The sequence below is a fragment of the Microtus oregoni genome, unplaced genomic scaffold (genome assembly GCF_018167655.1).
Source record: "Microtus oregoni isolate MIOR12 unplaced genomic scaffold, Mior012 000000F_ref0000247, whole genome shotgun sequence".
Taxonomy (NCBI): Eukaryota; Metazoa; Chordata; class Mammalia; order Rodentia; family Cricetidae; genus Microtus; species Microtus oregoni.
The window spans coordinates 59,864,192-59,925,139 of NW_024543059.1; the positions used below are offsets into that span (position 1 = coordinate 59,864,192).

The window sequence follows — 60,948 nt, forward strand, 5'->3', positions numbered from 1 at the left end:
GATGAAATATGTAGCACGAATTCTAATTGTTCTTAATAATAAAACTTGGAGTCAGTTATCAGGGGTTGAAAGCTGAAGGATCAGAGAAGCAGAGCAGCCAGCCACTAGAGTTCTTACCTCTACCAATGCTCAGACCAAAGGGGCGATCCTGCCCCTACGAAACCTCAGACTGCATCCTCAGACTGCTTCAGACTGACTGCATTGAGCTCCTATCTCCTCCCACCTTATATTTCTCTCTCTGTCCAGCCATATCACTCCTGTCTCCGCCTCCCTAGTGCTGGGATCAAAGGTGTGGGACCCCAAGTGCTAGGATCAAAGGTGTGGGACCCCAAGTGCTGGGATCAACAGTGTGTGAGCTGTTTCTTTTTTAGAATGGATTCATTTCTTATAGCCCAGGGTGGCCTTGAACTAACAGAGATCTGTCTGCCTCTGTACCCTGAGTGCTGGGATTAAAGGTGTGTGCCACCACTGCCTGGCCTCTATGGCTAACTATTATGACTAGCTCTGTGTTCTGATCCTCAGGCAAGCTTTATTTGTTAGATCATAAATAATATCACCACGTAATAATAGCTGGCCTAGGAAGACATGCCTATTGATGCAATTGTGGCACGAATATTTTGGGAATAACCTACTATTTTCTGAGTGGATTTAAGGCCTGTTCAGCAAGATAGAACTCATGCCTGGTACTATAAACCACAGCCAAGAACCCATGGCTGGGACTGTCATGGGTCCTGAGGAAGAATCTATTACTATTACTTTGATACATGACATAGTGTGTCAGACTTCCTTCAGGATGCTTACTTCTATTCCCACAGATTAGTGCAGCTCTCAGCCTGCAGAGAGGCTAGGCATCTTTTTGCGGTACATGATGGTTAATCCAGAGACTCACAAATGTTCAAACTTCAGAGACTAAGTGACTGTAGAGTGCTCAGCCTTAAATGGAATATCTATGTCATTATACATACTGAAAGAGGAGGGAGGAAGGGAGAGAAAAGAGAGGGAAGACAAAGGAAGGGAGAGAGCAGATACTCAGGGACCATCATAGAATAGGGAGCAGAAAATTTTTAAGCTACAGAAGTTGGTGTCAACTACTGAAAACAAACAAAACAAATTTTTGGCTGTGACAACCAGTTCACCTGTGTGTGATCTCACAGCAGCTGTGGTGACCTGGGCAAGATCAAGCCAGTTAACATCCCAGCATGGCTGGGGCTGGAGTGGGGGATCTCACCAGGCCCCAGCCCTAGCTAAGGAACTATTGGCAGTTTGGTAGCTGTTGGGTGCCAGGGTTATTTTTCTTCAGGTCTATGGCCCCTAGTAGGCTTCCTTTGATTCCAGCGGATAACCCTACACCATGCACATACAGGAAACAACAATTTGACTCATTAGTTAAAAAATTAAAAATTTTTTAATGTAAGAGAAAAAAATCTGGGAGAGTAAAGTATGGTGATACACCATGGAAGAGTTGGAAGAGAAGCATGGATGGTGGTATGATTAAAATACATTGCAGATGTATAAACAAATACATACATGTATAGGAAAGTCTCCAAGAATAAAAAATAAATGGAGCTTTCTCTGTCATGTGCACTATCTCAGTGCTTTGCAGAGAATCCTCACCAACAAGAAGTCCCACAGCAGAGCCCAGCCCTAGCGGATGCATCTATAAAACACTCCCACATCTGGGGCTCAGGGAACATTGTGGATCAGGGAATGCAAAGATTTTATCAGTTGTGTTGATTGGTCTGTTTGAAAGGCTCCTAGCAGTGAGATCAGGACCTGTCCCTGGCGCTTATTTGGCTTTTGTGAACCTGTGCCCCCAACCTCCCAGTGCTGAATTACCTAGCCCAGCATTTATGCAGGGGGAGGAGCTCCGTCGTTCCTCAACTTGATGGGTCATGCTTTATTCAGACCCATGGGAGGCCTGCCCCTTTCTGAATGGAGATGGAGGAGGTGTGGATGGGGAGGGGGAGATGGGAATTGGTGAGGGAGGGGATGGGAGAAGAGGAAGGAGGGGAAACTGGTCATTATGTAAAATTTTTTTAAAAAAGTAAGACAAACTTTTAAAAAGCCAGCGGATGAGGGACTCTGCTGTGAGACTGTCTCCTAGTAACATCAGAAGCTATACTCATAAAGTCTCACCCACAGAACCACACAATCCTGAACAAAGAGGACACCAACAGACAAGCCAAAGTGGACCAGGAAAGCCCATGAGGCCTCAACCCCACAAAGAAGTACAGGCAATTGCGGAGAGCTGGGAGAGGAAAGGCAGGCCTCCCCAGGGGAGAGCATGCCAACGGGCTGTCCGCTGCCAAATGGCAGCCCTGGAAACATATATACGGGTAATAGCGTATGAGGTCAACTGGTTATATTCATTAATATATATGTATGCACAAATGCACAAATGCACGCAATAACAACTAATGAAAAAGAGGTTATACTTTGAAGAAGAGCTAGGAAGGGTATGTGGGAGAGTTTGAGGGACTGAGGGAAAAAGAGAAACATTATAATTAAATTACAATCTCCGAAATAAAATGAAAAAAAATTAAGAAGAATCTCCAACCAACAGATAAGCTGACAGATATGTAAGGTCAGGCAGAATCTACTGGTGTTGGCTCACTGCAGTGGGACACCAAAATAAGAAGTTCCATACCAAAGGTAGCCTTTTACCTTCTGCCCTCTCAGACTCAAGAACCATTACCTGAGTAAACTTTTGTTCTTCACAAGGCGCACAGCTTGTGGTACTCAATTATAGTAACAGCTAAATAAAGAGCAGACTAAGACAGGTGCTGTGCATGTTCCTGCCTCAGGAAAGACGGAGAAAGGTGCACTGGGTGAACAAGTAAGATTTATGGAGACATCACAAGATCCTGAGGACAGGGAAGAGGAGGAGAAGAGGATGGTTAGCGGACAAGACCATATGGAATGGGAAGTGGAGCTAGCTGTGAACAGAACCATGGATGGGGCAAGCAGCTTGCTGTGCTCAGAGCTGTATGTGGGCACTAAATCACCGAGCACCTGATGCTGATGGGCCTGCCACTCACTTCCTTTCTTCTCAAGATTTGAGCAGCTCTGTTGCTTGGAAACTCACATAAAACACGTAGGAGAAGCCCTGCAAACCACCCTGTTCTAATACTATACCCTGCTTTTATTGCCTTTATGGCTTTTCAAGGTGAAAGTCTATATTTATCCACATCTTTTTGCTTCCTCTGAAAAATTTCAGACAGCCTCAGAGATGCTGTGAAGTTCCTCTTTCCTCTGCGGGGGCCCTGTGCTCTCACCTGACCTATCAGAAGCAGCGCTTTGGAGCTGGGGTCCTTGGGACAATGCCCAGCCTGGGATCTGGAGATGATGGTGGTCGTGTCTGCGGTTCCTTTTGCCTTTTATATTCACTGTGCACCCTCAGACAGGAGAACCCTTTAGCGTTGAGTTCCACATAAATAGCCAGTTTTCCCAGTGAATATACTGCCGTTGTGAGAACCTTCCCTGAGACAAAGGCACACGGGTCCCTGACTGCTTTCAACCGCCCACTCCTTTCTCTCCTTACTTTGGGGGGAAAAGCCCCTGTGGGAAAACCCACTTTGCAGGAATCCTACGCCTGAAGGGCCGTCTGGCTACTGCAGAGTGCTTTCCTTTGACAGGAAAATGAACAATTTGATAGTCTCTAAGAAAATAAAAGCAGTTCCTCCCATTTTTTTTTTCAGAAAACATGAAAAACAAGAGAATTCTAAGGGGGGGGGGCATATTTAAGTATTGCCATTGTGTGTGTGTGTGTGTGTGTGTATGTGTGCGTGTATGTGTGCATGTGCATGTGTGTGTGTGTGCTGAGAAGAGGGCATTTGCCTCTTCCGAATAGTACAGGTAAGGATTTGTGACTATGCTCCTGTCTCGTGGGTCTGCTCCCCATTTCTCACAGGCGCAGGCTGATAAAGGGCAGATCCCCCAGGGGAGTGTCTCCACTGTTGTAAATCACCCAGGTGACTGCTCACAAGGACACAAGGTTTCAGATAAGACATGGAGCTGGGAACTGCAATGATCTCTGCAGTCGTCAGCTCCATCAAAACTGTCCGTAAAGGGGGAAGTTGGCCCATCTCTATTGCTTTGTTTACGTAAAACAGTAAGACATGCCCAAGGGGATGGTTTGAATGGGAACGGAAGTAAATCCTGCATGGTGTGAAGGGGAGAGTGGTCCACAGAGGGGTGGAGAGATGGGATAGAAAGAGAAGTGGGGCAGTCTGAGCCCTGTGAAGAGAGGTGAGCTGGAAATGCAAGGGTGGAAGGAACAGCCTGATGTGAGAAGACTCCGAAGCTACCCGACAACATGGCGAAGTCCTGACCCCCTGTCCACGCCATACTTGCACATCATACTGGCTTGTCCTGCGGGTGGACCACACAGTGGGTAGGGGCTCTTCTTCCTGCCCACTCTGCCTGAAGGAGGGCAGGGCCTCTGGGTGTCTTCAAGTGTTTGTCCAGCCCAAATCTTTGGCCAAAGTTAGACACAGCATGGTAAAACTGTAGGGCCATGATTGGGACCATGGTCATACAGCAGCAGAGACATGTGTTAGTATCCATGGCCCATGTCACCACCAAAGGCCACGTAGATGTCCCTGGTCTGGACTGCCACCTGGGACCATGTTTATACCCAAGGGCTTCACGGAGCTGGCTGCAGCACTTCCCTTGCCTGGGAAGCACAATAGAGCAGCGCTTGTAGTGTGGGTGCAAGATGAGCAGCCCCAGAGTGTGTGAGAGAGGAAAACCTGGCCCCATCCCTTTCTGGCTGCCACATTGGTGAGCTAGCCAGGACACCACTGTGTGAGAGTACACAGGTCCTTTGGACACACACCTCAGTGCTCAGTGTCCTTCCGAAATCTAGTCTAAACGCCATTGGTAATCACTGTACCGGAAAGTTCTAGAAATACAGCCTTCCAGAATTAGACACCTTAACTTGTTCACTCACATGCCAATTCTGTACTTCTTTTTGAATTCATTCAGTGTTTTCTATCCCTCCCAAACCAGCACCATGGAGCATCCCTCGCCCCCCTAAAACCATCCCATCCACTGAATTGTCCTGACTCTATTGACCTGAACTGAGACCTACTTTCCACCTGCTGCATGACTCCAGTGTTCTTCGTCACTCTTCCCCATGACTAAGCCTCCCAGTATCTCCCCATCTATAAAGAGATTAGGTCTAGATTCCTTGGGCCAGAGTATAACCGTCAGTGGCTCTAGCCCTCTCTTCTCAAGCCAACTTTATCCTTCGCCCTACAGGACAGCAGCAAGCAACTGCCTGTAAGATGTGACCAGTGATTACTGTCCCTAGTGCTCACCTCTTTGCATGGTCCCGCCTTACAGATTTAGGTTTTGTGACCAATACAATGGCAGAAACGAGAGCATGCCATTTCTGAGGTTAGGTTTAAAACGACTTATTTCTTTGAAGGGATCGCTCTCTCTCAGTCTATCTCTCTCCTCCTTCCTTTCTTCCTGCCTCCCTCCCTGCTCAGGGAATTCAGGTAGATGCCATATTATGTAGTTAATGTATGGAAAGGTCCATATTAATGAGAAACAAGAGATAGAGATACCTCAGCCCACAGTAGCATGAGTAAACACAGCCACAACCCAGAACCTAATTGTGACTTCACAAAGTCCATATTGTCCAGTCACCTGGTTAAGGCTCTGGGCTCCATGACTCTAGCCCTCTAGATGTGTGATTTCTCAAATACACATTACTAGGACTGTTTAATCAGAAACAAATAATGACACCATACATCACGAATGCAAGTGTCATCCTATCCTGTGTCCTTTCCCTACCACATCCACAGATCATCCCTACCAGTCACCATCACCCATGCAAGACTTAGTTAAATTCACACTGTGTGTCTCCTCCACATCCCTTTAGCGTATCTCTACATGTGTGTAACACCTGACACTTACCTCCACCGTCACATTTGTCACGGTGCCCTGTGAGGCAGGCTGAGTCAAGGCCCTGTAATAGATGAGCATCTTAATCTCCACGCCTGCAAACAACCCTTTATATGGCAAAAGGGACTTTGTGATGTGATTAAGTTAAGGATCCTGGGAAGAGGAGATTGTTCTGTGTGATCTGGGTGAGGTCAAAGTCATCGCAAAGATCCTCAGAAAGAGGCAGAGGAAGAGAAGGCTGCAGAAGCAGTGTTGGAGGTAGAGGAAGCGTCTCTAAGCTGGGAATGTAGGTGCCCATCAGAAATTAAAACAAGAAAACGGACTGTCCTTCAGAGTTGGCAGAAGGAGCACAGCTTCCTGGTATGAGGTTTAGTCGAATACGATCCATCTTGGATTTATGATTTCCAAAACTATAAAAGAATATATAGGTGTTTGTATAAGCTGCTAAATAGGTGACAATTTGTTCTACTAGGAATAGAAATCCCAAACACCTCTTTTCATTTGTTACCCCCCAAAAAAACAAAACCCACAGATGCCGCTGTTAACACCTTGAAAACTATGCTATTGGAAGAAATGTTTGCCCCTATGTTAGTACTCAGGAGAACTGATCAGTTGGATAAATGAAATAATTTAAACCATCCAAACTGTGTCTTAAAGGCAGTCTCATTATCAGGATGACAGGGTGTTTTGAGGTGATTTCACTGTTGTGGGTTCAGACCTAAAGGTCTACATTGCTAGGCATCATGAGCTTATGGGGCCAACACCATGATACCTCACGTACAGAAACATCTTCAGGTGGTGCAGAACTCTATTCCATATTATAATTGGATGTAATTGCTTCCTTCAAGACATTTTGTCCCTGGCAAAATGTGATTCCTTTTCTTAGATCCAGACAGACACAGAAGTTCTGAATAAGAGTAAAAAATTCAAACATCAGTCTTTGAAACAAGAAAGAACATTGCAGGCCTTCCCAGGTGTAACTGGGTGGGCTTCTCTAATCTAGATCTTTCTTCCCTTAAGGCCAAAGCTTAAAAACAGATGCTCAAATGCGGGCATCGCCTGAGGAAGAAATAGGGAGAGGAGTGAAGGGCTGGGATCCAACTGGTGACCCCTGAATTTGTGGTCACTTGGATCTATTCTTACTAGGGCGTGGTTACTCTGTCCTCAATTCATTGTGAGATCTTGGAAAAGCCTCATATTCTCAGCTCCTGAGCATCTTTATCTATATAAACAAGTATTTGGTTGAGAATCATTCACAATTATATCCAACAAATATTTACTGTGCACCTGGCACATTACAGATAATGATGTAGGTGTTGAGATTAAACTTATAAACAAAAAAACCTTGCTCTTATGGATTCCAGAGTGGAAATCAAACAACAAACAGAACAAAGTACAAAGGTATATAGCAAACATGATGGTGAATGCTGTGGGAAACTGTGAAACGATGAAGCTGAGGATTGAGAAGATGGCTCCGTGGCGAAGAATATTCGCTCTAAAGGCACCAGGACCTGAGTTTGAATCCCTAGCAACCACATCACAAGCTTAGTATGACTGTATGTCTATAGCCCAAGACTGGGGGCAGTAACTGGCGGATCCTGAGACGTGGAGAATAATAGTGAAAGACACCTGATAGTCTGCTCTGGTCTCTACATGGACACTCACACATGAGCATGGGCACCTTCACATGCACCATACACACACACACACACACACACAGAAAGAGAGAGAGACACACACACATATCACAACACACATACAAAAGCAAGGTGGTCTGTGAATATGTAGACAGAGGAAGGTATGGAATGCTGTTTTCAGTAAGGTGCTCAGAGAATTCATCATGAGGAGGTAAAGTTTGAACGGAGTACAGAGAAGGTAGAAGAGCATCCAGGTCATTGGATGGAAGGTTTTCCAGGAGCAGAAGCAGCAATTGCAAACATCCTGAGACAAGAGCACACTTGTTGGGCATGTATACTTGAGGAATACCAAGGGACCAACATTACTAAAAAGGATGTGAGCAAGAAGAAAGAGGTAAAGGCAAGATCAGAAGTGATTTTAGGGTGGAACTAGCAGCTGTGGACCAGCTCTGTCTGATAGAAATGCAAACCATGGCTGAGAAACACATACTCTATTTGATTCATGTTGCTAGAGAGATGGCTTGGTTCATTGGTTAAGAGTATGTGGTGCTTTTGCATGGGACTCATGTTCAGATTCCAGTACCCATGTCAGAAGTTCCCAACAGCATCCAGCTCCAGCTCCAAGGGATCTGATGCCCTCCTTTGACTTCTGCAGGCGTATAGTCATGTGCATATAGTTACATACAGATGTGTATACAAACACACTCACATAGTTTTTTAAATCAAATGAATATTTAAAAAATAAACTTTAAACTTCACGCTCTGCTGGGTCACAGCAAAGACACAAAGTCAGGTGTCCGTGTTAGTTAAAATACTGACAATGTCTTATTCAGTAACTACTGGATATAGGGGGAAGGGCTGAGCTCTGCACAGATGGCTGTTGAAAAGAGAGACTGAAGATATGACCGAGAAGGAGTGGGTGTGGGGGACTCAGCAGTCCAAGTTATTGTCTTAGCTAGGTTTTCTATTGCTGTGAAGAGACACCTTGACCACAACACTCTTACAAAGGAAAACATCATTTCATTGAAATAACAGCTTACAGTTCAGAAGTTTAGTTCATTATCATCATGGCAGGGAGAATGGTGGCATGCAGGCAGACATGGTATTGGAGAAGGAACTGCTACGTCTTGATTCTGCAGGTGACAGGAAGTTGTCTGTCTCACTGGGTGTAGCTTGAGCATAGGAGACCTCAAAGCCAGCCCCCACAATGACACATGTCCTCCAAAAAAGCCATACCTAATGTAACAAGGACACACTTCCCATTAGTGCCACTCCCTTTGGGGACCATTTTCTTTCAAACCACCACAGTTTCAATGTTGGCCAATATAAATACGACTAAGCCAATGGTGTTCACCAGCTTCGGTCACAGAAGTTAGGACTCTTTTCTGAGCAGACTGTGAGGACAAGGTTGTACCCTTTCCACTCAGAATGCTGATGCAAGAGAATCAAAAGTTCAAGGCTACATGGAAATCCAGAAGAGGAGGGGAAGAAACAGGAGGCAAATGCCCCTGACTTGTAGAGACCCATATATATCTCAAAGAGTCAGGGGAAGTCCTAATCATAAACATTTAAATCAGAAAAGTGGGGTAAAGGGTTGAGTTTTTCCTGATAACATTTCAAGGTTCTGACAATTACCAGGGACAAGGCTTGGGCTGCTGTTAATCCCACCAGGCAAAAATAAAACCTCTACCACAAATTTAAGCCACATTTGAAACAAGCTTTAATTAGACTTGCCAGGATGATGGACTCTGGCCAGGTCCTTTCCAGGATTCCCAGAAAATTGTCGTGAGCTATATTGGCCATGTGCTTACAAAGGCAAACCAACAAGGCCATGTACTTCCCATCTTTGTCCAATCAGGGGCAAGCATACATCCTGATACTTACTGCTTACATACGTCCTGCCTAACTGTGATCCAGTGTAGTTGGAGCAACCAAACTTGTTTAGGGAAGTAGAAACCTGTGGCCTGTTATCTACAGGAACAACAGCCTCCAGTATGTTAGGAAGTATCAGTCCTTGGCCGAGGGGTTTACAGGTTACAGGCATTTTTGTTTTACAGATCTGTTAGATACAGTAAATAAAACTTAAAAACATAACCTTGGTTCTCACATTGCTAGATGCCACTTCAGAGTGTGGTCGGTTCTCACAGTACAGGGCTTCATTATGAGATTCTGTGTGGGTCTCAGCCAGAGGGGACTTTTCCTGTTAATTTTTTATTTATTATTATTATTTTGGTTTACAAACTCAGTTCATCTCATATATCCTGAAAATGTGGACATCTGGGGCTGTGGAGTTCTGATTTGTCCTGGTATGCTGTACAGGGGCAGGAACTGCATGAAGATGTTGACTATAAGATGCCTCTTTATGGGTCTCTGAGCCTAATTTTGTAATCATATTTTTACTTCCTTTCCTCTGAGGAGGAATTCCCCTTTGTAAAATCATCAATAACAATAGAACCTAGAAGCCCCCATAACTAGGAGGAACCTTCCAGCTTAGATCTATTCTAGGAATAAAAATAATTGACCTGTATAAAAGCCTATAAAAGCGTGGGAGAGGCATGGACACGCCTGTCTGTAACACATCTGACTAGGGCCAGTCATTTACATGACAGGAAAAGCAGGCCACACCTACCCAGTCACTGCACTTTAGAACAGTGAAGGATTTTGCTAGAAGGTTTGTTTGCTCTTCCCAACCTGACTGATTATAAAACCAGGTGTGTTCCCGTCTTTTAAAATAAGACTTTAGTTTTCAAACTTGTTTTTTGCTTCACAGCAAAACTGAAAAGACGACAATTTACCATACATTCTTGGCCCTATGTGTGCACCCCTCTGTTTCCACATCCCCCACCACGGTGGTACAGTCATCACAACTGATAAGGCTACACTGACACGCCCTGCAAAGGCCACATTATATGTGAAAGTTTGTTCTTGGTGCCATACCATCTATGGGTTTGGACGATTGTATAATGCCAAGGAGACACCACTCCAGGATTACACAGAAATTTCACCTCCCTAAAAGTCCTCTGAGCTCCGTTTATGGCTTTTCTTCCTCCTTATCTCTGTTAACCGTTCATCTAGCTCCTCCTTAGTTTTGCCTTTTCCAGCAGAGTGGGCTCTACACAGTTAGAATCATTCACTATGTTGTCCTTTGAGACAAGCTTCTTTCACTTGGCAATAGCCATTGTGCAATTTCCCACCACCAGGGGTTGGTGATTCCTTCCTCTTTAGTACAGAGAACTGGGAACTCTTACCTGGACGTACCACAGCTCGCCCATTTATTTACTGGAAGACATCTTAGTTTTTTCCAAGGCCGAGCAATTTTTTTTAATGGCCCTTTATAGCTTGTGTTTTACCTTGCCATGAAGTCTGATCCATCTAAAATTTATATAGCTAATTCCGCCTTCTGTGGATTAATATTAACATGGCATATCTTTCTTCATCCATTTAGTTGTTATAGCTATATGTCTTTATATTTAGTAGGTTTCTTGTAGATAATATACTTATGCCTTGTTTTGCTCCACCCTGATAATGTCTTTTAATAGTGCATTTAAATTGTTAGTGTTCAAAATAACTGTTAATGCAGCTGGATCAGTAATTGTTGCTAGAAATGTTTTTTAACAACATGTAGTCTTTTAGTTTAATTAAAAATACAAAGAATAAGCTATATTTGACTTTCATTTTCCCTCTATTATAAATATAGATGTTTTTATATATATCCAAGTTTCTAATTTATGCTACTTTTCTTTTTGTTAAACAACTTTAGAAACACTTCTTGCAAGCCATTTATAGTGGCAAGAATTTCCCTCAACTTTTAGATTGAGAAATTTTGTTTCTGGTTCAGATTTGAAGAATTATGCGATACAATACAGAATTGTAGTTGATTTTTTTCCTGTAAACTTTCAAGTGTTTCATTATTTTGAGCTCCAGGTTTTAAAGTCTCTATAAAGAAGATTAATATCGGTCTTCCTTAGGTATCTGCACAGTAAGTGTCTTCCTCTGGCCTCCCTCGGAGTGTTCTCCTCTAACTTAACTTTCTGTCCTCAAGGGGCATGTCTAAACAGGATAGTCTTTTGGTTTAGGTTTTGTGGGAGTTTTTGGGTTTTATGTGTATTTCCTTGGTTGGTTTGTGGGTGGGTTTTGTAGTTGTTTGTTTTGTTTTTGCATTCATCTTTTTGATCCTCTGAGATCCTCAAGGTCAGTTGTAGGCAACAGGAGACACATTCCTAGATGCTGTCGTCAGTGGACTTCACAATGTGAGCAAATCCCTCTCTTTAAAGAATACTTGCAGTTTGTATGCACAGGGACCTACAGTAGAGTCAGGGCTCATTAGAGTCTTGACTTCTAGCTCCATACCTGAGGATAGCGAGCCGCCAAACCCAGATAATTAGTTCAGGGTTAAAGAGAAGGTACCTGATGGATTGATCTTTTATGTCCCTACTCTGTGAGCTGAGCTTGCTTTGCTCTAGGCAAGGAGGCAGCCACGTTATCAGCAGTGCAGAGAAATGAGAGGGACACCACTGGAGTCATGGGATCACTTCTGGGCACCAGTGCAATTCACTGTGTGTCTCAATTGCTGTCAGAGGGATTATTATAACTTGTGACCAAATGTTCTAAGTAATAAACATAATTCTTAATTATTAAGAAGAGTGACTGGCTAATAAATATGTAGGACATAGAAAATGATCACAATAATTAAGTAAAATAAAAAGTTCAGTTGTATTTTAGTACTTAGGAAGCTTATATTTATGTTTCTAAAATACGTTCTATGATTTTATTTTTACTTTATCTTGTATCATTGTGTCATTTGGATTGTTTGTTTTAATTTTGGTTTTTTTTTTGTTTTGTTTTGTTTTTTGTTTGTTTTTGCTGTTAGTTGAAGCCTGGAAACCAGATGAAAGGCTATTAGCCATCCTGCTAGTCAGATCCAGGGCTGGGCCAGTCTCTAGTTCTCACCAAGTTGCTGATGATGGAGTGAGTACTAGTCACTGAATGGGATTGCCTTCATGCACCTTCTCCCTGATTCTCATGTCAGGGCATAAAGAGGGAGGCCTAAAGCAGAGCAGTCTCTACTGTTGAAACAACAGATGCTGCACTGTCCTAGACAGAGAGTCAACGAGAAAGAGACTTAACTTAGAAACAACCAAAGAGATTTCATTGAATTGCATTGGTAAGGCTTTTGCTGTCCTAATAATTCGCCTGCCATGAGGGAAAAGGCATTTATGGCTCTGGTGGTATTTGGCCTGTCATAAGGAGAATATCACAGTGACTGAAAGCAGAGACATCCAAGGATCTGCCCACAATGATCTATCAAAACGCCATCACCTACCAATATGACGCCAACATTTCTAAACATATACAGTGACAGATATGCCCAGAATTTAACCAATCAGTAAAAAAAAAAAAAAAAAAACCAAAAATCAAATATTAGTGTCTAAACATCATGGTTTGGTAGTCGTTGGGTGAGGATTCTGTTCTGGCTTCTCCGCAGAGGTTTTCAATGACTCAGTAGAACCAGCGAGCCAGAGAGCAGAGCAAGCTGGCAGGAGCTCAGAATTTAAGATCTTCCAGCCTACAACTCACCACCCCAGAGAGCCCAGTTACTCAGAAAACAGTTCCGTTAAACCGTCACTTTCAAAGAAGCCATCAGACTCAGATCAGGGCACTGCTCAGCCCTGATCAGAGAATCTTCCTCTTGACGCATACCGCAATCAATACAGAGACTCAGCAGTAGACAATGTGCAGCGCTTGAGAGACTTCGGAGCACGCTATCACAGCCCCTCCTTCCGGGCGGAGGGATTTCTAGGGAAGCAGGCAGGGGCAGAAAGCGTGTAAGATCAGAGTTGGTGGACAACTCCGGGCAACTTTCAGACGCAGCAGGACTGACGCACACTGAACTCTTAGGCCGTGGCAGCACACGCGTGGCCGTACAGATCAAACACCACATCTCCCAGCCCTGAGAAAAGGAAATGGTCACAAAGTCCCACCCCTAACCAAGAAGCTATTTGCAACTGATACTTTCTGGGAACTGGAAACCCAATTTTCTCCAGTGGCGTGACACTGGGTAAATCAACCGCACTCCAGGCAGACCCCATGACCAGGAGTAGTTGACTGTAGTTGGATTTTTTTTTGTTTGTTTAACTCTTTGGGGACCTGTTACCAGCCCACAAAGAAATACACAGAAATGGAAACATTTTTACTTATGAATGCCTGGCCTTACCTTGGCTTGTTTCTAGCCAGCTTGTCTAACTTAACTTATCCTGTTTCTCTTTAACTACAGTTTGCCTCTGGGATTTTACCTTTTTTTATTCTATGTGTCTTTCTTTCCTTCTCATTCCCTCACTGGCTGTGTGGCTGACCCCAGCATCCTCCCCTCCTTCTCCTTTATTAGCTTCTCCCTCTTCTTACTTTTCAGCCTAAATTTCTCCTCCTATTTATTCTGTCTGTATGGCAGCCCTGCCTACCTCTCTCTCTCTCCAGCCCAGCTATTGGCCATTCAACTCTTTATTAGACCAATCAGGTGTCTTAGACAGGCAAAGTAACACAGCGGTAGAGAGTGAAACAAATGTAATGTAAAAGAATGCAACACATCTTTGCATCTTTAAACAAATATTCCACGGCATAAATGAATATAACACATCTTAAACTAATACTCCACAACAGTTGACCAAAGCAAAAGGGACTTTGCTCTGGTCCTTATTTTTTTCCCTTCTTTTCTTCCTTTCTTCTTTCTTTCCTTCCTTTCTTCTCTCTCTTTCTTTCATCAGCTTGTTTTGCCTTTCTGTGTTAAAGAGAAAGAGAAATAGGGAGAGAGAGTACATGAAGTTTGTTAGGTAAAGAGGTGGAAAGGATCTGGGAGGAGCTGGAGAGGAAAAGGAATATGATGAATATATATTTTATGAGAATTTTTAATTAAAGAAGCTATTCAAGGAGACGGGTTCCTAGGGAGAAAGTAGAGGGTGATCACAAATCCTGCAGGTTAAAGGTTAGCTCACAAACACAGGACCTCACTGCCCTAGAGGAGGACTACATGATAAGGGGGTGGATTAATAGGCTGACATCATAGAACTCTGAGTAACAGAGGTCTTGTGCCTTTCTAGATCAGAGTGTAACATGAAAATACGTCTTCACACATCAGCTTCTGGAATTGATAAGAACATTGAAATGTCTTTAAAGATGCGTACATTTTGAAATTACACACAGATACATACACATTGATGCATGCAGCCAGCAATTATGACAAACTGATTCCTCAACACTGATGGGCCAGAGGGAAAGTGAGATGAAAATGGACGGAACCAGAGTCAGGATGAGGTTTCATTTTGGCAAGTGGTGAGCGGACTTTCACTCTGAAACCAAGGCCCACATCAAGCTCTCTGGTCCCAGCTGCTCACAGAGATAACAAACCACCATCTTCCCATCTGAGGAAGCGACATGCACGTTGCATGACAATGGCGCTACCACAAAGCCGCTGACGCTGACAGGCACATTGCCTCTGTATCAGGAATCTTTCCACACCACCGGCTGATCTGCAACCCTGGTGGCCGAGGTGACCACCCTCTTCCCGCCCCCCGGCTCCAGAAGTCCCTCCGCCATACCCATCACTTCTGGACTTGCTTTTCTCTCTAGGAACTCTCCTGCCTCTGCAGTTAATTAGAGAGAAAGGTGGGATTCCAGCACAAATATAAAATCTGAATTCAAAATCTGGCTTTCTCCCAACACACACACTCAAAGTAAGATTTCTTTTAGCCCAGGTTATCCATTCATCCATATTCGTCTGGGTGAATGACAGGCAGGTCTCCCACACAGAGTTGATAAGAGATTATAGATCTGCATGTATGATCTAGCTCTCTAAGCCACAACTTAAAGTTGTACTGGGAATTAGAAGTAATACATGCAATTGCCTAGAATTGCTCAAAAAACACGAGACACAAGAACACTGAAGGTTACAATGCTCTGTAGTTAGTGCCATGGTAAAAAATCACAGCAATTAAGGAGGGAAGGAGGCTTTCCTGCTCAATGTTGAAGACAGAGTCTGTAGCTTTGGAGTCTTGGAACTAACTATTGTAGACCAGGCTGGCCTCGAACTCACAGAGATCCGCCTGCCTCTGCCGCCCAAGTGCTAGGATTAAAAGTATGTGCCACCACCACCCCAGCCAAACTTCCAAACTTTTAGGGGTGAATACGATATGATACATCAAGTTAACTGCACAGGCTTATGGGAACTCTGCTCCCAAGATCACACAGAACTGCATTCTTAATGCTTACTTGAGTATTAACACTAACTGTAATGTCTTATCGGGCTCTGCTGATTATTTTAAGCACCATAAAACTAAGTCACATTTTGATCACAACTACCTTATTTTATTCTTATCTATTTCTTAAAATTTGAAATAGTAGATACCTCCCAAATTGCACACACACGCACACACACACACACACACACACACACACACACACACGCACACACACGCATATTATAAAACAAACAGACCCAGAAAAACCATAACTCCTTCTGTGACTAACTCCTGAGTTTTCTCAGCAAGCTGCACATCCGGCCTCTGCACCAGGGTCAAGAAGCAGTTGAAGGTAGGTTTTCTCATTCTTTTGCTTTTTATTATGTCTCTTTAAGAAGCACATCTGGCCTTTAGTCTTCTGAACTTGCGGTAAGTGGTATTTTGTCTGCCACTGGCTAAACAGTCAGGTCATCGTGCTGGTGCATGCTCTCAGGGTTCATTGGTTCTCTGCTGGGTGCTCTCCCATCAGACTGAGCAAGCTGTGGCAGCATTCACACAGAGTTTCAGCACTCAGAGACTGAGGCAAGAGGACCTTGGTGAGTTCGAGCCCAGCATGTCTTTTGTTTGTTTTTAACTCTTTGTGTTTGGGTGCTTTGCTTGTATGCATGTCTGGGCACCATGTGCCTGCCCCGTGCAGACAGAGGCCTGAGGAGGAGGTTACATTCCCTGGAACTGGAGTTACAGACGGTCGTGAGCCATCATGTAGGTGCTAGCAATCGAACTCCGGTCCTTTGGAAGAGCGCCTACGAGCTTCTGAATCATCTCTCCAGCTCCTCTTTAGCTAATTTTAATATATTATCCTTGTCTCTGGAATTTTGGAGACATTTAATGTGTTTAGGTGTGTATCTTTCAGTTTCGCCCTGAAGATTATTAGGAGTCTGAGGATTTTAGTTTCTTTCATCAAGTTTTCAAATGTCTCGTTTACTATCTCCCTTTTCCATTTCCACTTGAAATCGTAAGGAGCGATCTAACTGCATCCTCTGCAGCCTGTACACTCGCTGCTCTATGTCCCATCTCTCGAAACCCCGTGCAGCATCCATACGTTCAGGCCATTCCGCATGGTACCACTTTCCCACTTCTTCTCCAGGTGCGGCCTTTTCCGCCGGTAAGCCTACCAAGTGTTGAATGCTTAAGTTTTTGAAATACATTTTCTTTTTAGTCTCACCTTGAAACATAATATTTGTACTTGTTTATGAAGTGCAGTGCTACATAACTCGGTATTTGTAAACAATATGTAAAAACCAGATCATAGCAATTAGTATGCCTGTCACCTCAAACACTCTCTTTTCTGTGTTAAGAGTCATCTCTCTACTGTGTCACTTCTAGAAATATTGCTGTGCCCCTTTTCAGCTAGAATGAGTATAATTTCCCATTTGTATATAATTTGTTTTTAAGCTGTCAAAACACAAGTATGCATGTCACTCGAGCATGGTGTTTTGACCCAGTATAGGTTAACCATTTCTGTTTCCTCAGACACCATGTCCTGGGGTGAACTCTTCCTTCTGAAATGCACAGTGCATTCCTGGTGTCAGTAGTCAGCTGTCTGTGCAATAGCGCACACTGGCTTCTTGCTCCTATCTGATGTAACTTGGCCGTCATCAGTCTACTGCTACCTAGCTGGCCTTCCTCCATCTACCCAACCCGCCCCCAACCATTCTCTTCCAGCTTCTGAGAGCTCAATCTGTCTGGTCTCTCGGTGCCTGGTTTATTTAAGTTACTGTCATTAAGGTGGGACTTTGTAGGGTGTTTTTCCCTCCTTAAACTTGCATTTTCTTTCTTTTTTTTAAAAATTATTTATTTATTTATTATGTATACAATATTCTGTCTGTGTATATGCCCGCAGGCCAGAAGAGGGCACCAGACCTCATTACAGATGGTTGTGAGCCACCATGTGGTTGCTGGGAATTGAACTCAGGACCTTTGGAAGAGCAGGGAATGCTCTTGACCGCTGAGCCATCTCTCCAGCCCTAAACCTGCATTTTCTGTATAGTTTATTTTAATATAGCAACTGTAGAGATTTTAGTTTTAGATTCATCCTGACATTTCGGAGATATTTTACTGCTGATGTTAAATACTTCAGAGTAGGTATTAGCCTATGTTTTATATTCCTATCCTTCACAACTATTTAGCTATAAGGAAACTTGTGTTCACTACTTAAAGCCCATGACTGTAAGCAAACCTCTATCACTCCACTATAGACAAATAATAAAAACCCAGAGACAGTTATTGGGGTTCAAGCTGAAGATCAGAAAAGCAAAGCAGTCCAGCCACTAAAGAGTTCTTACCTCTACGAAAGGCCCAGACAAGGGGCGATCCTGTCCTCACTGTGACTGTAAACTGCAATGCTTTCACCAAACCTCTCCTGCAACTATCTCCTTCTGCCTTGTCCCTCTCTCCACCCAGCCATATCCCTCCTGTCTCCACCTCCCTAGTGCTGGGATTAAAAGCATGGGATGCCAAGTTCTGGGATCACCTTTGTGTGAGCTCTGTTTCTCTTTTATACAGATTCAATCTTGTGTAGCCTAGGGTGGCCTTGAGTCCTGGGATTAGAGGTGTGCAATACCACTCCCTGGCCTCTAGTGGCTTAGCTCTGCTCTCTGATCTTCAGACAAGCTTTATTTATTAAAACACAAATAAAATATGCTATACTCCACATACCCGAATCAGAGTCCAACTCTTCGTCTCCATGTCTTTCTCCTGACGAGGAGTCTGGTAACAATCGCTCATCTTAAACTTCATGCTTTTAAATTAAAAGAGTTTGTCATTATTTTTTACCTCTGAAAATTTTTGCCTATCACAATAGTTTTTGAAGAATATCCAAAAGTTAAACCTTTGGATAAGGGACAAGACTATAAAAAAGTTTTCTTCTTGATGCCATCTGCCAGGAAACAAAAACACTCCCTACTCAGGAACAGATGGAGTCTTGGGGCAGTTTTGGGGAACAGTGTATGTGAGTACGGACTCTGTCGAGGACATGAGGGGAGACAGCCTGGCTTTCAGTGGCAAGTTTTCAATGATGGAGAAGTTGCATGGCAACTTCAGTCTGTTCCCCCTCACGGCTAAATCTTGGCTCATCGGCTACTCTCAAATTAGCCTGCATTCCTCACTGACTTGTGGCTAAGAGTCACACATTGTTGTGGGAGCACATTTTGCTCCTTTAGCCAATAGCCTTTAAGACACCAACCCACTGGGGCATGGTCGCTTATACTTTAAAAAGCAGTGGGAACTGTGTGCTCTTTCTTTTGCTTTTGGCTCCCGTTTTGGCTGTTAGACTCCTTGTTTTTTGTTTGTGATGAGAGGACTGTTGTTTGGGACGGTGATCTGTAAATTCAAAAAAGGGGTGGGGGGAATAGTAATAGTAGGTAATAGAGTGAATACTTGTGAGCCATTATTTATGGATAATTTACATTGGTATAGTTTTTGTATATTGATGCAAGTTCAAATTATATTTGTTACTTTTGTTTACATTATTTATACATATATACAAAGTTATTTTGTCAGATTGTATATATGTATGTTTCTACCTCAGTTTAGGACATTTTGTATATTGATACAACTTTTAGGGTATATTTTCTTATTATTATAGGTCAATAGTTGTTCATGTTTGGTGTTAGATCAATTAGGTTCTTTAGATACATAGAGATTGTATTCTGTCTAGATAGGTGTTCTTCAACCACTTCAAGGATCTGTGGAACATGGCATTTAAATAACTTAGGGTTCTGTTGACATGAGACATGATTGCTTCTGACAGCACCAATCTATTTCCGAGAGAATGTTGAACATCAAAGACATTCCACTTGGAGCTTGTTTTCTTCTTGGCAAAACTGGCCTTTGGGCAAGGAACTGACAATGCCTCAACCTCTGACAAGTTACATGATATCCAGAAATGGATAAGCAGGACTGTCAAATCTTGCCAAGACAGGGTAAAATGGTTTTGAAAATTTTCCTGCCTCTGAAAATGGTCTGTAAGTTACACTAGGCCTTAGCCAAAGTTGGTTGCTTCAACATTGCAAAATAAGACTTTGGGTGATTGCTCAGGTAGCTAATTGTCTCTGTCATATATTGTTTGCTTTGGAAGCTACTTGATTGTACTTCCTGCCTGCTCAAGTAATATTATCTCCCTTCTCAAGCCTTTGATGGGTTTGAAGATTAGATAGTCGTAGTTACTGTACTTTTATGATCTAGCCAAGCCATTTCCTATACAAGACTTAGACTCCATATGATAGAATGTTTATTAAAACATTTAGCATATGTTCCTTACTCAATATTGTTTATGCTGGATGTAATTCTAATTATACTTGATATCTGTTCCTAGTGTATATAGTTTTGTATTGGTTTTGGAATTCTCTTATTTAAACAAAAAGAGGAGGTGCTGTGGAAGTACATTCTGCTCCTTCAGCCAATAGCCTTTAAGATACCAGCCCACTGGGGCATGGCCTCTTATACTTTAAAAAGCAGCAGGAACCATGCGCGTGCGCTCTCTCTCTCTTGCTTCCGGCTCCCATTCCAGCTGCTAAACTCTCTGTTTCCTGTTTGTGACGAGAAGGCTGTTGTTTGGGATGGTGACCTGTAAGTTTTTCCCCTTAAATAAATAACCCTTTTTATTATAAGTAATTCTTAACTGGTGTGGGATTGTTTTGCGGCTTCACCACATCATTGAAACCCTTGCAGTAAAGTGTGGGCCTCCTGTATTCTGTAAACGTTCTAGGCTGAGTCACCTCAGCAGTGCTCATCTATCTCATGTGACAAACCCATCTCGCACTGGGTTTGCTTTTAGACATACAGCTGGCCTTCCCCTCATGTGGTGTGATGGAGCAGCATCCTAAGCGTCCCAGGTACTGCAGTGTTCGCAGGGTCTTAACTCCACCGGTATCGACAAGCACTTTTGAGTTGGAAGCACAGAGTCCATTTTCAGCTCAGCATTAATATTGCCTGATGAAACATTCTATTGTCTGATGCATAGTTCTTGGAAGGGCGGACATTTAGGAAACATGGTTGAGCAACTTGTAACCATCTGCATTAGTTTCCAAAGGCTCTTGTCTTAGGGTGACTATTGCCACGTTGGAACACCATGATCAAAGAAACTTGGAGAGGAAAGGGTTTATTCGCTTTATACTTCCACTGTACTGTTCATCATCAGAGGAAGTCAGGACAGGAACTCACAGAGGGCAGGACCCTGAAGCCAGGAACTGATGCAAAGTCCATGGAGGAGTACTTGCTTACTGGCTTGCCCAGCCTGCTTTCTTATAGAACTGAGGACTACCAGCACACAATGGGCTGGGCCCTTTCCCACTGATGCCCAATTAAGGAAATGCCCTACAGGCTTGCCAATAGCCAGGTCTTATGGAGGCTTCCTCAATGAAGCATCCTCTTCTCCAACAACCGTAACTGTGTCAAGTTGACACAAAGACAGCCAGTATAGCTGCTTTGTTGAAAATACCTCAACCCGGGTTCCCTAAAATCATGCTTATATCACTTCCCATCTGAAATGAGGCGATGGCAAAGTCGTGCTCCTCCCGGCTTTTCTAGGAATGGCTGTCCTGGTGCCTCTAGCACCTGTTGGTGCTGCCAGTCTCTGGTTTGTGGCAGCTTCACATCACCTCTATCCCTACTGATGCTGTTTGCCCTCCGATTCTCACTCTCCTCTCTATTTCCTTCTGCATTTTGCAGGGACACCCGCACGACTTGGTTAGCTTCTCTCAACTGATCACACCTACAACGACACTATCCAAAAGAGCTCATATCCCGTGGTAGTATGGGAGATTTTAATCTTCCAAATAGGTTTGAGTCATACCATTTCAGAAAGTGGAAATTTCTATCTTTGGACCATATTTTGATGTCCCGTTTTAAACTTTCATTAAGCATTACTATAAATAGAAGCTGAATGACTGTCACTGTTCCATATACTAAGCCTGTAATTAAAAACATCACCCCATTTGGTTAAATTTTTTTCCTAGAATCGAGTGTTTTTTTTAAAAAAACTTTTCTCTGAATAACTTGAAAGTTTTATTTTAGAGTTGATGAAAATCATATGTCTAATTACATGTTTCTTATTTTTGTCAGGAAGCTTAAGAATTTAGAGATTCGTTAATTTTAATAACTTTGCACGGTGCCATAACCACATATGTGTGTATTTTTACTTAACTTCCAGTGTTAATGTTTTATTTTCATTCTGCTGTTAAACAGCTTTTAAAATTGGTTCTTATTAAAAGTCACTCCTAATTCTCTGTGGGGGCAAAGCTGGCAGTAAGTAAGAGAATGATTCTGTTTCTCCCTCATTCACAGCCAATTTTTGTTATCCCAGGACTTTTGTCAATGGTGACAAACCAAAGATTAGAATCCATCAGGACTGGAGGCAGAACATGTGGGGGACTCGAATAATATAGAGGGCAACGGGGGGTTCATACACTTCATTCTTGAGAAAATCAAATCCATCTGCTTCCTTCAATGACGGGGGCGATGAGAAAAATAACAGGGAATCTATATAATAAAAATAAAAGACATCCGGAAAAGCAAAAAAAAATAATAAATAAATAAGAGGGTCACTGAGAAGTGTACTAAAAGTACCAAGAAATGGGAGTGAGACCTGCAGAGCGCTGGGTGGGGAAGAAGCTGTTAAGCACGAGGAAGATGTGACTCAGTGGATAAAGGTCTTGCTGTAAATCCTGATTAGCCAAGTTCAGTCTCTGGGACGGGAGGTGGAGTTTTTCTTCAGACTGCCGGTCAACTCTGTCCCACCAGCTGCTCCCAAATAACCACATGGAGACTTCTTACTAATCATGACACCTCAGGCATACATCCGACCCACCTTGCACTCTGTTTTACCTGAGATAAAGTTCCAATCCCTAGAAGCTGAACATTTGCCTCCTGAAGAGGCCAATTTGGATGCCAAGATTTTGATGCAATTAATGTTCCATGGGACCACGTAATGGGAGGAGAGAGCTGATGTCAGCATCTATGACCTCTGTGTGTGCTCACTAACACTCCCCCTCCATCGCCTTTTCCCTCCTGCCTCCCTAAATGTAAATGTCCCCCTACATCTTTAGTGGGAAACAATGACATGGAGTGAAGATGACCGCAAAGAAGATGCAAGGCTCGGATCCCAAATGATGAAGTGCACCCCACTTGCTTTTTCAAGATGTAGATGAACAAATGGAAATTAAAAAAAATGTAATAAAGAAGCTTTATAAAATGCAGGTAGTCTTTAATTTTCATTTTGAAAAGAGCTACGGTCATATTCCTGGGAAATCTAATGGAAACTCTTTCCTACGACTTTGGGATCCTTAGACATTTCTACGGTTGGCTGACGAGAGAATGAAAATTCTTCATAAAAGAAGAAATGAGGTGCAGTTTAAGCAATATTAGGTGTTAGCAGAGCAGTGGCTAACAAACACTGAAAGGAAAAGGATGCCTTGCCTAAGTTGTCTCTCCTATGCAGCGGCAAGGAGAGTGCTGCTCACATAAGCAAGAACTGAATAATCGTAGCACTTACGAACTTCTGAAAATGCAACCAGGAAAGCACGAAGAAAACGAAGGATGCGTTCTGATCGTGGCTGCCTCACTCCTGGCAGAGGTCGTGCAGGAATATATGGGTGTTTTGTCTGTATGTACATCTGCATTCCAGGTGAGGGCATTGGATCCCATGGGACTACAGTTATAGACAGTTGTGAACCACCATGTGGGTGCTGGGAATTGCACTCAGGACTTCTGGAAGAGCAGTCAGGGCTCTTAACTGTTGAGCCATCTCTCCAGCCCTCTCAACATTCTTCTTAAAGTGGACCAGGAATCTGCTTGATTCTTAGCCTTCTTCCTGTCCATCTACAGGATGACAGAGCCCACACATACATCCTCACTCTCCACATCCAAAAACTCATTGCCACTGTACTGATTCCTTGGGGATGACTTCACTATCCCCATTTATCCAAACTTACGTCGGTCTTCACCAGAAGTACAGGATTTTCAATATGCTCAGAAGTTCTTGGGTTTTTCCTCACATCTAATCTATTGTTTTTCTTTAAGATTTATTTTACTGGTGTAGGTGTTTTGTGTGTATGTATGTTTGTGTACCATACATATGCTTTGTGCCCTTGAAGGCCAGGAACTAGCCTAGATCCCCAGGAACTGGAGTCACAGATGGTGTGAGCCACCATACAGGTTCTGGGAATGGAAGCCAGGTCCTCCAGAAGAGCAGCAATGTTCTTAACAGCTGAGCTCTCTCTCCAGCACCAATGTTTGCTTTAAAAATTATGTATATGTGTCATGTGCTAGGGGAATGGAAGCATGACTGGAGCTGAGTTACACAACTGGTTGCAAGCCATCTGCTGTAGGTGCCAGGAACCAAACCCTTTGCAAGGGAAGTGCACACCCTTGATAGTAACCCGTCATTTTTTATTGCTACCGCTCTGGCTCAAGATTCTACTGCAACTTGCCTGAATTACTGCATTGATTTGATTAGTCTCTCTCCAAATTTGTTCCCTATGATGTATCCTTGAGAGAGTAGCCAAAATCATCCTTTAAAAATATACTAGGTCATATTACTCACCTGCTCAAAATTCTCCAACAGTTGCCCACTTTAGAATGAAAGCAAAGGCCGTGCAGAGCCTACAAACCCTACGTCATCTGTCCCCAGTTCCAGGGTCATCTTCAGCCTTCCCCCTGGTAATCCTCTAGTGTTTAATCCAGCCACACCGGCATCCTTGCTACTTCTTCCATCAGAAATCCACAGATTAGTGCTTAGCAGGTGCTGAGGAGATTAAGAGGGATGGAGGAATGAGAAAAGGCTTGCCAGTGGCTGCTGTATCAATCAGGGTTATTTCAGTGCAGAACTGACAGGATGAATATGTTATGAAGAGGGGGGTGCTTTGGAAGGGCTTTTATGATAGGGGTTAGGTAGTCCCACAATGGCTGTATGCATGCTGGGCAGGCTGAGAACAGGCTGTTTGTTAGGATAAGTGCATTGGCTCTGATGGCCTTCACTCCTGCAGCTCTTCCTGCCACTTGACCAGCCCTGCCTGCCGTCATCAGAGGACTCCTCACCTCCTCCTATCCACCCCTGCTGCCCTTCCCTTTGTTTCTACACAGGCTTCCCAACTTCCCCTCCTACATCAATGGCTCCTAAGATTCTGTATCACCATGTAATATTCAAAGTAGCATTTCCAACTCTATGTTGTCATTCACGCCTAGAAAGCCTCGTGTTTGGTTCCAAACCAAACTATCTTTCTAACTAGAAAACTTTGTTTTCCAGTTGTTGCATCTGTGTTCTAAACAACCACCACCACATCTTTAATCCAGGAAGCGATAACTGCCTTGAGCTCCCTCCTCTTCCTCCCCTGCATGCAACTGTTTGCCTCGCTTTGCCTATTTTCTCTCCCAAGACTCTTCAGCTGCTTCCTGTCTCGTTTAAGACGCTGCCCCCAGCTTCGAACATAGTCACAGACTCTTAACACAGCTTCCACTCAAATTCATTTCTTGATAACTTCCACAAAAGGAATTTCTGTAGATAATAATAGTAGCTAACATTAGCTCCGTGCTTATAATAGGACACATACTATTCTGAGTGTCTTCTGCCTATTTTAATCTCGGCTGCCACTCACACGCGTTGTTACACAACTGGTATTTCTTAAATTTTAATGCCGAGGTCAAAGAGATTCGGAGAGGTTAAATAACTTTGCAGTTCATAGACCTAACTCGGAAGTGGTAATGCCGGGACTCTGGGTCTCTGTGACTTCTGAGGTCCTGCCTTCCATTTGTCTCCTTTGCGACAATGAATTTATCATATTCCATCTTACAGTCTTTACCTCTCTCCCACTGCCTTTTCCTTCCCACCCCGCTCTCCTAATGTTGGGTGACTCTCTATGGACCTATCACCCATGCACCCATTTATGTATTTTCTTTTATTAAAAACATATTTTTCATAAAATATATTCTGCTTCCCCCTCCCCCAACTCCTCCCAGAGTCTTCCCACTTTCCCACTTACCCAAATCATATCCTTTCTTTTTTTTTTGTTTCATTAGAAAACAAACAGGCAACTAAAAAAATAGTAACAGAATAAAAAAGAAGAATAAGACAAAACAAATAAATAGGGGAAAAAAGAAGCAAAGAAAAAAACACAAGAAATGCATACAGATGCTGGGAAAAATACATAGAAATCCCATAAAGACACAAGACACAAGGACAGAAACCAAAATATCTTAGCAAAAGACCTGTAGGTGAAAAAAAAAAAAAACTCCAAAAATAGCAGTGAGTTCATTTTGTGTTGTCAGTCTCCCGCCAGGGCATGGGCCTGCCCTTAACTGTGGTTTGTAAACCCAAGTGAGACTGTGGGAGGAGACTAATTTCCCTTATCAATTGGAGATTGCCCTGGGGTTGGGGATTGGGGGTGTCTGCCAGCACCCGCCTGGCTTAGACCTAGAGCACCATTTATTAATCTATTTACCAGCTGCTTCTAATGGGCATTTGCGGACCTGTGTGCAACTGTCTTCGCATGTCTTCGGTGTGACCGCGTGGAGAGGCCAAAGGTCTACAGGTGCCCTGCCCACATTTTTGTTTGTCACAGTCTCTCTTTGGCCTGGAACTGGCAAAGGATCCCAAGCTAAGCTGGCCAGCAAGCTTTAGGGAAACTTCTAGCTCTACCTTCTGAGTTAGGGCTGAACCTGATGCCACTATGCCTGGCTTTTTTTATTTTTATTTATTTTTATTTTTTATTTTAAGCTGTTGGTGAGAGAAATCTGTTGTCACCTTTGTGGTTCATTTTTCTTAAAATGGGACTAATTTCTAGAACACTTTCTGAGATTTTTACAGTTCACAATCAAGCACTTTCCTGCTTGAGCTAACTCTCCCGAACTCACCAGCTATCTGGAGAAAATGCTCCACAAAGGTCCCTCTTCTTCAGCTCTCTGTACTACAGATGTTCCCGGCCCCCTTCTCCCACTAGGTCCCCCTAACAGCTAAGAGAAGGGTGGGAGGAGGAAGTGACTGAGTAGGGCTGACACCAACCTCCTCAGGTGCAGACACACAAAACTGTCTTTAGCTTTTCTTTGCTTAAATCCCATAGTTGCTTTATCGATCTAACAGAATGAAGCCAAGGCTAAACAGCGCTTTGTAGAGTATACAGTGGTCGGTACTCGGAGAGGCCAGTGACCCTCCGATGGAGTTAGGCTCTTTCTCCAACAAGAAAACAGGAGCCCCTAAGCAAAGTACACCACACAAATGTTCACAGTGAAGAGGAAGCGGAGCCCTACAAAATAGGAACTTGGCCTGGGAAATCTCCTGCAATCATTGTCGCTAACGGCCAGCTCACGCAGTTCAGCGGGGCTATCCACAAGAAAATGGTGTGAGGTCGAAAACCTCCACTGTACTGATTTTCCCGGGAGGGGCCCCTCCTTTCTGCTCCCGGGAAGTTTTGAGCCATTGGCAACCGTTCTCCTCTGAATCCCAGCGGATTCGGTCCTTTCCTTCTCGGTCTCTGCCTCTCCACCCGCTGCGCCCCCATCTCCCGAGACCCCTGGGGCCACGGTAGACTACAACTCCCGGCGTGCCGCGCGCGCCCGGCGTTTCTCTGGGCTCCGCGCGTGGCGGTCACCGAGCGGCTGGGCGGGAGGTAAGTGATGGGCTCACAGGCCGTCTTGGGAACACGCCCGCCCTCCCTCCTCTCCAGGATGAAAGGAACCAGTGAGCACCAGGATAAGGACAAAAACAAAACAAAACAAAACCATCCAAATTACCCTCAGACGCCCGCCCCGCGGTCCCTGTGTGTTCGGCGCCCCGCGGGCGTGCACTTTGTCACCTGGAGTGGAGCGGGGCAGAGCTGGCGGGACGGGACGGGGTGCTAGGCTCGGCGCCACACCCCTAGGAGCTCCCACCCAAGGCAGACCGCCCGGTTCTCCCTCCGAATCTCAGCAGAAACTTTCCCCTCTGTCCCCCGCGCCACCGCGAGTTGCTTAACCGACCGCTGGCCAGGAGGACGCCCGTCCTTTGCCCTGGAGACGCCCTTCGGGACGCGTGCAGCCCTGCCCTCGGGGACGTCGGTGCAGCACGGGACCAGGCAGAAGGTTCCTACAGTACAGCCTGGCTTTCCTGGGCCGCCTGTGCTTCCTGGAGGTGGGTGCCGGTCAGTATAGAAGCCGTCTCTCAAAGTACCTAGTCGCCCGCCCTTCCTGACTGGCCTCCCCTCCCCCACCCGAGGGCGCTTTCAAGTGGCCCCAAAGTTCTCGGTTCCAGAATCCCGAGGCCAGGCTATCAAAAGTTACCTTAGTACAGATGTACTGCCTTAGAAAGTCTCGTTTGGGCGCCCCCCCTACACACACACACACACACACACACACACACACACACCACAACACGTTTTATAATCACAAAACACACCACTTGCAAACAGCACACAACTCACACGTGCTTCCCCTCACACAAAAACAATGTTAACACAGGTCCTTATCAGAGCAAATGGCTAACGTGCTTGTTAGAGTGTGCAAAGATGAGAGGGTGAAACACACGCACGCACACACTCACAAATGTCAACTTATTTCCAAAGTTATAAAGTAGCTGGTCGGTGAAACCTTTTACCATCAGTTAGGACACCTTTGTGGCTCACTCTTGATGAAGTGGGACCAGTTTCCTGTAACACTTCCAGAAACACGTTTTCATCACATCAGGCAGGAAGAGGAGGATGGCCTTGTTTATGTGAAGGGGAAGGGGCTTGGAAAAACTTCAGAGAGCCTTCCTCCTGCGAGTGTACCTGGAGAAGACTCAGGGTTCCTCCATCTTTCCCTTGGAGAGTGGCTCAGCCAGAGCTGCCATGAGAACTGTTTTGAGCTGTGCCCCTGGCTCCCCTGCCCACCAGACTTGCAATTCAAATTCAGTCCCTTTGGCTATAGTGGAAAGTAGGTTTCACATCAAGTGTTGGTGAGTTAGTGCTCCATCGCCTTGGTTTTGACCTATCGTGATGAGACACACGAGAAATATTGAGCACTTACAATTCGCCCCTGAAAATTTATGGCCGCTTTTGTAGTGAGGCAGTGGCAAAGTCCAAGAAAGAGAGCCTTTGAAATACTTCTCAGTTGTGGCCCTTTGGGAAGCTGAAAACTTCTAAAGCCACTCCTGAAACCAGGTGTGTGTGTGGGTGGGGTGACTTAGGAATTCAGGACCCAAGTTTATATCATACATGTTGACCTTTGATCTCTGAATGTCCTTAAGAGTTAGTAAAGCAGAGGCAGACCGCTTTCTCCTCACTTCTGCCTAAAATCGACACATCACATATGACTAAGGATTCTCAGGTCCTTGGAAGGAACTTAAATTATCCCTCTTTTGAGTGGATTTTGTTAGTTTGTTTTGTCCTTGTCTTTTGGCTTGGGTTTTTGTTGCGGGGAGGGTGTTGAAGATTGGTGATTATCTTGAACTAAAAGTGTCGAAATGTTGATTGGCGTGTGTTTACCACTCATGTACAAATGCTTATGAGTCTTATGGGACAGGAATGCCCCCACCCCACCATCCCAGTAGCAGTTCCCAGACAATCCAGGACCCTGTAAGATTGGCCAGGTAACAATTGGAAACTCGCCCTTTGCTCTACCACTAATTTCCTCCTGAGTTTGGAATGATGGTGGTAGGTTGGAATATCTTTATTATATGTGACTTGGGCAATACCAAGTGCTCATGGGCTAGAAGTGTTGGCTGAGTTGGGGAGGGTGGGTAAGCTTTATTTTTATGCAGCTGAGCTAAACCATTAAAATTAACCCTTGCTGGAGTGTGTTTTCTTTCGTAGAATAAGATTTGGTTTGGGTTGACTTGGGTTGCCTTCCTTGGGTGGACTGTGAACGTTATTTTCAGGAACGCTGGTGTTCTGTTATATGTGCTCTTGGAAAGATGCTGCTTCCTACATCGTGGAGTGAAGGGATTTGCTGCCCGCCAGAGCTTTCCTTATCCTCACAAAGAGATTACTTAAAAGCCAGCTCTGGGAACTTTGTCCACGCCTCTGTTAGGAAAAAAAGACTAACGCAGGACGGCAGCTTCTGAGTGTTCACTGTGTGCAGCCCGTAAGCCCTGGGTTTTCTCTGATTTTTCCCACAGGGAGAAAATGAAATAGTTTTCAACATGGCATGGCTACGCAGAACAACAGTCAAGATCTATGTGGCAACAGGGAAAGGGAGGGAGAAAATAACAGGCTACTTAGACTGCTTCTTTTTCCTTGTGCAATATGTGTGCAAAAAGAATTCTGCCTGTTTGGAAGTGGTGGTCATTCTCTTGCACTAATTGTTCTGAAGGTAGTTGGCCAAAGTGAACAGGCACGCTGTAGCTTTAAAAAGTCAGCCATGAACCAGAAAGCAGTTGCGGCTTGTGTGTGATTCCTAACGTCATGTTGGCTGAGAGCCAGCCTGGTTTTATTTCACTGTGTCAAATTGTACCTCCTTATTGAATTCCTTTGCCAGAGAAAACATTGGGGTTTCTTCGGCTGTTCTTGATAAGCCTATAAAAATGATAGGTTTTAGTTGATTCTAGGTAGGTTTTCTTCTTACTCTTTCAGGGGAAAAAGAAAAGAAAAATAACAGTAGTGATAATAAGACAATGTAGTGTGCTGTCGCAGAGTGCCGCCGTGAGTTGTTTTGTTTTGTTTCTGGGATGTTTAGCAAATGGTGAATGTACAATAGTTCCCAAGCAAAGTGCCATTCTCGTAGCTGGAGCAGCAGCACGCCCTCCCTGTCTACTCTGACTGTGGATGCATGCGATAGCTATGTGTATATTAAGTGTTGGGTTTCTTTAGCAGTGATCTGAGCGACTTAGCAACTGGAAGTTTGTGTGTGTGTGTGTGTGTGTGTGTGTGTGTGTGTGTGTCGGGAGTGGAGATTATCCCACGCCAGCAATGTTGTTTGCTAATCATCCACTTTGGGAAGAACGATAGCATCTTGTGACTGTATTGAATGATGTTCTTGCCATGTCACAGTAACCCCTGGAGGAGGAGTGCCGAAGTCTAAAGTGATTAGAGAGGAAGTGTATTTAATTTATGGCTTCAGCTGAATAAGAAGAAACTCTGGACCAGGCTTTTTGTTTTGATTTTTCTTTTCTTTAAAATAGCCCTCTCCCCATTTTGCTAATTGTATGTGAGTTGTGAGGGTTTTTATTTTTTTTTTATTTTTATTTTTTTTTTTTTCGAGACAGGGTTTCTCTGTGGCTTTGGTTCCTGTCCTGGAACTAGCTCTTGTAGACCAGGCTGGCCTCGAACTCACAGAGATCCACCTGCCTCCGCCTCCCGAGTGCTGGGATTAAAGGCGTGCGCCACCACCGCCCGGCGGGTTTTTATTTTTTCACATGTTTCTCATCCGATAAATGTAAAGACAGTCATGGGTGTTATTGTATCTCAGATGTTCTCCCCTCCCCCACCACCACCATCACTTTCTCTGTGCTAAGCTATCTGATTTGGGGTGTGTGTGTGTGTGTGTGTGTGAGAGAGAGAGAGACAGAGAGAGAGAGAGAGAGAGAGAGAGAGAGAAAGCACTCTCTCCTTTAAATCAGTATGGCCATCTCCCAGAGTTTTGATGAGAATATGAGGAAGCAAAACACTTTCTGACAAAAGCTTGAATTAATTCTTTTCTGCATTTCATTGATAGCTAGAAGCAAGGGGACTGAACAAACAAACAAAAAACAAAAAAAAAGAAAGAAAGAGGAGGGAAAAAACACAGCCCACACGGGGGGCGGGGCAGAAAGAGAGGATGGTTTTCCCCAGTGTGAGTCTGAGTTGCAGTGTCTTCCGGAGCCTTGGCAGCCTTGAGGGTCCCAGCCCCAGTTTGGAAGGGGGCTTCAGTTCCATTTACACCTTCTTTCTGTCAAGATGGAGAGGGCACTGAAAATGAAAGCACCCAGCCCATCACCCAGTCCTTTGAGCTCTCTCTCTGGTCACTGGGGACTGGAGATTTAAACAAGCATCAGGGGACCGGTGTGAAGCTGTAAAAGGGACCATTCGGTTTCTAGTTGAGAATATGTATTCTCTCACTTTCTAAGAATTAAACCCAAGCTTTTCTCCCGTATTGATTAGTTGCGGAAGTAAAGGAATCCTGCAAGCCTTCCCATGCTCTCTGTTGACATGGACAACAAGGAACATGGCTGTGTCGGTGTCAAAAAGTAAGTGAGGCCCGCTTCTGAGTTCTGCTTCTGCCAACAACACAGGGACCTGGTTCTGGTGTTGTTCTTCTTATCTACTGTAGTACAGCATTTGGGGGGTCCGTTCGTCTACAGTGCCCACCAGCTACCTGTCCCCCTTTAACTCCAGTCTGGAGTCCAGCTCTCTGACAAGTGGGAGCTTTCGGAGTCAAGGTGTGTGGAAGGCTGATGGTGTCATGCTCTGGATCAGAGGCTTGAGGAGTTAAAGCCCGACATTCTCATATGAGACAAAGTCTGTGCAGGCGGATTCCCAAGTTCATAGGCTGCTAGGGTGGGGGCAGAAAGTAGAGGCTGAGGTTTGTGTTTGTTTTAATACCGCCACCTCCAACTTCAAAGCTAACAGTGACAGTGTGTGTCAAGGGGGTAGTTTGCTTTGGTCAGGTGCTAAGATTAACAACTTCTCTGCCTGATTTTTTAATTTTTCCTTGAAGGTGGACTACTTCGGTGAATATAGAGGAGCTCTCTTTGAATACTCTCCTCACGGTGGCACTCCGATTATGTTTGCTGTCTAAGGGTTATGTGTCCTATTTTTCTTAGGAATATACAGGGGGTTGTGTGACTCACCATTTCCAGAACATAGGAAAAGCGAACTTGCAGGACATCTGTGGCTCCATTGTGCTCCTTGGGGAATTATATTGAAACGGTAACCATCTTGGTTACAAGGGGGCAGAAGCTTCCAGGAGGGTGGCAACCATGTCCTTTCTGTTCAACATCTTGTCCACAGAACCCATGATAGGCGAACACGGAGGCGTGTGCTGTAGTTTTATGAGTAGAATGTATGTTTCAATTCACAGAAACATTAGATTAAAATTAACTTAATAAAATCTCTTTAAAAAAAAAAATTCCAGAAACTGAGGCATCCCTGCAGTGCTGACATCTTTCCCGTTAGGTGTGAGCCAGAGAAGTGGGCAGGCCACGGGGGCACCTGCTCTTTAGGGGTGGAACTTGTGAGAAGTGAGCTATAGTATGAGCTATAGTGGGAACATTCTCAGTTTAGTGTGGCTGCTAACGACTTGGAATATGACTAGTGTACCCGATGAAACTCTTCTCACTTCATCTCTGTCGCTGTAAAGGGGACAACCGTAGTCAAACCTAGTAGTGAAAGCCTGGAGAGGCAGCTGCTCGGGAGGCTGAGACAGATAGAAGACCCAGCATGGGTTCTAGAGCAAGGCTGAGGCCAGCTTGAGCTACTTAGTGTGGCCCTGTCTCAAAAACAGAAGGGAAAAGAAGAAGGCAGAGGCAGCCCAGTGGTGGAGTGCTCACCTAGCGAGTGTGGAGCCCTAGATTTGATCCCCATCAATAATAAGAAAAAACTTCATTGAAATAGAATGTATGTATATAGCAAATTGCCTGTGCTTAAGAGATAAATCTGGGTTAGTTTTAGCATTTTTGTACCTGTCAAGCTACTGCTACCATTGACATAATGAACAGACACCTCCTCACCACTCTCCTCCTAACCCTTAGCAGTCTCCCCTTTCTGTTTCCTGCGTCCATATCCCCAGGCAACCATAAGATAGCAGTCATTGTAAACTCGTTTGACTTTGCTAGAATTTTGCATAAGTGAGTGTACTTTGTACATATATAATATGCATATAAAACACCTACTTATCTAGATTGGTATCACAATATAGTCTGTAATTTATGCATATTACTGTATTACTGGCTCATTATCTTTTTTTGATTCAGTGTCTCACTATGACACCATTGCTTGCTGGAACTTGTGTAAACTCGCCTCTTTCTCCCAAGTGCTGGGATTAAAGGCATGCACTACCGTACTCAGCTTAGTTCATTGCTTTTTACTACAGAGTATTATTTTATTACCTAGGCACACAAATATTTATCCAACTACATGGTGACAGAGAATGGAGTTGTTTCCATTTTTGTAGGTAGTATCCAAAATGAAGTTGCTTTGATTGTTCATGTTCAGGTCTTTATGTGAATAGGTGCTTTATTCCATTTTGTATGTACGTAGGAAGGGATTAGAGTGCTTGGCTATATGATAGGTATATGTTAAACTGTGTAGCAAGTCTTTTCCAAATCCATTACTATCAACAGTGCATACCTCAGCCGTCGCATTTCCCCCATGAAATCTTCCCTATTAGAGAATCTTCCCTAATGCCTTTGGATGTCTTCTCTGATGTTGATTTGATATCCGTGTATCTTCTTGGGTGAACTGTTGTTGAAATCTTTCACCTCAATTTTTATTGGCTTTTATTCATATTTGTTGTGTAGAATTTCTGTGTACTCTGAATACATATTTTATTGGATTAGTATTTTTTCAAATTTGCACCACAAAATTTCTATGTATTATAAACACAAATATTATGACGTGTTTGTGGCTTGTTTTATTATTTTCCTTTAAAGTGTTTGAAATTGAAAAAAGTCTTTAATTTTGCTGTAGACCTGCTTATTTCTTTCTTTTATGGATGGTGCTTTGGGTGTCACAGTTAAAAATTCATAGACCAAAGTCTTGGCAACTTTCTTCTAAAAGTTTGATAATTTTAGCTTTAGGGATTTAGAACTATGATGTTTAAGTTAGTTGGGTTTTTTAAAAAATGATTTATTTTATATGTATGTACGTGAATGTATTGGTATGTGAACGTGCATGCAGGTGCCTGTGGAGACCAAAAGAAGGTGTGGGATCCCCTGCAGCTGGAGTTCCAGGCTGTTGAGAGTTGCCCAATGTGGGTGCTGGGAACCAAACCCAGGTCCTCTGTAAGAACAGTAAACACTCTTAATTACTGAGGCATCTCTAAAACCTCTCAAATTCATTTTCATTTGGATAGTGAAATAAATATTAACATGTTTTGTTTGTGTGTATGTGCGTGTGTATGACTGTGATGGTGATTTTTTTTTTTTACTATAGATAGCCAAATTATCTAGCACCGTTTGTTCAAATGCTTCTGCAACATTTTTTGACAAATAATTGATTCTGTGTGTGGGTCTATCACTATCTGATTCGCTGATTGTTTACATATATGTGTACCAATGTAGCACTGCATTGATAACTGGAGCTTTGATAACTATGGCCTCAAATTAGGTAGTGTTAACTAACTTTGCTCTTCGTTTCCATGGTTTCTTTATATTTCCTTATGATTTTAGAATTGGCTGTCTCCCCCCGCCCCCCGGTGGGGACGGGAAGAAAGCAAGGAAGGAAGGGAGGGAGTGAGGGAAGAAGGAAGGAAAGAAACCTAGTGGTATTTACATTGGGAAAACCTGGTGACATTTTAATTAGTATTTGCACAAACTGGTTTGGGGAGGACTGATACAGAGAGCACACTGTGTCTCTCCATTCACCTGGCTCTTTAACTTCTCCTCATAATGCTGCATAGACTTGTGAATGTCGGTCTTTCTGCCTGGTGTGTCCCTAGATCTTTCTTGTTTTTATGATACAATGGTTGTTGTTGGTGTTCGAATTTTCAGCGCTTTTTTGTTAGTCTGTAGAGCTAGAGTTGATTCTGTGTGGTCTCATTTTCTACAACTTCACTGAACTTATTTCTAATCACTTTTTTAGTAGAGTCCGCAACATTTTAGAATCTGGACTGTCATTCCTTGTCCTTAAATACGGTTTTATTTACTGTCCTCGAGCTTCATGTTTTGTTTATATTTCCTTCCATTTTGTTAAGTAAATTCTCTGGCAGATGATTAAAACGTGATAATGGTAGACACTCTTATTTTTTATTTTACTGTGTCTCTTATCCTTTTTATCCCATAGACAAGTGTTTTTTATCCTGTCACCTGCTTTTAAGATTTTTTTTTAAAATTTGTGTTCTACTTTGATTATGAGGCTTGGAGTGACGTTTTGTTTCTTGTTCTTGGGGCTTGTTTTGTTTTTTAGGTCTGTGAGTCTAGTTTTCATTACATTTGGAGCAACATTTAACTATTATTATTCCAAAAAATGTCCCTTTCCCCATTTCTGTATGTGTTTGACTACTTGATATTTTTCATAATTCCCTGATACGCTGCTCATTTTTCAGTGTTTCCCCTGTTTGCTTTAAGTAGCTTCTGCTGCTGCTTATTTAATTTTTCTCAATTTTGTCTCTTAAAATTCTAATCTCTTGTTTAAAATATTTATGTATATTTTTATTCATAAAATACATTCATCATCTCTAAAAATTAATGTTGAAGTTGTGTGTGTTCATGTTCCATGTCTTAACATATTTAACCTTTTCTCTAGCTTGCTGATATGCAGAGTATAGACATAAAATTTTAATTATTTGAATTAATTGCTCAATTTTAACTATTACCAAATACTAATATTTGGTAAATTTTTGATTAGATGGTAGGCAGTGTGGATTTTACTCTGTTCAGTGCTGGATTTCTCCTAAATTCATGTAATTGTTTGATGTAGGTTCCTGGGTGCTGTTTTCTTGGAAACCGTTTATCCTTTCAAGTTTCTCCTCAGTTTTCTGAGCCAGGACCAAAGCTGCATTTGATCTAGGTCTGTTTCCTGGCCTTTTACTAAAGCAAGACCCTCCTTTGTACTATTCCGGTGCTCCTGAGTTATGATAACTTCCTAGCTGACAGGTTAGAAAAGGCACTATTTTGCCCATGCATGATCTCCGATGATTTTTTCCCTTTAGTACTGGGTGAATTTTTTACCCCAGCCTCAGAAAGTTCTACAGAAATACTGATGAGAATTTTGCTGAACACTCCAGGGAAACCCTCTGCAGGCCTTTTGAGTTAGTCTCTACATGTCTTTCTCTCCTAACTGTCCAGAATGCTTACTGAAAACCCTCTCCAGAATTTAAGTCAATGGTCTTACCTTTCTTCTTTCCCTTCTTTCAGGGCCATGATTCTTTAGGGACTATGGCCAATGTTTTGAGTGACATATTTCTTTATATTGTCTGCTTGTTCAGTTGTCTTATAAGAGTAGAAGAATGAATGTGGCCTTCATTGTCCACTTGGACTGGAAGTAGGCATTTCATTCAACCCGCATGGCCACAGACGACCATCTGTAACACTGGAGAGGGAAGACTTAGGGTACCAGGTAGACTCTCTAAAGTCATGAAACATCAAGTCTTAAGGACGTGGCTGTGCACTGTAAGACGTCTGTAGCATCTGCAGCCTCTGCTAGTGGTCTCTATTATACCTAATCTCCATCATGGCAATCAGGCGTGCCTCTGGATACTGTCAAAAGTTTGCCAAAGCACAAACTCATCCCTTACTGGGAGATGAAGTCATTCTAAGGAAACCTGTACTTTAGAGATATGTGATGTTTGCTGGTGCACAGACTCATTTCTTATGGGGAGCTGAAGTCATTCTAAGCAAGCCTGTACTTGAGGGTATGTGATGCTGTAAATTCTAGGCATCGCTACTCATTTACATTTTGGATACTGGTCCTTTCTACTTAAAACTGTAAAAGGGTCATACATTTTAAAACTATTTCAACCTGCTGAGTTCTTTGTCTTCTTTCTTTTGCTTCTTGCTTTATATATTACAGAAGAAAGAGAGAACGAAGAAGAAAGTAAATGTTGTAAAATATTAACAAATTGGAGAATCTCGGTAAAAATATATGAGATATTTGCACTGTTCTTCAGTTTTCTTGAAGTCTGAAATTACTTTTTAAAAACCACATTGTGAGAAGGAAGAAATTCAGGAAAGAAGATATGTCTCCCTTTAGGAAAAAGCAGACCTCAACCCATGGCAGGAAGCCAGAGGCCAGCAAGCCTGACATTGCAGGTTGTGCCTGAGACTTTGAATCGAGTCAATATGTTCAGGACACTTGGACGGCTCCTTGATTTTGCTTCTTAGCTATCAGAAGAATAACGCTTACTTAATTTATTCCCGCTTTGATTGTCTTGACAATAAAGGAAAGGTTGGAGTTGCAAGGTTCAAAAGAAAGCATGTGTGTAATGAATTACTCAGGAATTGCGATGGCAGTCATTGTGTTCCAAGTTAGACAGCATCACAGTACCTACTGTGAGTCATGCCTTGTGCTGTCTTCACAAATATTGTTCCATCTAATTACTGCAGTGTCTGATATTTAAATATATTACAGCGTTTAACATGACTAACCAGGGGCCAGAAAAGTAACTATGTGAAATAGTTTTTATTTGAAAGTCACATGGGAAAGTGGCAAATCTGAGATCTGAACTCAGCTGTTTGACATCCAAGATAGCTCCTTTTCCTCCCAGGCAGGTGCTGAGCTACAACAGTCCCATAGGCTGGAGTTAGTCTGGTTGTAGGCATTTTGGAGCAGACTTGTTTCAATGTTGAACCGGGTTCTTTGTCTTGGCTAGAAGAGGGGAGGGTTGAAACTCCAATTTCAGGTCTTTAGTTTTTTAGGTATATTGACCTAAAAGGGAAAGGATACACACTAAAACGTATTCTTGATATTTCTAAGACGTTTTCCTTCTGCTTATTCATTATTCACTATGTGTGGTACTGTTTCACACAAGGACGTTTTCATGTGATACCCTGACAGTTTTAAACAAACACCATAGAAGAGTTCTCTTCCTTGCTTGCTTCTTGCATTCACTCCTACTAAAATCTGTCATAGTTCACATTTTGGGGTGACTTCTGTTGTGGTTCAGCCACGATGGGTTCGTACGTTCCAGGTTAGGATGTGTGCGGGTTAGAAATGTTAGGTAGGAAGAACAGATATGAAAGAAACAGAAACGTAGGCTAGAACCAGGAGAGCAACTCAATGAGGACTGAATTTGCCTGCATTTAATTTTCATATGCTCTTATATCCCAGAACAAAAGTTGGGGGGGGGGGAGGACAGAAGGCAAAAGGCTGCTTTAACACAACACGAAGGACAACCAGAACAGTTACTAGCTCCAGTACTTGAGATATCAAGCCACTATTTCCTGAGTAAAGCACTTGGTGTTTTGGGTAGGATATGCAGTGAACCCACCCTAGACCAAGTATCCTGTAGGCAGCCACTCCCTATGTCAAACCTCCTAATTTATTTATTTATTTATTTATTTATTTATTTATTTATTTATTGGTTTTTCGAGACAGGGTTTCTCTGTGGCTTTGGAGCCTGTCCTGGAATTAGCTCTTGTAGACCAGGCTGGTCTCAAACTCACAGAGATCCACCTGCCTCTGCCTCCCAAGTGCTGGGATTAAAGGCGCAAACCTCCTATTTTAAAATAAAGGAGAATAGACCTGAATTCTCTGACCTTTGGTCAGGGTGGAGGGGATCCACCTCTATCTTAACATCTGAAACAGCAAGTAACCACACCCTGGCTCAGGGTGTACAGCCACGCCTGTTGTCAACAGCTTTGAAAGAGCAAAAATCAGCTCAAACTCTGTGACCTCCAGTCAAGGAGGAGCAGGACTCACATCTGTGGGTCCCCACAAAAAAATCTCTCAAACTTGATCCACAGAACTGTTTGATTTCTAATATGGACCCTTGTTAAGATTTTGGTGATTTCATGTCTGTGCCAATTAGATGTTGGCATGACAACAACCAAAGCTTCGATCCCACTTGAACGCTCTCTGAAGGGCAAGAGGAAATGGGTTTTATGTTTGAGATCTTCAACAGTAAACACACAGAGCTATATGATAAACAGAAAACTAGCCCCAGCAGAACACTCACTCCCCAGAATATGATGTTTATATGGCTCGATAGCATGGGAGGAGGTACTCAGGATGATCTGTGACCAAGAAAATGCAAATCAAGTCACAATCACAAACTCATTCACTTGGCAAATGTTTAAAAATATGAAACTAGCGGTCATTATGAAGGGTGTGGATCGCTAAGACAGTGGTGCTCCAGAGTGTAGGTGTCTTTGGAAAAGAGTTCATCATTATTTTCTAGCAAATACTGTGTATCTCAGCAGTTCAGTGTGTGTGTATGTATATATGTATGTATGTATGTTGTCCTGTAGGAATAAATTTTGAGCCACTCAAGTATTTTAAAATTTTTCTAGAGGACATTTGTGAAACAGATGAAAAAAATTTTAGTAATGTATTTTATTTAACTATGTTATCAACATAACATTATTGAGGTATTTTACATTTTTGGCATGTGTTTTATAAACCTGTTATGTAATTTTTACTTTTTGTATCTCCAGTTGAACACAAGTTTTTCTTGTTTGGTCTGCATTTGGAGTTCACATAATTTACAGTTGGAAATACTGTAATCGCATCCCCAGCCGGCTCCGGAAGTACTGGTGTGCTGTCGTTCTTTCACCAGGCTGTGGGCTTCCCATGTTTGTCAGTGTCTGCCCCATCACAGAGTTAAAAATACCTCATCCTAGTTAAGATTTATTCATTGATAATTGTAATTAAACATTTGCTGAAGATATTCAGAAGGGGGCATTTAGCTGCTCCTTTAGAAACAGGTGAGTAGGGCCCTTAAAGTCTGTAAGAAAGAGGAGAGGATTTGAGTGACATAAGCAAAAGCCTAGGCGGGGGAAATCGAGGCTGTTGTTTGCTTGGGTTTCAGTACAAATCAGGGCTGCTGGGATCAAACCTCTGGATGCTAAGCTAAAAGAACTCAGAACAGACAGGAAGTTTGACGAGTTATTTGCTTCCCAGCACTCTTCGTCACGTGACTGTGCTGCAGCTAAGTGCACTCAACCCTTATTTACTGGAATATTTTTAAACTAAAACTGTCTTGTCAACCTTTGAGGCATTCTTTCCTTTCCCGGCTCAGCCTCTAGCCAGATCTCTGCTTGTTGATATGATGGGGGAGAGGGGAAATGGAGAGGAAGCTACAGCTCCTTTAGTGGCTTCCTTCTTAGGTTTCTCATAAGCAAGGAGATCAATATTAATTTATTAGAACCAAAGTTAAATTACTTTTAGCCGAAGGCTATTTTAAAACATGGGCATGGAGTAGGGTAATTTGATTTAAAAATAAGTCATAAAAATAAAGTCAGTACAAAATAAGAGTACATTTCTGAGTGCAAAAATAAGTAACATTTAGAAATAGTTTCACAAAAAGCAAGACAGATATATTGTCATAATCACTAGCCAGGATCAAAAGTGCCTTTTTTTTTCTCCTAAACTGAAGGATAGATGTGATGGTTTGAAAAACTTGTGAGATCCATATAGACTATATTTATCCAAAGTGTCCTTGGCAAGCCTTTCATTTGTGTGCCAAACACCTGAGAAATACAAGCTCAAAAACAAGAGGGGTTTATTTGGGGTCATGTATCCGAGAGGTTTCAGTCGTAAGTCACCTGTCTCCATGAGGGAAGACACAGCATCTTGGTTATGAGCATGCTCAATGGCGAAGTCTGTCAACACATGGTGACTAAGTAGAGTCAGGAAGAGTGCAGGACAAGATTTAACTTTCTGTGACACCCACTCAATGACCAGCTTCCTCTGACTAGGCCCACCCCTTAATGCAGTCATGCCAGCAATGCCATCAAATTATGGACCCATCAACGGATTATTTCAGTGGCTGCTCTCAGCAGCCAGTCACTTTGTATGGTTTATCACATGAGCATCTGGGAAATGGTGTCCTTTACCTCAAATCAAAGTCCTCCACCTCTACTCCCCAGAGGCTCACAGCCATCCCATAATACAAGATGCACCCAGTCAAATTCAGGGAAGACCAAAGTCTTGACAGTTTCAACACTGTTCAAAAGTTTAAGTCCAAAATTTCCTCTGAGACTTGATGTAACCCTTAACCTGTGAGCCCCCATGAACATAACTTGAAAACTGCATTCTTATAATAAGAAGTGGCCCAGGAGAGAGTCGTAGTTAAAGAATGAGGTATTTGGAGACTAGAGATAAATGAAACCAAAGTAAAACCAAAGCCTGGTAGGGCAGATGTCAATTTTGTAATTTGTTCAAGGTAGAAGGATGCTGAGGTCCGAAGAGCTCAGGCAGCCTTGCCCCGCGCTCCTGCCAGTACAGGCCACATGGCCCGTCTCTTGACCTTGTACCATTTGCTACCACAGCTCTTCTGGCAGACATTCATCAACTTCTTGGGATGTCCCTTGTACCTTCTTCATGCATTTCCCTCTCTGGAGTTGCCCACAGGGAGTCCAGTCCAGCCATGCACTTCCTGCTCTCCAGAAGGCTCTATGGTTCTATGGTATTTCTTCCTACTTATCTGCCAAACCAATGAGGCACAGTGACATGAGAGTCAGTCTCCTGTTCCAGAAGCAGCCAGCTGTCTTGGACTGTGATGGCTGTGGCCTTTGAACCTCAGGAAACTGTACCCTACATCCACTGGTGCAGAAAAGATGCCCTCGGGTTAATCACTTCTCAAGGGAAAGTCTGTCGGACGAATCTACATCTTGTACCAGTGACCGTGCTTTCCCCTCACCAAGTGTCCGCAAGGCTTCTTTCTTACTGCCCCGGACAATGTACTTGGTTTCTTTTTAGCGCCTAATCTCTAACAACTACCATTTCTTTGGTCCCAGCAGGCATTTCAAATCCATCCACTCTGCTTTTGCTCCCAATTTTCAGTGTGGCCCTTCCAAGTAAATCATAGTCTTGTAACAGCATTGATGCTAAGTGGCTGTAAGATATCCTTCCCTGGATTAGTTAGTCCATTGTCTTTAAATTCAGCCTCCTGTAAAGTCTCAAGGCACAAACAAGATGCAGATAATTCTTTGCTAGAAAATAGCCTGAAGGTAACTAATCTAAGTAGTTACTCCCCTAGTCTGAGATCACAATTTCCTCAGATGACTGCAGTAAGTTCACACTCCCATTCTTTCTCCCCTCCTCGTTCCTCTTCCACTCCCCTCAAAATGTGGCTCTGATAGCTCACCCCTTCCTAGATGGTCGTTTGCTGACTTCCTAGGACGGAATCCTCAGTGTGGTCTCCAGGATATTGCCATGGCTCCTTGGCTGACTGCATCCCTACCACAGAGCTTGGAATGAATAATCTTCTCTTGACTTCTTTATACATTTAATGGCCTTTTAAACTCTCTAGGCCTGCTTTGTCACAGCACAGGGTTCATGTCCTCCTTAGCTGTTGTATAACCTGCGGCTTCCATCTGCAGCACGCTGTTGATCAGTGACCACCCTGAAACGCTGCAGGGCACGTAAGGCTTGCTATGCCTTTTTCTCCCAAATGCGTTTCTAGTTGGAGAGTGGAGGCCTTTGTCCCATAGGATGTCCATTAAGCTCATGGAATTTGCCATAGGAACAGGAAGCCTTTGAAGGGTTTGATCAGGGAAACAGTGTGATCAGCTGGACCCTCTGTGAACTGCCGTGGATGAGGTTTAGGCGGTGCTCCTGAAACAAGTATGAATGAGGGAGAGTCCCAGAAACTGCAGAGCCTTGCTTCTCTCTGAACCCAGGGTGAAAGGCTACCCAGGCTTCTCAAACATGCCTGATTTTCATCTCTTTAGTCGCTGTCATTCATTCTGAACAGTGCTGACTGACTTCCTTCAGCGCAGGCTTGACACTGAGAATAATACGGTGAGGACCGGCCACATTCAGATGTGTGTCTCTGCCCCACAACTCCTTAACCCAGCATGGAAGGCGCTACAATGAATGAAGTATTGGGTTTGGGAGCAGATTATAAATTAGGTACTTCCTAGTGCCAGGAAGTAACTTAACACAGAGGCAGCCCTGAATTGCTTGGAGTGGTACGGATTCGTCGGGCAGAGAGAGTGTCAGAAGGGGTCGGGACAGAATGCAGCAGAGAAGCATGCTCTATGAGAAATGGTCTTTTCTCTGAATTGGGAGGCCTGTGTTAGAGTCACATTGTAAAGTAAATATTCACACTGAATTGCAGAAGGAATATTAAATGATAGCCCATCAAAAGTGACTGGGCCACTCTAAATGTCTCTAAGTTAAACAGTGTTTGTGGGAACCATTTTCATTAAAAGTCAGATACTTTACTAAGAAATCATTGGCTCCTCCAGTATGAGTAATGATCACAAGAAGCTAAGACACAGAAGAAGCATTGTGAGTCCTGTGGGTAGACTGGGATAGGCCCTGAGGGAAGTGAGTAGCAGGCTCCTAGTGAGCTGGCTCAGATGGGTCCTGGAGGGCAAAGCAGTGTAGCCTGTCGATCCCCGCATTTGTGCCACACTCTGACACCTTGGATCTGTGTTTTGCAGTTCCATGGAAAATGGAAGGCCTCCCGATCCTGCAGACTGGGCTGTGATGGACGTCGTCAATTATTTCCGAACAGCAGGATTTGAGGAGCAAGCCAGTGCTTTCCAGGAACAGGTAACTGAGACTGCAGAAACACAGGATATCAGTTCCCTCTGTTCACACTGAGCAGGGAATGAAGAGGGAGCCCAGAGAGCAGTGAGGGGGCCGAGAGGTGCCTAGACAGCAAAGAGGAGCACGAGAGTGGCAGCTGGTGGTTCCTCCTCCAAGAGGAAAGTCAGCGGCTGAAGCACAGCTGCAGAGAGGCAGCCTCAGCTCATCTCCCTCTGAGCCCTCCGAAGGACTGGTCATGTTCACAGTAGAAGGTTCAAATGTGTCTTTGCTGGAAACTCTGGAGGAAGCAGACAGCAGGGAGGGAGGGAGGCAGGCTCTGGAGAGACATAGCACTCTCCACCACAACCGGCTCCAGTTCCCAAGGGGCTGCTCAGCACGTGATTTGCTTTATGGGTGCTCATCAAGGTAGAGCCTAGGGTACAGAGTCGAGTTCAGGTTCGTGGAGGGGGGGGCAAGTTACTGGAGTTCTTTGAGGCTTTGTTTCCCATCTTCAGCATGAGATTGTCCATAGCTGATTGTCAGAAATGTTGTTCTGACAGTTTAAAGGAAAGAGGTACAAATTGCCCCCCTTTAGCACAGTGTTGATGTTAAAAATGTTAATTTCTCTCTCTTGGGCCAGGGATTGAGATTAGAGACAGGGAGAGCAGGTGTCTCTTCCCTCAGTGATTGAAGACTATCGAGCAGGCTGAGCCAGCGTTGCAGGAAGGACCCTTGTAAAGGCAGATGGGGGAGAACTTGTTGTCCACCCATCAGAACACAAAGCTCCTATCCCTCTTGCGACAGAAGCTGTAGTTTTCTAGGTATTAACTTCATTGTCCCATAATGCAGTTGAGAAAATTAGAGACTGAAGAGTGTGTCTGGCTACCTAGTCTGCATCCCTTCATCAGCGCGGCGCAAATTCAGATAAAGGAACCTTTTAAATGCCACCTTCGCCTGTGTCTTCAGGCAATATTTCCTTCAAACTTGATCCTCATACATATGTCATTTTTCGCTAGTTTGGAAAAATTGCCAAAGTAGAGCTTAAATGACTTTACACCCACTAGGCGAATTAAAATTAGAAAGAGAGTCGGTGCCAAGTGTGCCTGTGTAGCAAAGTAGGGTGCCCTGCACTGTTGGGGAGAGTGTACAATCAACACATCCACCAAGATCCAGTGTACAGTCAACACATCCACCAAGATCCAGTGTACAGTCAACACATCCACCAAGATCCAGTGTACAGTCACCATATCCACCAAGATCCAGTGTACAGTCACCATATCCACCAAGATCCAGCGCTTTCACCCCTGGGTATACCAAAGGAAAATGAAAGCATATCTGTAAGAAGATTCGCCTAAAACTGTTGTTAGCAACTTTTTTCAAAGTTTGCAAAAATTGGAAACCTGGGTTTGCAGTTGTATACAAAAGGAGTATACACACTGAGGTTCATACGTAATGGAATACCACACGGTAATGCCAACAAATGAGTTCCTGATGCGTACAGTAGTGTAGATGAGTCCCAGTAAAACTACCCTAAATGAAAAGAGCATTACATAACCGAGTTCTTGCTGAGTGGGGCCATGTTAGATTTTCAGAGTGCTCAAACAGATCAGTAGTTGAATTAAAAAAATCAGTGCTTGGGTGTGAATAGGTAGAGGTGGGGAATGATTTGTGAAGGGATCTGAGGGGAACTTCTGCTGATGCCAACATTCAGTATGCTGATAAAGTCTAGAATTGTAGGCAGTGTGTGTGTGTACGTGTGCATGGGAGGGTATGTGTGTACATATGTGAGTGCATGCTGATAAAGTCTAGAATTATAGGCAGTGTGTGCACATGTGTGCGTGTGCTTGTGTATGCATACGTGTGTGTGTGTGTGTGTGTGTGTGTGTGTGTATCTCAAGGGTTAGTTTATTGGTTACTTTCATGATACTATGATAAGACACAATGGCCGAGACAGCTTACAGAAGGAAGAATTTATTGGGCTATGGTTCTAAAGGGGTAAGAGGGTAAGAGTCCACCATGGTGAATCTGCATGTCAGCATGGATCAGACATGGTGGCAGGAACAGGTACCTAATACTTCTCGTCCTGAACCACACACACAAAGCAAAGAGAGAGCAAAATGGAAGCAGGAAGAGACTATAAGCTTGCAAAGCCTGCCCACAGTGACATGCTTCCTCCAGCAAGGCCACATCTCCTAACCCTCCCCAAAGAGCACTACAAACCAGGGATCAAGTGTCTAAACACCTGAGCCTATGGGAGACATTCTCACTCAGACCACCCCAGCTAGGACTGGAGGGATATATAGCACCGTATCCTGACCCAGCTGTGGGCTCTAGGTGTCTGCACTGGTCTCTGCATATACTCTGGCTGGTGAAAATTATTCATATTTTCGTGTTCCATGACCTATACATTTTATATCAGAAAGAAAAGAACTATAAGAATACTGAACAGTGACATAAAACTCAAGTGTCTGGGGAGGATGTATTTTTAATGAAGTTAAGTTTAGAAAGTCTAAATTATAGGATTTAAGAGGTAGTAGATATTCACAAAAGATATTTTCCTCATGTCTGAAAATGTTTATATTAAAAACCTAGTGGAAAACAACAGCTTGGGTTGGAAAGTAGAAGCTAATCAACTAGAGCATATTTTATTTTGCTTTTTAATAGTATAATGTCCATTTGTGTCATTGAAATTGAGTAGCTCTCTTCTAAAATTAAATTTAAGTAATATTGTAAAAGGTTCACAAAAAAGGGGGGGCTCAGTTAAAAGGTCTTCTGGCCAGGTTCCCAGAGGACCAGAAGCCTTGCCAGGTTGCATTTTTGCTCAGAGTCCTATCAGACATGCCATGTGAGGACACAGCATGCTCCCCAGGCCTTACATGTCTTACATGTGAGGGGACGGCATGCTCCCCAGGCCTTACATGTGAGGACACAGCATGCTCTCCAGGCCTTACATGTGAGGACACAGCATGCTCCCCAGGCCTTACATGTGAGGACACAGCATGCTCCCCAGGCCTTACATGTGAGGACACAGCATGCTCCCCAGGCCTTACATGTGAGGACACAGCATGCTCCCCAGGCCTTACATGTGAGGACACAGCATGCTCCCCAGGCCTTACAGATTCCATACACAGCCTTGCAAAGGAGAGCGGCCACCACAGAGCTTGGCCAGGCAGTAACATTTTCTCTCAGGGATGACCTCATTCTGGCACTGGAGACACTGAGATGTAAATTGGAACATTTTATTGAGAAGTCCCCACACCATCGCTGTATCTAGTCTGCCAACTGTGGAGCTTCATAAACGAATTCCCAGAAGATGGAGCAAGTCCTGAAGTTCAAGCTCCTTCATCCATGGGAAGGTAGTGCAGTGGGTAAGGAGAGGCCCTTGAACTGGACTCTGGAGATGACTTTCTTTTCTGGAGCTCTTTCTCCTGTTCTGACCTTTTCATTCCCATTGAAGGAATTACACTTCACTGAATAATATTATTCACTGAATAAGCCAGGATGGTCTGTCATGGCATGCTGTGATATGTTCCTGGGCACGGAGGCAGGCCCTCTAATGGATTTACCTGCTTCTTCCACCCACATCCCACGTCCAGCCTCTCCCAAACACTTACCCCCAAGTCAGCACTCACTAGTTATATCCTGAGGTGAACGCTGAAGGTCGTCTCCAGACTAAAGCTGTGTCTTTCTCAGGTACATGGCCAGATCACAGCAGCCAAGAAAACCATGATAAAATAGCTTTAAAGTCTCCCCAGGGCGAGGCTTGTCTTGCCATTTGACAGGAGCCATGTAAGACAAAGAGCAACCACTAACTGGCCCTTGAAAAGAGCAGATCCAGGATGGGCAACCCAGTTGCCGATGATTGGGAGATCATTGTTTCAGGGCCGATTCCTACAGTTGGATGTGAGAGTTCCCCGTCACACCTGCAGTGAATGAAAACCTAGTGCGGTTTGGGATGACGTTAGGATTCAAGGCCGTTGGGAGGAAACCAAGCATAGATGAGATCCTAAGGGCAGAGTCCCGTGGCAGGGTTAGTGCCCTTCTCGAAGAGCTGAAGAAATGCACGAGGCTGCTCTGTCCACCCTCACAGAAGGCTTTACACAAAGGTGGCTGGTCACCGGAAATTGATAACCTCTTCTCCTCATTCTATATGCCCTGCTGCCACTTAGCACTTAGAACTATTAAGTTTCCCTGTGGTTCGGGTATTTCCATCAGGTTCTCTGACAAGCCTTGCTTGAGCCAGAGGCACATCATAAACACTACTAAGAAGGGTGTCTTAAATCACTGTCCACTCCACTATCGTGACCAAGTGTGTCTAAGCCACTGCCCACACCACCATCATGACCTAGTGTGGGTTCAGGCTGCATTGGTAGCTTCTGTGTGGCTAGAAATGTTCTACCTGGGGCCAGCTTGTGACTTCTGTCATTAGGCTGATGCTCTTCAACACCTGGGGACTTCAGCTGGACTCATTAGCATGGGTCCGCAAGGGAATCCATTGGTTAGTGACAGTGGGATAGAAGGCAGTGATGACCGCATGCCAGCGTCGTCTCGCCCATAGACCAATAAGGAGCTTGTTTTCCCAAGTATCTTAGTAACAGACGTGAGTGGGGGGTCATGACCCCTGGTTTATTTTCTCCTGATTTCTTCATGCTCACTGGTTGATCCTGGGACACTTGCTTTGATAGGACTCAGATATAAATAGAGTATTGAGTTCAACAGTAGAACAATGCCTAAGCTCCTACTTGGAGTCCGAGGTACTACTGTCTTGAGACAGGTCCTCCTGAACTGGACTTCCAATGGCATAGAACAAGATGAGAAAGACACTTTTGACATAGTGATTTTTTTAAAATGAGTGTTTAAAAAAATAACTGATGCTTACCCACCTTGGGCATGGGTTGCATGGTTTTTTAAATCCAAGTATGTCAAGAATTTTACTTTCTTCAGAGCCTTTCAGAGACTGTGTTGACTAATCTCAGCAAAAATACCTCCACCTACCTCAGAACATTATGATGGGATTCACTTTGTCAAACGCTAAAGGCAACACTGTCTGGTTCAAGCAATGCCTTCTGTCTTGACAGTGGCATTGTCTGAGGCTCTTCACCACTCAAGCTGGATCTAGTCACAGGTCACAAAGATAGTCCCGCCAAGGGTGCTCAGTTACGTCACTTCTGTCTCTGTCTCTCCGACTCACGTGTACTCATAGTATGGAAGGAGAAGACGCAAGAGCCTTGACATTCAGTCACTGCCATGTGGTGCAGAGTCCCCGTTCTTATGAGTAAGTGAGTGATGTCAGGGATTTTATTTCGGGAACACTGTGTATCTCTGAGATCACTTTCCCCCTCAGAATATCAGGACACAATAACATGCAACTCAGAGAGGCTAATTAGCTATCCTCCGTTACTTTTCCCTTAGCCACAAAAACAGCCTCTTATCTGAAATACCCATCCGGTGAAGTCGATTTGAAACCTGAAGACTGGACTTTCTTTTCAGCTGGCTCATTGTTGCTAGCATGGATCAAATTTTTGAGGGTGCCATCTCAATAAAGATGAACAGAACTTAGTATTGCTGCATGTCGTCAGATACACTTCCCACCTAGAAGGGGGTAGCTAAGTGGGAAACCCATCATAACAACACTGAGCTCAGTGCCCAGAGGCATGCAAATTCAGTGCCTCTGGATTCAGGATTCTTAGCAAACCAAGGACAAGACCAGCTTTCGTGGAGCTTCAAGCATCACCAGCTCTGGAGCCCCGCTGTGAAATGTGTCTGAAAACCATGAGTGCCAGAGTGTCCGAGTGAAACGTGAGCTTCTCCAGCTCCTTGACAAAGTCAGCTCTGCATCAGCCCAATTAAAACCTCACACCTTAGAAAAGACTTTATTCACCTTAGCATTTTGTAATAATAGCACTGAAAATATTCAAGGTTCTCTGGTGCTTGGTATTTCTTAGCAGTTGGGGGAACTCTGGAATGCTTAAAATATTCTATGGTATGATCAATTTATAGGGGATATGGCAACTCCCTTCAGTTCATAAAACATGGTTGCTTGTTTGTTTGTTTTTTTAGAACAGAGTTTCTCTGTGTAGCCCTGGGTGTCCTGGAACTCACACTGTAGACCAGGCTGGCCTTGAACTCACAGAGATCCACCTGCCTCTGTCTCCCCTCCCTGAGTGCTGGGATTAATTTTTTAAAAGTTAAAATGCAAGCAAAAGAGTAATGCTAATAGAAGTAGCCAAAGGGAATTAATTGAAGGCAACACTGGTCATGAAAACTACTTAAAGTGCATTTATTAACGTAGAATAAACCAAAGTACCCCGGTCAGCTGTTTGAGACAAAACAGCTGGAAACGGTGGAGGGGCATTGAGTTACTTGTTTGGTGATTTCCGTAGTTGTGACAACACCCACTAAAATAAGGATAAAAGTATTAAAGCAATAGTTACAGCAAGCATTACTTTAACAAAGCCACTAAAAACCATCACAGTCAGGAGAACCTCCTGAAGAAAGTCCTTAATATTCTGTGCAGAAGAAAGACCAAACACAAAGGCAGGGGATTATGAAACAATATTCTTTGTCTTGGCAACTCCAAGACACTTGTGTTAAGGGGTGTTGAGTAGATTGGCAAGAGATGGAACTGAAAAGCAAGCATGAATGGGAAAAACTTTGGTTCCCCTAGCAAAAAGAGGCACTAGGGATCCACTGAAGGGCACAAATCCCACATGGGGATAGATGAGTGTCAGGGTTGGGATTGGGTGCCCGACCCCACCTGTATGCTTGAACACTTAAACCTAAGCTGTTTGGTGGCACTGTTTGGGGGAATTGTGGCGCCTTTGGGAAGCAGCTGAGAAAAGTCACCATTAGGAATGGGGGGAGGAGACCAGCGATGAGAGGTTTTCTAGAGTCTCGAAAGGGGATGGCTTTATGAAGAATGAGCTAATCAACAAATTCAAAATCTCTCAAAAAGTCATGTCCTAGTGAGGTCTGGGAAGTTGCCCAGTGGGTTTCAGCGGTGCAGGTGAGGAGAGCGTGGAGAACTCTTCCTACTGAATGGTGAGAGGCATGCAGACAGTGTGGAGGAAGCAGACACTGGTCGGTCATGTAGGGTGTGTGCTCTTTTCTGAGACAGAAATCTAGACTAATATGCAGGAAGTGGCCAAAAGAATTCAATGGATTAAAATGGCAGGGAAAGGAGAACAGCTAAATGAAGCTGAGCTCCCCCAGGCTGTGGGAAGGGAGGATTTCAGCACTGCTCGTGGAGGAGCCAGTATGTGGAGATACTGGCGCTTTGCGTCCAATGATAGGAATAGAAAATGGTACAGCCGCTCTGGAAACCTGGTGGCTCTCCAGGAAGTTAGACATAGAGTTGTCATGACTCGGCAGTTTTTCAAAATGAAATTAAGGGAAGAGCTCGGATGCCTGCACTTGTGCAAGGCCATGACCACATCATTCACAGCAACCAGGCAGAAATGACCCAAAAGCCATGAACACATAAACAGATAAATAAAACGTGGTATGTACATAAAATGGATTATTATTCATCAATAAAAAGGGCTGAAGGTCAGATACAACACGAATTAATTTTGAGAACTTGCTAAGTAATAGTTATATAATTCATCTATATGAAACATCTGAAGTAGACATTCGTGGATCCACAGGCAGATTAGTGGTCGCCAGGAGCTGAGTCTCCTCTAATGAATATAAAGTTAATGGTTGGAATGACAGAAAACATTTAAAAGTAGGTAGTGATGATTACTGAACAACCTGGTAAGAATAATTATTTTACTATACAGTTAGAGATGGTTAACGTTGCATATTTTATATGATATAAAACTTAATTTAAAAATTAAACATTTGAGCTTTTAGGTATTATTAATTGGGGAGTGTATTGTATATGATATGGGGGGCACATGCCAGAGCACATATGTGGAGGTTAATGATAACCTTGGGGAGTCAATTGTCTCCATCCACCTTTACTGGATTCTAGGGATGAAACTCACTCACCAAGGTCTGGGGAAAGTGCATTTACCTGCCAAGTCATCTACCAGCCTATAACAGATATTTTAATACAATACAAATTTCTAATGTAATCTTAACCATATGTGATGGTTCAGTTGGTTAACATTTTCAAATATTTTATTTTAAAAATACGAAAGAATGATCAAGACAGGGCTGTTTTGAACTGCGTTTGAGACATTGGTGATGCTTAATTTTCTGTGTTAACTTGACCAAACTAAGGGATGCCCAGATTGCTAAAGCAGCGTGATGGTCTGGGTGTATCTACAGGAGCGTTCATGGAGGAGATTACATTTGAATCAGTGCACTAAAGAACTGTAATCTCCGCAGTGTGGGCAGGCGTCATCTGAGCCAAGGGTGGCACTAGTAGACCAGTAAGGTAGAGTGTCCTAGTTACCATCAGCTGTCAACCTTCCAGAGTCTGAAGTCAGCTGAGAAATAAGTCTCACTTGATTGTACTTATCAGGTTGTTCTGTGGGCTTGTCTACCAGGGCTGTCTTGATCTGTAATTGCTTTAGGAGGCCCCGGCCATGTGGGCAGCATCATTCTCTGCACAGGTAGTCTTGGACTATTCAAGGAAAGCAGCTGAGCTGAGCCTGTGAGCAAGTCCCCAACAGCCTTCCCCCAGGGTCTCTGCTTCAAGTTCTACTGCCTCGGTTCCGGCCTTGACTTCTTTAGTGATGAACCCTGCTCTGGAATTGTAAGCCACATACGCTTTCCTGTCCTACGTTGTTGCTATTTGTCAGAAAGTTCTATCACAGCAACGGAAAGGAAACCAGAGCATGGAGGAAGAATGAGTTTACCCTGTGTGGTCTGAGGTATCTGTCTTCTCCATCAAACACTGCAGCTGTTAGTTCTCAGGCGTTAGGAGGCTGACCATGACTTGCATCAGCAACCACCCCCACCTAACCACCTCCCACCTCAACCATTTTCAGGTCCCCAGACTTTTGAATTAATGCCACAGGTTTCTTTGGCGACCCAGGTACATATTAGACCTAACTTATCAGCCCACATTTGGCTCATCTCCTTGGAGGATCCAATGCACTCTGTCATTGGGAGACATTTAGAAACTTCCAGACGGTTTCTCTTTTTGTTTGTTTTGTTTAACTAAGCAGAAAACAGATTCTGCTTGAAGTGAAATGGAAGGGGCAGAGGTTCAGTCCAAAACTAGAGAACAGCAGGAATGGTTAAGAATGAGCACCAAGGAGCATGGGAAGGAGATGATGAAAACTGAATCCTCTCTCTCTACTGCTCCAGCCTGGCTGAGGCTGTGCAATGTGTCTTCTTCATGGTTCTATCCTGTTACTGTCAGCAGCACTGGTCTAGGAGTCACAGGTGCAGAATTGCCAGCTTCTCCTGGCTTGGGCGCTTGTGGCATGGGCCGTAAGAAGGCTGTAAGCCTCCGAAGGCTACTTTAGAGGGTTAGTGAAAGAACGGCTCCCAATCAGCCGTAGGCTTCACACAGAAGGCTGTGGAAGGGACCAAGAAGAGTGCAGTGCATGGAGTTGAAATGAAAGGTTGATTTCTGAGTGCAGAGGGCGAACAGACACCCGGCGGGATGGGTGCAGCTGGTTGGTGTTTAGTGCTGCCGAGGTTGGACTTGTCTGGCTGATGGCATTGCAGGAATAGGTCCTAAATGTAGGTGGATCACTACCACAAATAGCTTATTTCTCCTCACAGCAACAGTCTGATGGTTGATGAGGGTGGCTTGCTTCACTATATAGTCCAAAAGTCCAGGAGATTTGACAGCTGTTGTCAAGATCCTCTGGTCACTGACACTAGTCAGTGGAAGGAGGAAGAGCAAGGGGGGCTCTAAGCATACAACCGTATGGTCCACACGAAAGAAGTGCATCTTCACCCCTCACCTCAGGCCATCACAAGTCAGTCACACACCGCGCTGACTTACAGAGACTCTGGGAATGTCAAGTTGTGTGTCCTATGAGATGGTTTGTGTGGAATGCTCAGCGCCCGTGGTCAACTTGACATCCTGGAGTCACCTTGGAGATAAGCCTCAGGGTGTGCCTGTGGGGTTTATCTGTCTGCTTGACTGAGGTGGGCAGAGCACCCACTGGAGGTGGGGCTGTCTGCACAGGGAGAAAGGGAATCGAGCAGTCCCTGCTGTCTGGTTCCTGTCCACGGGTGCCGTGTGGTCACCTGCTTCAAGTTCTGTTACCTCAGCTCACCCACCGTGGACTAGACCTTGAACAATGGGCCAAAATAAACCCTTTCTCCTCTAAGTCACTTTTCTGAGGACATGTTGCCTCAGCAACAAGAAAGGGATTGAGACAGGTAGTGAACGCCCCAACTACACTAGAGCCCCCAGTGTCATGTCTTCTAAATGGCATTTGTGGTTTTGATATCGCTACTTAGTTCAGTTTTAAATACAGAGCTAAAGTTCCAGAAGGTTCACATTGACAGATCAGCTGAAGTATGTACTGAATGAGTCAACTTCTGCTCCTCTTCCCTCCGTGCATCCATTAAAAACCCTGCTTAGATTTATTTGCCTCTGACCAGTTTCTTTGCTTGATGAATGAATTTTATTTTTTCTTTCATCAGAAATATATATATATATATATATATATATATATATATATCTTTAGAAATTAAGATTACCACAACCCATGACCCCCGTTGTGCCAGTGGGGATATTAAATAACAACGGGCAGGGCCTGCAAGGCCGTTCCAGAGGACCCAGGTTCAGTGCCCAGAACCCACATTTTGGCTCACAGCTGTGTATACTCTGGTTGCGGGTGATGACACCATCTTCTGGCTTCTGCAGACACTGCACACAAGTGCTGCATAGACACATACGCTAGCAAAACACCCATACACATAAAATAATAGAATAAAACCATTTAAAATAGCACAAGGCAAATCACAGTGACGTTCAGGAGGCCACTAACAGCATTTGCCCCCACAGTGACCTTAAGTGGATGCTGGGTCTGCTGACCTGTGGCTGTTACAAATAAGACAAATAATGTCTAAGCCACAGAAATGAGTTGACAAGACACACACGACGTGCTTAGTTATTGTATGTGTGTTTGTCTTTGAATAAGATCGGGTCGCTTCAGTTTTTGTAGCGCCCATCTCAGATTCCCACCTCTCTGACACGAAGGCAGGCCCAGCATCCGCTGAGAGTCACTGGCTGGAAGTGATGACCTCATAGTCACCCCACAGTGAGCAGCAGAGGCAGGGCGTGGGCGTGGTGGCATGAAAAGGACCCACACACTGAGGAAGAATTTCCCCACCAAAAGAGTTTTCACTTCAAGAACCATGTGAGGAAATTCAAAGCTGTAAACTTGAAAGATTGACCATCTTCCTTTCTGAAGTTGTATGGAAATTCTACAAAAATCTCAACCCTTGGTGGGGCAAGGCTGTCTGAAGGAACATGGTGAATTATTACAAAGTACTGGGGGTACCTCTGAATGCCTCCTCCTCTGATATCAAAAGGGCTTTCCACCACTTGGCTCTGCAAGTACATCCAGACAAGAACCCAGGAGACAAGGAAGCAGCAGAGGAGAAATTCAAGCAAATAGCAGAAGCCTATCGCATCTTGTCTGATGCCAAGAGTAGAAAGGACTACGACAGGTCTAGATGGAGCCGTACCAAAGGAGAAATCAGGGGCAGTGGCCATACCAAAGGGGAAATCAGAGGTGATGCCAGAAACAAGACCCATTTAGAGGAAGAAGTGTGCTTTCAGAGGGCACGCTGCACCTTCCAGAAGGTCCCTGAAGATGAAGACCTCTTCTCAGGAGACCATTTGTTCTCTGGTCCCATGGCTCAGTCCAGAAGAGCCTCGTCCTCGTTCTTCAGTATCACTCCCATCATGGACACGGGATTTTCTACTTTTGTGCCCCTAGGATCGAGACCTGGTTCTGCTGCCTCTGAGACATTTGTACCATATGTAAGCCATGGAATGGGGAAGTTCAGGCTGGTCACCACTTGTAGCCAGATAGTGAACGGTAAGAGAGTTGTCACAAAGAAAGTCGTAGAGAACGTGAGAGGACCAATGAAAAGAGAAAATGAACACCTACTTCGACAGATCCCTTCACGTGGTTGGTAAGAACTGCCATTGTATTCTTCACCAGGAATTGCAAAGGAGATTAGTGTGTCTTGACACCTATCAAAGATGGTTGGGATCAGAGGTCGAATGGCACAGACAGAGGTCTGCCTAACCCAAAGCCCTCCTCCCTGTGGAGGGAAGTCTTGGGCCAGATGTTAATACAGCCAGGAGCAGAGCTGACCTTGCAGCCAGTTTTCTCACTCAGTAAGGGGTGGGGGACAGACACACTGCACTGGAAGGCAGAATCCCAGGGCTCTTCCACTGTTGTCCCTCTGCCCCTCGCTGTTTGCAACCCAGTGACCTTCTTGGTGACTCTTTCTTTTCTTTCCCTAGCCTTTTTTTTCTGTGTGTCTCTCTCTCTTCGCATGTCACCTCCCTCCCTATGCATTTCCCATGGTTCATATGCTCAAGTTCAACTCAAGGAGTTATCTACCCACAGATCAATGCTGACAGAGAGTCAAGGGTTAAGGGTTTTACATCCGTGTCATACATTGGCTGCTGAGCACATGTCTGGAATCGTGTTCTCTGAGTCCTTCAGCAGTGCAGTTCAGTCGCCGCTTTCCTCATCTTACAGACGAGGAAAGGAGGCTTAAAGAGATAGCGGCGTGTCCCATCCCTGCCTGATACCCAGTAAAGTAATTGGCTCTGTCCCCCTTGATCTATAAATCTGGGGCCTCAGTTCAATTGGAAATTCAGACCTATCATCTCTATGCCGTGTTTCAATGCATCAGGACTTGCTAGAACTTATTAAGTAGACAGACTTTTTTACGTTCTGGCCCAACAGGAATTTGGAGTTTGCTTATGTGTGAAGACAGGAAAGGAACACTGTAGCCAGTTAAGCTAGAAAATGCTCGCCCATTAACACAGAAATCCCAGGGTGTGAATTATATCTTTGTTCTCGCTTTAATTGTGATCTATTTACAAACTCTTGTTTGTTGGTTGGGTCTGCTGAGCCAGAGTCTGCTGGTTGCATTGCACCCCTTGAGTCTATATTAATAAACTGCTGGGATCTGGGTGAGTTCCTCCTCAGAAACACTTCTGATGAAGTCTACAGTTTCCAGCCGGTGCTGATTAGCAAAAATTGGGTTTCATTTGCAATTATAATCTATTATGGAAGTTAAATAACAAATTATTAGCTCTTTTAATCAAGGGACTTTCTCATTGGTGGGGTTTTGATGAAGCAAATGTTCTTATGCAGGTCTTGAAAATTTTAATCTTGGTGAATTTTCTCACTCTAAGTGCGGTACGCTTGCACCCTTCTGGCAAAGACGCAGAAAGGAAGCAAAGGTGGACATGAATTCAGAAGGTGCCGGTGCCATCATCTGCTGAGAAACCACCCACTGTTTGGAGTGGGGTGTATGAGATTCAGTGCAGCTGGGGTCCAAGGTTGCCAACGTGTTGCTAGGTTCATTATTCAGAAAAGGGCCTGTGTGCATATAAGGGTGTCAAGCTGCCAAATGTACACTAGAAAGATGTGGACAGAGATCAACCAAATAGAATCCCTGGTTGCTAAATTATTGCCTGCCCACTAGGTTGTGGTAGGATTCAGATTGCTGCCTGTCCGACCAGAAGCTCACAGTCGCCCAGTACTGCATTCTGCCCTCGGAGCAGCTAGAGTCAGGGTTAAAGGGGAAGCCCTGTGAGCAGGTGACAGTACATTTCAGCACTTGCCCAGTGACTGTCTCCAGATGGATCCTTCTACCCGCTGCTCTGAGGTGAACCGCACTGTGCCTGGGGAACAAAGGGGAAATCATCAAATTGGAACATAAAACATGATCTTCCGTTTTGTCTGAAGGAAAATCCAGATCTCAGCATTTTCATAGACACTTGGCAGAAACGCTGAGTCGCAGGGGGATTCTGGCCAGCACTGATTCCTTCTTTCCACAATTCACGCTCGGTTAGCAAAGGAAGCTTGCTTGTGTAGACATGAAAACAGGCTCTGAGCGCAGAGGTGCCTGTTGGAAGCAGAGGGTTCTGTCGATGGAGCAGGGCTCAGTGCCATCTCATCCGGAGCAGAGGCTGAGCTCTGAGGTCACCAGATATTAGAGTGCCGTGGTCACATAGTGTCCTGGGTCCTGCTGTGCTCACATACTGCCCTCTGCTCTGCTCCTGGGGTTTCTTTGGCGACCACAACTCCTCTCAAGCAAGTTCACCTCAAAATAGTTAACAGGCAACTTGAACTCTTACAGGTGTTGTTGATGGGCAATCTCTCACTAAAGCAGTGACGGAAGGGGGTAGAGAGAGACTTCAAGGTCTAAGCTTTAGGATTGGTCAATTCCCATGTTTGTAATTTCCAACTGCTCTGAAGCAGCTGCTTTTTCATCCGCGGTGAAATCAGCATGAGACGTTTAGTAGCTGAAAAATAAATGATCCCCAAAGTCAACGACGCTGTGAGACAGCCAGAAGCAATTCCTTGTTCTGCTGTTTCATGATATGTGGCTGACAGTGAAATGAGCGGCGGAGAGCACGGGAAGTGAGAAAGACAAGGAAGTGTGTCCTGCATAGCTCAAGGAGTGCATATAGGAAGTGGAGTTGCATTCCCACGTCTCCCAGGAGGAGACAGGAGCAAGGGCTGCAGAGTGGGAAATTCTCTAGCCCGTTTGACCTGCTGCTGTTTCTCTACACGTTTTCTCCACAGCCTGGCAAGGTCCAGGAGAGTAGGGAGCAATGGCTTCCCTAGGGGGTGGCGTAAAGAGGGTCATAGTTTTATGTGGTCACTGCAGTGTCCCCTTGTCTCATCAACCCAGGTGAACAAAACTCTTAAGCAGAGACACACAGTTTCATCTATAAGCAATAACAAAAGCAGGGCCACAGCTAACATTTTTGGAGCTTCCTTTCCATAAATTCAAAGCGCCCTCTCCATTCAGACCATTCTCATCTCTTTTGTGAGAAGCCTATTTTAATTTCCTTCTTTGTTGTCTCCAAAATACCTGAAGGACCCAAGGGATGGGCTGTAAAGCACCAGGGGAAGGGGATTGGCAGCTGGAAGGGTCCTAACCTCCACAGCAGTGTTCCTGATCTGTTGAGCGGCAGTGTGGTGGAGAGCCTCAATGTGGGAAGACAGTGCTTTTCAGATTGAGGGAGGACCAGAAGAGAGACTCTCCCAAAGGGCCTGCTATTGTAATTAGCAAGATTTCCAGGAACCTTTGAGTCTAGACTTCGTTAGACCATCTCGATAACAAACATTTAATTATGACATTAAGCAGAGGGGGCTGGGACTAGGGTTTGGGGGTAGAGTGCTGGCCCCTTTGCTAATGCCCTTAAAGCCCTGGTTTCCTTCAGAGGAGAGATGGGGAGACAGAAGGAAAGTGGACAAAGACTGAACAGACAAGATTTCAAATTCCGTGTCCCTCTTCCCTAATTTTGTGTCAAGCAGTAAACTTTTTGCTCAGTCCTTGCTTTGCCTATAGATTAAGATGATAATCCCTGACTGATGTAGTTTATAGGGTTGTTTGGGAACTTAAGTATTTAGGGAACTCTGGAAAATTTTGATATTTTTATGGATGGCATATGTCCTTATCCCTTTCAGAAGGAACCTCTCTGATCCTTGCGGTGGGTACGTACTATTATAATCTTGCCCCTGAGTTTCTTAAGATTTGTGATAGGATCTTGAAAACAAGATCAGCTGTAGATTGTGTTTAATCTCAAAACAGACGATGTTTTGAAGGAGAAGATGGAAGACATGATAGCAGATGCTATTTTGATACGATTGCAGTGGTTTCCAGCTGGAGACAAGTGTGTAACTCCTGCCTTCGCCCTTTTCCTGTATCTTCACTACCAAGAGCTCTGGGCCTACTCACACACTGGCTTTCCTCTCTGTTTCCATTCTAGGAAATTGATGGAAAATCCCTGCTCTTGATGACAAGAAATGACGTGTTGACAGGACTTCAGTTAAAATTGGGGCCCGCTCTGAAAATCTATGAGTATCATGTTAAACCTCTTCAGACCAAGCATTTAAAGAACAGCTCTTCATAGTGAAGTGAAACTGAGGTCTCAGTCCTCAAAACAAAATACACAATGATGTCATTTAGTTTCTTGTTGTGAGACTTCACAAACAAAATACATACATACATGTGTATATGTAAAGAATTTCAATCCAACAAAGTGTTATCCTATTGGATAGACTAGGCAGTCCATCAGCTGGCTGACTCAGCCCGGAGGAGCAAAGACAGAATGTATGTAAGATGGTTGTCCTTGTCAAACCAAGACATCATTGGCTCTGAGGTACCCTTCCCCTGGGGAGCTTTGAAATTCACAAGAATTTTCTTTGTTTCATAATAGATTGTTTTCCACCAACTCCTTAAAAACAAGGATGGCTGTAGAATGGAGTGGTTTGGGTTGTAGACTTAGAAATGAGAGCAAACAAAACTCCATGGGGAGGGGAGGAGAGGGAGGGAGTGCTGCCTCCCTTGAGTTGCTCTGCTCCTAGACGTCTGTTCCATGGATGGAATTGCCAACACCCTTTTTTTGTAGAGGGTTCTCCACTTGACCTTCTTAAGGTTTCACAGAAACGTTCTGTGCTGTGTGTGATGCGAACATGCACCAGGCTCCCTTTTGGAGCAGAACTCTCTGCGAAGAGAGACATGCTATGCACTGGAGACATCCTTGTAATCTACTCACTGTCCGCGGGGGCGGGGGGGGGGGGGGGGGCGGGGGGCGGGGCGGGGGTGTGTATTTCCTGCTTACGTTGGTTCTTTGTTGCTGAAGAAAACATTTAGGGGCTTTGGGGTTTTATTGTTTGTTTGTTTGGTTGGTTGGTTTTGCTTTTTACTTTATGGTTTGTATTTATAATTTCTTTCTGAAGCGATTTGCCAAGAGTTAAT

General features: G+C 44.1%; 1 protein-coding gene across 3 annotated transcripts; it reads left to right on the plus strand.

Moving 5' to 3' along the window:
• The first annotated feature begins 27,334 nt into the window (after positions 1–27,334).
• Samd13 (sterile alpha motif domain containing 13) lies at positions 27,335–60,748 on the plus strand. Of its 3 annotated transcripts, none has more exons than XM_041655196.1 (3): positions 27,335–27,441; positions 43,971–44,082; positions 59,957–60,748. In XM_041655196.1, exons 2-3 carry the CDS (start codon positions 43,975–43,977, stop codon positions 60,098–60,100), a joined length of 252 nt encoding a protein of 83 aa, XP_041511130.1. In that variant the 5' UTR covers positions 27,335–27,441; positions 43,971–43,974; the 3' UTR covers positions 60,101–60,748. The 3 variants fall into 3 exon arrangements, with proteins under 3 accessions (XP_041511130.1, XP_041511122.1, XP_041511116.1); XM_041655188.1 differs by lacking the exon at positions 27,335–27,441 and adding an exon at positions 27,456–27,941; XM_041655182.1 differs by lacking the exon at positions 27,335–27,441 and adding an exon at positions 31,881–31,949.
• The last annotated feature ends 200 nt before the right edge of the window (positions 60,749–60,948 follow it).

Excerpts from the sequence above, each read along its gene's own strand:
- Samd13 (XM_041655182.1), top strand. The coding sequence starts at position 31,897 with ATGCTCTCTGTTGACATGGACAACAAGGAACATGGCTGTGTCGGTGTC. Across the intron at positions 31,950-43,970 it reads GGCTGTGTCGGTGTCAAAAA|TTCCATGGAAAATGGAAGGC; the intron begins GTAAGTGAGGCC and ends TGTGTTTTGCAG. Across the intron at positions 44,083-59,956 it reads CCAGTGCTTTCCAGGAACAG|GAAATTGATGGAAAATCCCT; the intron begins GTAACTGAGACT and ends TTTCCATTCTAG.